A 72,089-nucleotide genomic window follows, 5' to 3' on the forward strand; every position below is an offset into this window, starting at 1 on the left:
CAAGCTCTTACCTCTTGAACTTGCATTCATATGGTATTGTTCAATATGTATGGCTGACTACTATAGAAAGCAGCAACAACGGGGTACAATGCACTAATTTTATCCCACTTTGAAAATATAATCGGTGCTTACAAAAATTGTAACTACTACAGATTCATGCTAGTAGGATTATCCAAAAATGGGAGTGCTAATACATAAGAAAAATAGCTTTGTTATTCCTACCTGGCTCCTATTACTACTATTATCAGAGAAGATACACCTTTGGCCATAAAAGTGTGCTGAAGCATAAGTGCATATATATACATACAAGAGAGACAAGATTTAAGGTGGTGATACTTTTTATCTTACAATGAACTTAGGTCTTTTGAGTGGCACTATTAGAGTAGGAAGTGCAAGATCATATGTCCAGTGGTCAAGTCTCATCCAGTTAATGAAACTGTAGCCTGATAAAATACATGTAACTACCCATTTCACATGATTCCTCTGTGCATTAGGCAAAAAATACAGTCACCCTTGATGTATTATGTACGTAAAATCTTACCTCTAAGGCCTATTGTAAACAAGTTAGATTAACAAGCACGGTAGATAAAGTATAATTATATAGTAATTATTCAGTCAATCAATCAATCATCACAGGCTTCGGAATTTTCCATATGAAGGACAAGTAAGAGGGTTTTTTTCTCAGGTTATGTTATGGAATCCATTTTTGCATATCACTGTTCTGAATGTTAAATTGCCTACCATGAGAAACTGCAAAGAGAAAGACATAGTGATTTGGACACTTTTTGGGGAAGAGGAAGGACTACACAGCTGTGTTTGATTGCAACTGGGTTGAACATGGCATAAACACCATTGCCAAATTACCGGTGACAATCTTTATAATTTCTACTGTGTCCCTTTTTGTGATGTTTTCACTGGGTGCATTTCAGACAATTGCAGCCTGCTCCTGCGACCTGAAAGTCTATGCGGCCTCCCTGTGCTGAAGGTGTTGTGTCAGCACTGTGTCACAGCATCTGAAGCCAGAACCATCCCTCAGGAGTCCTATCAAATGTAATTTCTCAAGTCAAAGTTTCCTGGTCTCTGCAGGGATTCATTTCATCCTCATCAAGATGACACTGTGTCGACTTTGGGACTGTCACAGCATGTAGATGCATGGCAGCCCCTCAAGGGAACAAAGGGAAAAGATAAGTCCTATACCTACCTTAAGGAGGGCACCTTTGCAAATGAAAGCAAGTGAGCACTGACCTCACCTCTCTTTCATAGCCCTTATACATCTGGTCAGCAAGATGGTTGTAGCCAGCCTCGCACTGCCTGATGAAATAATGCTCTGCTTGAACCTGACACCTTAGCACAGCAGCAATGGATCTCAATGTCTTGTTATTCCCAATGAAAAAAGGGCTACACCTAGTACTTGCTGAAGTGCAGTTTAGTTAATCTGTAACTTGTCTGGGTTGACAGACTCCCTTATCTAAATAAGGTAATGTTTCAGAAATGTGCTCCAGTCCTGTCAAGGACTTCATACTCACTGAAATAATGGTAGCCATGGAAGCAGTGATAGAAGAATGGGAGGACTGATTCCTTAGCAAGATGGATAAGAAGAAACAGGTGAAATGATTGCTTAGAGAAATGCAGACAGCTTCAGACCTGTGCGAGTTAAGAGTATCAAGTAAGAATTAAAGTTCTCAATTCTTGTAGTTGAGTTCAAGATCTTTGGTTACTGATGGAAAATTATCTAGCATTTGCTATGGATCAAGGCCAGAACTGCATGACTGAGACGTGTTTAGGTGAGATGGAAGGATTCATTTTGGTGTAATTAATACAACCTAGGAGTGCAGTGGGCATGAAAGGCTTCTGCTGGCATTGATGGGTGGATTAAGTCTTTGGCTTTCATCTCATTTAAAATGGAGCTGGTTAGCTGCTCACAAAAACAGTCTGCTAGAAGATGCTGATTAAGTGCGTAAGTCCTGGAACAGTACTAGGCTCAGACATATCTGCCAGACTGCATCTGTTTTGATGGTTCATGCTCAGTGTTTAATAGAACACTGAGTCGTCCAAAACGCCTTGGGGTAAAATAAATTGTTGCCAGCAACTTGCTCTCTCACTGGTTTAGTACATCTTAACAGCGATCTTTTAATCAACTGCAAGGTGATTCCTAAACATGTCGTCCAAGGTTTTGTTTGCAAATGACAATCAGTAATTTATACAATAAGTGTTTACATTATTTACAACAATAGAGACCACTGGCAATAGAATTACCATGTGGAAACTAACTGATTATATCATAAAGGCACAATTCGTTCAATAGGCAAATTAAAGCATCTATGCTCTCTGCAAAATCCCGATGAGTGGATTTATTTGGGTTGGTGGACATCTGGTTAATCCTAGCTGTCTTCACTTGGACGCTGATCTGAATTCCTCACATTGTGAGGAAATTTCTTGTTAGCTGTTAGCTAAAACCAATGAGATTTGACTGAGCTTTCCATACCCCTGGAAGGCAGCCAGAGTGTTGTTTGGAGAATGCATGCAAAGTGTTGCCTGAGCACTTCTCAGCTGTTGTCTGTTCCTGATGCTCTGGGTACAGGCAAAAACTCTACACCACAATTCATAGGGAAGTTTGATGCCTTTGTGGGTGGAGAAGGCAAATGAGTATTTTCACCTTGATACAGGCTCTTCAAAGCAGCTGCCTACTGCTTGCTTAAAAAGAGAGGTATTTGTGTCTATTCCAGTAGTAAGTCACTAGCACTGGAAACATCTCTCTGTCTTCTTTGGAGATGGAATGTGAAAGAAGTGTTGAAAGAGAGCAGAACATCTTAATCATTTCGATTCCTCAGTATTCCCTTAACTTTGGCTTTCAGAACTGTGAACATGATGTAGCCTAGGTGGGGCATTTTTCCCTATACATCCATGTCCTTGCTAGTGATGAAGATCCCATGGAACACAGCTGTCTTCATCACTGAGGCTCATGACATACTGATGAGTGGAGGTGCGTGAATTTGCATTTCTTTCTCTTCAACAGCTAGCAAAATCTTGCACCAATAACTTTTCCTTTCTTGAGCTACTTTACAAGTGTGGGATAGTAAAGGTTCTGTGTTTGTGCAAAATCTATGCAAGCGCATTAGAAAAATTAAAAATAAGTGAAAAGCTGTCAATGTGCTGATCTATCTTTAGCATATGTCTTTACTTCAGGAATCCTGAGAATGTGGCTGAAGTTCTCTGCATGTCTGGAGATGAGTCTGATAAATATGATGTAAGAACCATAAACTGGGGGAAGCAATTGGAAGTGGTGACTGCTGTTATATTATTCCACTTGACTGAGTGCAATTTTTATTACTCACATTTGCAAGATGCAAGGACCCCACAAGGTTGAAAATGTGAACTATTTTTCTGTCATTCAGTAAAAAATCCATAGCAATATTTGCATTAAAATGTTATTCATGGTTGGGTTTCGAGTTCCAAAATTTACTGATGCAACAGCTCTATAAGAAATATTGCTAGAGATCTCTGCAAAATATGGAGTTGAGATAGATGGTCTGATGGAATCAATCCGATTTAATATCTGAATTATCACAAACACTTGGAAAATCTCTGCTTGCTACTTATTGGTTAATGTTAGTGAAAAATTACAAACTATGGCATGCTGCAGGCAGGCAGAATGGTGTAAATATACTCTGCATATGTTGATAGCCAGCAGTCCTGGACACACAATTTGCACAGAAATCCTAAAATTCAAATGAAAAGATGTAATTTTTTTGTTTTAATTCACTTATGACCTTTAAATGAGTACTCTCTAGGCCAAATGAAATAGACATTAGACCATAAATTATTGAATTAGGATTTGAAAACTCTACACTTTTTAGAGTATGCTCAGCCCTTAGCTGAATTGGATTACTAAGGAAGCAAAAGGCATGTCTCCTTTATTTTTTGATTCTTTGGGAATACCACTTTCCCTAGAAACCTTAGTGAAGTTTACCAAAATTAGGGGTAGAGACAGGTACTTCAGTAACTTAAATTAAGAATTATTTGATCTATTCTGTCCTTTTAAGACATGCAAACTAGATAAATGTTGAATTTTAAGGTACTTCTGAGTACCCCCTGCCAAAAACTGCTTGTCAGAGGTTCCCTGTACACACCAAGACCACATCTCATATTTAGAAGGAAAAAAAGGATGGTACTTGAAAAGTGTCACCCATGAATATGGAGTGTAATGAACTGATTTGCAGTGGAGCTCATTTGCACATAAATACATAAAACAAAAACAACAACAAAAAAACCCTTGACAAATATTTATCATTATTGTAGAGTAAAATAAGTAACTTTACGCACAGCAGATTCTGTTTGTATGGGCAATTACATTTCCCTTTGCTGAGCTTATAAATACATATATATGCACATATATATACATATATATGTGTGTGTATATATATATATGTGTGTGTGTGTGTATATATATGTGAAGAAAATTCTTTGTTAATACCCATTGTATTATCTTGGAATTATTGGCCAGGAAGAATGTTACAGAAGAACACAAAATCATCTTCTTGTCTGAATTACTGTCACCATGGAACAAATTGGAAAAAATATTATTTTGTGTCAACCAGTTGCACCCCACTGCACACATGGATGTCTCTTAAAGCCATCAAGATAATATCTGAGCATGTAATCATAGCTGGAACAGTAAGGAATCCTCTTTTTCTGCAACAACCAAACAGCACATTGAGCCCACAAAGACGTGACCAACACTGTCACTCTCAGGCAAAGTTAGAAACTAGATTTCTGCCTTATGGCCTTTGAGATATCTTTTTTTTTTCCCCAAATGTGCAGGCAGGAAATTTTGAAGACAACCCTAGCATACTAAGTAACTTGCATAGCTAAGTCTAAAACTGCAAGCTTTGCAAGTCACTAGAAATTTCTGGCCAGAAACAAAGTAGGCTTAAATTATGTTTAAGAAGACATCCATCCTGTATTTCTAGGTCTGTTCATCATCAGTTCTTTTTCCAAAACTTCCAATGATATGGATTATGAATGTAATAATTCCTACTATATTTACCACACTAAAAAGTTTTAATTGCTTCAACCAATCTAAATATATGTGTTTTATTCAGCATTTGTTGTATAACTCTTAAACACACCAGCTTATATATTATGTATATATTTATACATAATATTATGCATATATATATATATATATGTATATATATATATATATATAATTGTGTTTCTAACTAAAACTCTGCTTCAAGGAAAGTAAAATAGCTTTCTTTTAAAATCTTAGTTTGGAAGATGCTGAATGCTCCAAGCACCCTAAAATATGCAGTGGGTGCTCAGCACCACACAGGAAGTGCACAGCCCTTGAAAGCATCCATTTATTTACCATTCCATTGGCAATTTGCTGTTACCCCTAATTAACAAAACTACTACATATTTTGTTTAGGCATTTTTTTCTAATTTATGAAATTTGCCATTTGGTCAGGTTTTACTGGGGAAAAGAAAAAGCAAACACAGCTGTTAAATATAAGTTGCCTTTGCTTTTACCATGTTTTCTTGCTTGTGGTTCTAACTTTAATGTAAAGTTCTGTTGTTTAGTCCTGCTTTTAAAAGCAAACCCAAACATAGTCTACACTGCAAGAAGTCTGTGGGTACCTACATGGAACAAATGCACTTGTTCTCTGAGTGGTCATTTTCCATAAAAGCACATTAAAGTGCAATTTATCCAGTTTACAAAAACACTGTAATATTTCTGTGTTCAGCATTATGTTCATGGATGGATGATTATTCTACAACAGAATGTAGTATTTAATGTACTTGCAATTTTGTACACTTCCTGGCCACCAGTAGGTAAGAAAGACGAACTGTGAACAAGTCTAATAGATCCTGGTCTATTAGTACACAGTAGTTTTATTTTAGAATAAACTGGTTGGAAGCACAGAGAAAGAGCATCACTTTGTTGATGTGAGTGAACTTTTGCAGCCCAAAATCTGGGCCTTGTTTGTTCTGGGTGTTTGTAAATTTGGATTTGTTACTTCTTTGTAAATATGGTTCTTGTTAAATTGATTCAGGGCAAGATTTTCAAAACCTCATATCTAGGAACATTGCTGTCTAGACAAAAGGAGAGGCAAAAGGAGCTGCACTGGCTCAGGAACAAGACAGGGATCAGAGAAGGATTTGACTGTTTTGGTGCACAGTTTGTGTTTCTAGGAATAAAATTACTCACTAACAAAAGCAGTTGCCTTCAGTGGTCTGCTACAGCCTAACAACAGTGTTGACATTATTTTGCCATTAACATAGACAGAAAAAATTGTGACTTAAATTTACATCATGACATAGAACAGATTCACAGCACACTTAAACTGCTGAATGTAGCATCCTACAGACTAAAACTAGTCTTTGATGAAATTTCTGACACATCCAAATAATTATTATTTGTACCCTTTGTCTATAAATTAGCACCTCAGCCTCTTCTGAGACCAGCAGACCACAGCAGTGTGGACACAATGCATCCAAGCATTGCTATTGTAGGCAGAAGTCCAAAGTCCAGCTTCCTTCAGGGAAAATTGCACAAAATTTTTCCTACTCCATTTGTGCTGGTACACTGCTTGGATTTGATCGGTGTATCTGAGTTGTCAGTAACTGTTGTCTTGCCTTTAATGGCTGTGTGTGTTTTTAGTTCCAAACAAAGGGGGGAAAAATCATGTGGTTTGATATATTCTGGGATCTCTTCCCACAGATATCGAGAAACAGAACGTTGTAGATCAAAGGGAGGAAGCCACAGGAATATGCAAGATCCATAGTGGTGCCCACCCCCAGCTTTCCTAGTAGCTTGTTTCTGAGATGCAGATATTTTGAGCACTAGAAGGGACTCCCCACATGTAGAGAGGGAAGTGCCTTAGAAAGCTGGTGAATTACACATAGTTTTTAAGAAGAATTTATCTGCATTTTGTCTTCATAAAAATACTATAGTTTTCCACAATTTTTTTTCTTTTGTGATACAATTATACCTTTTTTATTATCTCATCATGTATTTCACCACTGTTACACAGAAACGGACCAGCCTGGTTGGAGAAGATTTTATAACCTTGTACAAACAGCAAAACTGAAGGTCATATGAAGTAGTGCTACCAACAGCAACTCACTGAGCAATAGAGAGTCAGTAGTAATTTAATTAGCTGCTTATAGCAGTCATAGCATGAAAAGCCAGCTGTGTAACTGCAGCCTTCACAATTTCCAGCAGAAAAGTAACACCAAAATAAACCCAAATATATTCTTCAGGATTCTCAAGTCTAAGGGCATTTATTTGCCTTTAGTAACATGAATAGTAAATGCCCCGGAGGAGTTTGCTAATGACTACATACACTTGTTATATTACATATGCTTATGATGTTGGATTTTAAAATAAATAGAGATGTGGATGTAATGAAGGCTTTTGGCTGGTGTGGAAATGGAAATCGCAAAATAACTTTGAGTTTTCACCGCATGGAACTGTTTTTGAAAGGTTTTTGAACATAGATATGCTCTCCATAATGGGAAAGTGGGAAAGCAATCGATCACCATTGTAAGAGCTAAACACGCTAATAATGTTCCTCACAGGAGAAGCAGAAATGGAAGCCCAGAGGGGACATGCACTGTGGCAGTGCCTCATGGCAATTCCTGGCCAGCCTGAGCTTCCTTCCTGTCTTCTCTTCTTAACAGTGCGACCTAAAGAGCCAGAGGATTGTTGTGAGGTCTGGTGCTGTTGTGGGATATATGACAATAACAACATCTTCTAGAAGAGAGGAAGTTCAGGGTTTTTTTAATTACCTCCAAAACTACCAGCTTGGTCTCTGCTTATTGACAACAGCAGTCTTGTGTGAGTTCCAACCCAGGTGCAAACAGTCTTTGTGCTAAACATGCGACTTAGTTTGCTCTGCTCCTTTGGATACTTCTCAGTGGTAAAAATAATATTGCCCCTCACAACCCTGCAGACATCACTGGGTGTACTGGGAGCTGGAACTGTCACTGCCAGCCATGAGAGATTCACGAGTGCACAGCTCATTTTTGGAACTAATTAATTATGTCATGAAAGGGAGATTTATTCTTCTCCCCCTCCTTCCAGCCCCCAGTCCTTGCTAATCTTGCTTTCTGGATAACAGGGGGAAAATGAGGAAGGTGTTTAGCAGTCTCAGTTGTCTCTGTGATTCAAATCACAGAATGAAGCCAGATAGCAAAACAAGTACAGATCAGGCAAAGACTGCCTGCTCTGCTTGTGTTTTCTCTGCAAGAATCAGTTTCAAATATAAGGTGGATTTTTTTTTCCCTGTTGCAATTAACTAAGAAAAATGTTTCAAAGCAGTATAATTAAAGGCCAGCATTTTATTCAATTTTAAAATAGCCTTTATGAAATCTACTCCTGCCACTGGTAATTACAATGTACATCTTAATACACCTCTGCTAGGCCTGAGCTGGAGATAACAGTCCTGTGTGTATTGCATTTGGCTTGTGCATAGAAGGTAAAATCCTTTATCTTATCTCAATCTCCAAACAACCAGCCTCTCTTCCAATTCAGCCCTAATCTTCTTAGTAAATAATACTGATATTTTTCACCATAACAAAAATGGAGCTGCCAGATTCAGACTGATAACACCTCTCATTTACACACCATTCTCTGTCAAAATCTGCCTGATTTTTCTTAATCTCTTTGACTTATCAAAAAATACTTTTTTACATTCAGCCATGATAAGTTCCTTGCTACCAAATAATATTATTATAAATAAATCTGTTCAATACAGCTGCCTCTTTGGGTAAATATTGGAACTCCCCTCTTTCCTGGCTTGTTTTCTTGAAAGACAACAAATTATTTTTGTCAACTTTAATTTTACTGTAAAATTTGGTATTCTAACAAAATTACCTAAAAAGATTATTTAACTAAGATCATGCCTAAAAGCCTTTTTTTTTTCCCACAGAATGTCATCTCAGTTCACTTCTCTTGAGAACGCTGTCTTTGCACTGCCATCCTTTCCTTCACAATGGCTTATCTTTAAAACAGGGAAAAGTATTACCCAAATATTTGGATTTTTATAGCCTATTAATTATCTCTGTATGATTTCTTAAATTGTAAGAAAACACTGTTGAGAGAATGGCAGGAAAAAAAGGTGGATATCTGGACTTCTGCTTACAGAGAATAAATGGAAAGAATATACTTACATGTGACTAGCTTGTTTCAGCAGCAGCCTAAACTCTAAGTGACACAGACATTGGGGACCTGTCCTAATGTGGCAAAAGATCCATGTAAGTAAACATTAACTCAGTCATTTTGCACCAAACCTCCTTCCACCCATTGCTGTGCAACAGCCTACAGGATATACCACACCAGCAATTTTGGATTTCCTGTATCAGAGAAAACAGTCTGAAAATCTATAGCAGAATATGGTCAGAATTTCCAGATGTTACAGCTGGCAGGAATAGGTATTTGTCTTCTGTAGAGCCTGTGGACCTGAAATGCTAGTTCCTTCCTCCACTAGAATTTGGTGGGATATATTTAAAAGCATGGCAAAAGGGATTTTGTTCCACTAACCTTAAGGAGGATTTTGCAGGGTCATTTTTACACCAGTCTTTCTTATTTTGTAAAGGTTGCAAAATGTTTTTCACAAGCAAGGCTATATGTGTTCCTTGTGAAGTAATAAGATCGTATTTCAAGGCTTGAAACATTGCTGACATGCTTCCAAAGTGCTAATTGGGCTGTTTTAATAGGAAAACACCTACAACATCACTATCCAGGTTGGGATTATGGAAAAGATGAATCAGATTCTCTAGATAATGTGTCATCTTTGTATCATTCTGAGAGGTAAGAGCTTGTAATACCGGTGAGTGCCTGATACCTTGTAAGGCTGGTGTGGAATGAGGTGTGTAGTTAGCAAGGGATGGGGAACATTGGTCTTGGCCAATAGATGACCACTGGCAGGGCTCCAAAACAAGTGCCTTGCTGCTGTGGACCACTGCTGTTGCTTCTGTTACTCGTTTGGTCACAAAAGTGTGATGGAGTGCCAGAATTCCTTTGAAGGAAGCACCATATGAAGCTGAGGCAAACAAAAGTTCCCTGTCTGATAGGCTGACAATTAGGTCTAAATGTTATATATATGTTCCCTGAAAGATGTAAGTAGTTCCCTCAGTCTGAACAGTTGTTAGCACTGACTCCCGATAATATCCATCACGCAGGAGACACAAAAGGTCAGAGTCTTACTGCAGACTTGAGGAAGAAAGCTTACATCCTGAATATGAGTTAAGGTACACATGTTTATTTTCTAATGACAGCCTCAGAATTTATAGTTATCTCTGACTGAGTTCTTGTTGGTTTAGTCTTTCTTTTCTCTCTCATTCTGGTTATCCCTCTCTGCACATGGTCCTGTTTTGATTTGTCTTGCCTGAGACTGTTTAGCAGGACTGTGTTAACACTTACAGTGAGACCTCAGCAGAGGTTTTCCTAAGGGAGCCAGTCGTCCTCTGTACACCTAAAATACACCTCCTGACGCATTCCTTGTGTGCCCTTTTTTACTGCAGTATCTCACTGCTTGGTCTCAGCTGTAGTGTGACAGACAGCTAACCTGGGGTCCCCCTCCAGCTCAGTCTTTTCTAACTGATTCTTAATTTTTGTTATTAGTTTCCAAATGCATTATCTTGATGTGGGGATAAGTGACTAGCTTCATTATCTTCAAAATACTGCTTCTCATCCCTTTCCTATTACACCTGTCCTTACTGTCATCCTGCCTTTTTCTGCATGATATCCTTCTCTCCTGTGTATTGATAGTGCCAACCTATGCAGTATCACCACATTCCAAATATTTGTGTCATGATCTTAATTGAAATAAGAAGGGGATCAGACCCAAGACTGATCCATAAAGAATTCCACTGCTAACTGGTAACCCTCACGTTACTTTTCCTTTCAACACTATCTTTTGCGGTCGTTCCTTGAGACAGTTTTTACCTATCTTTCAATTCCTCTACTAATCCCTATCTTCTCCAGCTTAACAAATAATTTCCCATGTGGCACCATACCACAGGTATTACTGAAGTCTAGATAGATGACATTGACTCCTTTTCCTTTGTCTAGAAAATCAGCTATCTTATCAAAGGAAGCTATTAAGCTGGTCTGCCTAGGTCTCCCTTCTTTTATTATATATCCTACTTCATGATATCCAATAGTTCCTTTACCTCCAAGCCTTTCTTTATCTGTTCTTTCAAAACCTGTTCTAAAATGTGGCAAACTTTAAAGGCTAAGTTAATGAACCAATACTGGTCAAAACATTCTTTTTTTCCCATTTCACTTACTATACTTTCTCTTCTCTGATCATATGACACTATCTTTTTATGCATCTAGGGTTTGTTCCCACTTTTGGCTCGAAAGACAAACTTCTCAAGTTTTTTACTTCAAGAAATTCAAGGTCGAATTCTAATTCAAGTCTCTCAGTTGTTCATCATTCCACATGATCACAAAACTCAATTGCATTTGTTCTCTCATTACTAGAGAACATTTGTTCTGTAGTAATAAGTGAAATATTAGTTACATTTTCCAAAGGCCTGTCATTTAATTCAAACAGCATAGTTCATTACCCATTTTTGTCTTTCATAACCAGATTTTCATTTGGCCCATAACAATTTTAATGATGGGTGTTAGTGTTTTACATTGAGATGAAGAGGTGGGGTTTTTCTCATCCATCATAAGCGATATCAAATGGATCCAGATAACTTCAGAAGAGAAATATAGGAGTAGTGGGGGATCTGACTGTGAAGGAAAAGGGAGGCTAGAATTCATATGGGATGTTTTTCTAAGGAAACTGAATAAAAATTGAAGTTGGGAAGAATATTTTCAAGTCGATGCTTACTTCATGCAATTGTTTAAGACTGTCCAAAGCAGGGCAGGAATATAATTTGCTGAACATCCGTTCATGTGTACATTCATTTCTACAGGAGGCAAAAAGAATGACACTGTGAAACAGATGACAAAAAAATCAGGACTAATGTTGAGGCCTCAAATCACCTTGCTTCTTATTCTTACTTGAAAATCCCACATAAACTATCCCAATTCAAATATGAGTTTGACTATGTTCTCTTATCTCACTCAGCATTAACAGTTTCCATATGAATGTCAGCAGAAGGCTGGCCAAAGGGCAGGAAGACAGCACTCCTTGGATAAGCTTACACTTGCAAATGTTTCTACTAATTTAAAAATTTTTTTTTTCAGCTACTCCATTTGCCTAATTTTATTGTTCTCCTACTCCCCAGTAAGCTGTAAGTTAAAAACTCTGAATCTAGTTTCCCCTCAACTATGAGTACAGCTTCCCTGTATACAGTCAGGGAGACATACTCCAAAATGATTGCAGCACTCTATGCTTCTTTAAGCTTGTCAGGACTTCCAGATTTAACTGATCTGTATCTGATATATGCCTGTTTCAATTGTGTGTGGGGAACTGTTCTACCATGTATGTCTAGTGAAATGATTTACAGAATACTTTTAGCAATTTTTGTATAGCCCTTAATGTGAAAAAACTAAAGAACATTCTTAGTATTGACAGAAATGTGAGTGTTCAAAAGTTCATTTCCTGACCAATACTTAAGGACCAAATGCTGTTCCTGATTATACTGGCCCCATATTTTTAGACTCTTCCAGATGTCAAAGAAGACAAGTGAGCATGCAGCTTTTGCATATACTTTCCAAACTTTAAAATTTCTGCTGCATTGCCACTGAGCTGAAAACATACAAGTTCAAGTGAGATATAGGGTTGTTATTTAAATCTTACAGTCAAATTAGACCCTAGAGACATGATTGCACAGCTTTATTCTATGAGTCCCCATGAAGTTGTGTTCTCATATCAAATATGAGGTATTTCAGCTTACCACCTACTGTACAAGTATTCATCTCATTGTTAAAAGATACCAGGCAAAGGCAAAGTGGTGCTTTGTTTATTTTTACAGGTGTCAGTTATTTTTAGTGGTAGTGTGAGTGTGACACTACTGTCTTTTCTGCGAGTCACAGGAACATGAAGTTCTACATAACATTCTTAAACATCTTAACGATGCAAGAGCCTCCAGGCTTTTTGTTAAGATCAGAATGGCATTTTTCGTTGTCTTGCTTTTGAAGAAGGCTATTTTTGCTGTGAAGTGCTGCTCTCTTCTCTTTTACTGTGAAGTGCTCCTCTCTTCTTTTAGGAGAAGTGGGTGTTCTGAGTGCGAGTTTCGGTGATGGCCCAAAGGTGCAAATGCTGATGAGAAAGCAGAGCCACCTCACTGTGAGCTTGGCAGGCAGGGAGCACCAGCCCTCACCTGGAAGGCTGCTGTCATCCAGAGTGGTCTGGGACAGAGGGACATCAATGAGCCAAGAGAGAAGCCAAAAATTGGTGAGAAGGGTTAGTAAGGAACTAGTTCCTTGAGAAGTCATGGTTCTGCTAAAACCAAATTACACAGCAAACATTCAACTTGATTTCACCTGAATTTTCTTTAGAAAGAAAGAAAGGAAAAAATGTCAAAACAATCCACTTAAATATTATTGGGGGTTCATTTTCACTTGAATTTTTTTTTGCTTCTGTATTATATTTTCTCTAATAAAATTGATTATTTATTACAGCACATTGACTTCAAAATGGGGTAATATGAATGACCTTGAGTGTTTTTCAAATAGTTCTTTTCAAGAAATTTTGAAATGTCTGTATTTTAGTCCTAGCACAGAATGAAACTCTTGTCACCAAAGCTCCTTCTGCATAGCCTCAGGGTAAGTTTGCAGCTGATTTGGGAAGTAAGGATTGAATTTGGACTTCTCTCTCTGGCTAGCTCAGAAACACTCGTGTTTCTGAACACGTTCCTTACATATTCTGTGATCTCCAAGCCTTGATCTATCGTCCTTTAAAGTCACCAGAAACCTTTTCCCTGGCTGGAGTTTGGACCATAGACACAAAACTTTTGAACAGTTCAGTAGCATCACTATCAGTATTCATCCATTTCTTTAGTAGGGTGACAGGTGATACACAAGGAACTCTAGAAGACATTTTTAAGTAGACATTACTGGAAGATGAGTTGAGATGATGACCCTTCTGGTCTTAATATTTTGTACAAATAAAATTCAGACTTCCTAGTCTCCCTGAGCTATTAAAACAGTATGCAATTGTGGCTGAAGTACTCCTCCTTGTTTTTTTTTTTGTTTTTGGTTTTTTTTTTTGCTTTGTTTTGTTTTGTTTTTGTTTTTGTGTTGTTTTCTTGGTTTTTTTTGGGTATTTTTTGCAGTGATTTAGCAGAGATGCATTTTGCATTAGGACTTTCTTTCACACCTGTGTAATTTATGCTATTGGGTAGCCAATGTTTTTAAAACAGCATAGCTGTCAATTGCTTATGTAATGGCACATTTCGTAATACTATCAGATGACATATAACTTGTTAAATTACATTGAAAAAATATTGGAGAGAATTGCACTATAATTAAATGACAATAATAATGAGACAAATATTAGCTGCTGCCATCAATTATGTAAGAATTATGTATTTTTCAAAAAAAAAACTTGCCTAGTGGTTGAAAACACATTTCATTCAAAACTCTGCTGATGCTTTTAATATTTATAAAGATGTTAGCCTTTGAATTCACATTCTGATGTTTATACCATGCCCAGAGAACATCTACATGAAAGAAGTTTGCTAAAGCTCTCTGAGGTTCTTTTAAAGACATTTTATTAATCACTAAGATATTGTGCATTTTTGATCACTCTTTTTGTTTCATATCTGGGTGATTAGCAAGTTGCTAAAGAGTTCAGGCCTGATAATCTAATAAAACTGCATTTCCATGTAAATTTTTTGTTGACTATCGAGTACTCTTCAGTGCTATGGTCTCTTGGTGAGGGTACATCTCTTCAACATGGTCTAATTAATGCTGTTTTCAAACAGCAACACTAGCACTAACACATATTTTCACCTCTGAAATATCAGCACCTTCTTACTCTAACACTGCAGCAAATATTTTCTGTAGTGTTTTCAACAGTCTGGTTCTGCTTTTGCCTGCACCAGTTCAACCTCCCCTGGCACAGGGTCAGAATTGGATCTGGTCAGGAAGCCATCCTTTGCAAATCTGCTGGAGTCCTTTGGAGAAGCCATGGAAATTGTGCACAGAGGAGGTTAGCTGATAAGTTTTTTTTTTTTTTCATTTTCAACAGCACAGAGACTCTTAAGGAATTAAAGTGACATGAAAGATGTGGTAGAAAAAAAGTTTTACACTCTTATGATTAAAGGTTAGGCAACATAGTCTGTGAATGACTCATAAATTTTTTAAACAGAATAATAATTCCAATAAAGTATCACAGAAACTTATTTTTAAGGTATTGCATGTTTGTAAATTATTTAGAAAAGCAGTGGATGCCAAGGTACCAAAGCATGTTGTTGGTCTGAGTTTCTCAGGAATTCATAAAAAACTGCATATGAGGAGCTACAGAAGGAGTTCACAATTTCTGAGCAATAAATTGCTAAAGAAAAGTTGGTTCTAAAAATATATAAAGTGATTGGCATGGATTTCAAATCCTGTAACTTCACATGTAACATGATGATCATTCAACTGCTCAGCAACCCTGTGTCAATGAGCATCTTGAAAACAGTGCACAGCATTGATCCCTGCTTGCTCGTCCCCAGTCCCAAGGAAAAACAAAACGGAAGGGAAGGGAAGGGAAGGGAAGGGAAGGGAAGGGAAGGGAAGGGAAGGGAAGGGAAGGGAAGGGAAGGGAAGGGAAGGGAAGGGAAGGGAAGGGAAGGGAAGGGAAGGGAAGGGAAGGGAAGGGAAGGGAAGGGAAGGGAAGGGAAGGGAAGGGAAGGGAAGGGAAGGGAAGGGAAGGGAAGGGAAGGGAAGGGAAGGGAAGGGAAGGGAAGGGAAGGGTGATTTAACACTGGTGCTGGAGGAAACAGAAATTTCTCAGTCTAGAAGGAGATAACTAAGTGGGATGTGATGGAAATATTTAAAATCACAAATGGTGTGGAGCATTTTCAAGGGTTTTAACAGTGCAACAGATAAGGGGAACACATGAAATAAACAAATAGGAGTACAAGGCGAAAGGATACTCTTTCTCCTCTCAGTTCATAAACTGCTCTTACTCATTTTTACAGCATATTGTGAATGTTCACATTGATTCAAAGTAGTCCATGAAAACTGTTAAAACACAGAGGTGTCACCTCTGGCTCAGAAGTCACTGAGTTGCCAGTTGTTCTAAGGTGAGAAAGCACATCTGGAAAGCAATGCCCTCTGCTTGCACCGTGTGAATTGCTGTACTAATCGACTTCAACTGATACTAAACAACAACTGGTGCCAAAACAACTTCACGAAAAGTGCCAAGGGAACATTAGCCTATTCAAACTCCATTAAACCTTTAGATGAGTTTTGTACACATTCTTGATAATGTCCTTTTTCTGTAGCAGGTGGTAGAGAATAGGTGATTTCTGAACCATGCCTCAGAAAATTAGCAGAAATAGTATCAGATATTAGACATTCTCTGGTTTGAAGAAGGTAAAATTATAACCACAACCAAGAATGGATGTACAAGCTGCAGAGTTTCTCTTTTGTCCTTGTTTTACACTGTCCACATTGCACAACTTACCAAGGCTGGATACTATGTCAGAAAAGGCAGCAGGACAGGAGGGTTCAAGTTCTGTGAAATGTAAGCCTTAAAATTTCAAAGTGAGAATAAAAAGAGGAAAACATAATTCTAAAGCTTAAAAAAATAAAAGTTCAATAGGCCAACTGGAAAAATAGGATAAAATATTGCAAGCAAATGTCTTCCATGGTAGTGCTATGCTTGAGTTTATACTATGATGATAGTGTGAGGGGAAAGAGTTAACTGGTAGATTTGCAGAATATATTGTCAGAGGAATAAATGATAACGTAAAGGTTAGGTGCTCATTTTTTAGAGCCGTGGAAGTGGTAATAAAATGGCAGATGAAACCCTGTGCTGATCAGTGATACACATGAGAAGAAACAGCCCTAACTTTATATATGCAATAAGGTAACTAGCACTGGACAGGCAGCTATTAAAAGAGGGAAAATGCTCTTTCGAACAGTAATGCTTTTCTCAGATAAGAAATGTCCTTAGGTAACAATGTAAATGGAAATAAATTAAAACATGGCTACTCAAATGTTTTGCACTAGTAAGGAGAGAAAAAACAAATAATTGCATGTCAGGATGTTCACTCACCAGGTTACACAAGGAGCACAAGCCTATTTTGGAACCAGCCTGCTCTCTGCTTATTATCTCTGTCAGACATTACAAATATGCAAAATACTCTGGTCGGTGTTGTTTTTGAAGGATGGATAAAGCAGATGGGTGAATTGGTTTAGGTGAAAATAGAAACTGGCTTCTAATCTGGTCCTTTATCCTTTAAAGTGGTCTCTCTCTGAACCTATTTTTCTGAAGTTTAGTAAAATCTGAGATTCACATGCTTCTGCATTTCCTGTTTTTGACCAATAGAGGAAACAGAAACACTGAAATACTTTAAGATGTTATTTTTAAAATATTTACACTCAGCCAACCAGGAAGTTCTGGAAATCTTGCAAGAAGTCTAATCCTGTAGGCTATGTAATCCAAAAATGGTCACACAAGTTTGTCCAGTATTTCAGGTATTTATTGTCCTATCTGATGAGGATCAAACATATAGAGAGAGCTCTCTGTTAGTGTAGAAAAAAATTTGGCATGTGTTGCCTCTGAAGAGCTTAATTCCCTGATGGGAAATATGCAGAAACCTGAGCTGCAGCTGAATGCCAAATGCCAAGGGGCCATAGGGGATGTGGGGGCTGGGTTGCCACACAGGGTAGGAAGGCTCCATGGAGGAAACTGCAACTGCAGCTAAGGACACCCATGAATTTCTGCAGGGTGGCAGGCAGAGCAGGATACTGGCATGGGAGGGACAGAAGGATGGATGGATGGATGGATGGATGGATGGATGGATGGATGGATGGATGGATGGATGATGGGTGATATGTGGAGCCCCAGTAAGAGGATTGAGAAACAAGCAGGCAGGAACTAGAGAACCCAACAGCAGCTGTCCAAAGGCTGGGATGATGTGGGGAGCAGAGCAATGTGTGGGAGGCAGCAAGTCCATACATGCTGTGTAGCAGAAGGAAGAAGACACAGGGGGCTGAGGAAAGTGAGGTATGGAGAAAAGGGGATTAGACCAAGCGTTTTGAATACCAATGACAATGTTGCAATATATCCAAGGAGTGTCAGTCTACAAAGGTGTGCCATGAGGTGGGTGGCATTCAGGCAATGAGCCTACAGAGATTGAATGTTAAAAGTAAATGGGATTTACTTTGAAGTATGATAGAAATAAACAATTCAGAATGGAGATACCCATCTTACAGAAAGAAAGCAATTGACAAAAAAAAAACAACCCGAAGACCTAAGTTTATGTTCAATATTCAATATTCAACATTCTTCTGTACTTCTCTTTTTTTCAAGAATCTTCTCCTCCTTATCCTGTTGGAACTGGCTTTTAAGAGTTGTCCAAGCAGGAGCAAAGAGTGCATCAGTGAGTGGCAGAGTAGCTGGTATGTGAAAGCTGATATTAAATTAGGGATGGTAATTATCTGCCTGTGTATTTTGTGATTTACTTTTTTTCATACCTTGATTACCGACAGTATTAATGTTAAGCTAAAGCAAGCCAAGCAACTGTTCAGATATGATTAACATATTGAAGGTGGATTTGGTTCATGTAACTGATGAAGCCAGTGTTTTCCATATTGTGAAATATCATATGTTTTAAACAACTTTTTATGGGACCCTATATGGAAGTCTCTTCTGGAATAGCATGAAGGTTGCTTTTTTCTATGGCATTAGTAAAACACAAGAAATTGAAAGCAAAATAAACTCCAGAACATTTCACATCATTCACCAGAAGAAATTTTTAAGCTGTTTCATCATGTTCTAGACCAAAATATGTACCTTACATCAGCTCCAATTTTTGTGTTTTTTACAAAACATCTCTTGTAGGATGAATGTGTGTGAGCACATTGTACTGTCCTTCAGTCAGATATGTAGTGAATGGGAAGAGGAAAAAGGAGGAAATGTGTTTGTTAGTTGTGTCTAAATAACAATAAGAGAACTTGAAAGTCCTGTGGGCTCCCTAAAACTTGGATACTAAGGCAGCTAGCAGCAGGAAGCCATCAAACCCCATACAAAAAGTCCCCTGCCCCCACCATTGCCCTGGGAAGCACATTTTTGACTTCCTACACAGCCATGCCTGTGAGGCAGAGACCCTCCCCTCTTGAATCACAGGCTATCTCAGATCTCTTTAGAGCCACTGCATCCACACTGCATTTCACTTCCAGGAAGCCGTCACATATCTTGAGTCTGTCAGATTATCACAGAGCTCATCATTACTCGTGCCTCAACAGATGATATCTTCCTCTATTCATAGATATCAGTCCTTAATCATCTGTGTGTGTATTTCACCATTGGCACAGCAATACACTCTTATGGATGGCGTTGTAAAAGCAAGTCACTTCCTAGCTGGGATGTGACAGACTGTTTGAATCCTGAAAAATTATCTAGCAGTGATAAACTGTTAGACCTAGAGATTGTCCTTCCCACTACATACTTCATTGCTCGTACTGACTCCTTCCAAATTACTTAAATTGGTGGGGCAGCTACCAAACATGTTCTATGACAAAACGGCAGGTTCAACACATCGAGCAAGAGCTGCCTTCAGAGATGTCCCTGTTAAACAGTAAGGCCATGCTCAATCAATATCTCTAAACAGCATTAAATGAGAGTTAAACACCACGCAGTTGCTTTGAATAGTAAAGTGAACTAGAGTTTCTCTCCAGTGTTTCTTAAATTTTATGTCAGTGAAAAGATTTTCTATAAGCTTTTTAATGAGCTGTGCTCTCTGCATGGAAAAACTTTGACCAAATCTGTATTTATGCTATTAATAATTACTACACACAAATCAGAATAGTAATTCCTGTAATAATTAGGCTATAGTATATAGCTTTAACAAATAAAACCACAAGCATTTTTAGTCTGTTCACAACAAGTTTTTCAATAAATATTTTAAACAGGGAAGTAGTTATTTAAGGCAAAATACTATGGAAGAATTTTGGGAAAGGGTGAAAAATGTAGGAAGATACTAAGTGCATGAAAAATTATGACTCATACTTGTGGTTTTATTACCTAATAATACGGTATTACAAAGTTGCTTCAAATTTACAAAATGCTCTCTGAAGTTACAGGTCTCCAGAGTCCCTGTCACAAAGCAGAGATACTTAGATCAGGTGAAATGGAGAAAAAGATGTGAAAAGGCAAAGCGGAACTATTACCAGTAAGTATGAAACCAATTAGCCATCTCTCAGTATGTAAATAAACTATTCCTATGTATCAAATAACCATGCCACAAATCATTATTTGCTTTTGTGTTCAATGTAGAAGTCAGTAATGACTCTCAACAGCATTTCAGGCACCCACTGCCTGCTCAGAGGCAATATTAAAAAGAGAGAAGACAACGGCAGTGAGCAGTCAATAGAGTACAGTGTGGGCAATGCAAAATCATTAGGATGGAGAAATAAGAAGGCATTGGTTGGGCTCTGGAACAACTGGAATTTGATATGGGGGAAGAGGACTTTGCTGAAGAGATTTAAGACGAAGACTCCAAAGTGTGAGAATTTGCTTTGTATGCAGAAGACAGGATTTGAATGTCAGGGGAGCCAAAGAGGAGGAGAGTGGGTGCAGTGTGTGTCAAAGCAGGTGATGGTTCAGAGTTTTTGATCACAGAATCACTGAATGATTAAGGCTGAAAGGAAACACCAGTGGGGTCATCCAGTCCAACCTCCCTGTTCACGCAGGGTCATACTAAAGCACATTGCACAGGATTGCATCCAGACAGTTCTTTAATACCTCCAGTGAGACAGACTCCACAGCCTCTCAGCACAATCTGTTCCAGTGTCCAGTAACCCCCACAGTAAAGAAATTTTTCCTCATATTCAGATGGAACTTCCTGTGCATCAGTTTCTGTCCATTGCCTCTTGTCCTATTGCTTGGTACCACTGAGAAAAGCCTGGCTTCTCTTGACACCCCTGCTTCAGATACTGATAGTCTTTGATAGTCCCCTCTGAGCCATCTGTACTTGAAGGTGAACAGGTCCAACTCCCTCAGATGTGAGATTTTGCAGAAATAGAAAGATTTTACATATGATCTGGAGACAGATACGGCAGAAGTGCAATGCAGGCTGTATGTGTGGTTGGAAAGTAAGTCGAAGACTGTCCTCTATTACAAGTCTCAGTGCCAGAGAAAATAGTGGCACAGATAGTGTGGAAGAGATCAAATATGTTTAAGGAAGTACAAGGGGCTTGGTTTTTTGTTGGAGACAGGCTAAGGTACAGGATTAGTGGATGAAGATAAGGTAGGATGGTACCTAGCAGAGATAAATTTCTGAGCCGTTGCCCCATAATTGTTACACATTTGACTGAAGGAAAAAGATTGTGCTAAAAAGAGGCATAAGGAGAGAACTATAAAAACAAAGAGAAATCTGACTTTGTGTTGGGCAGAATGTCTGAAGGTCTCCAAGGATACATGAAGGTCATGATAAAAAAGCTCAGCAGAGTTTCTTGAGAACAGATTTTTGAGATTAAGGAAGTCATAAACATCTCAGTATTGGATCAGTAAGGATGAGTTAAAGCAGAAGTTGATGAAGTAGTTTAATACTCAGACAAAATTTTGTCATGCAGTAATAACACAAACGAGTTGGGAACTGTCTTTAAGAGATGGGTCTATGGACAGGAAGTATGCAATGAAAAGCAGAAAACTGGGGAAATTAAGGAGACAGCAAATATGGCTGAGAAGTGGTGGGAGACAACATGAGCAGACAATATCCAGAGGTAGAAAGGAAGAAAGAATAAAGAAAAGTATAAAACCAGAATTGCACTCTTCATTGCAAATTAACCACAGTTGTAGCCATCAGTTTCACTCTGTAACAGAGTAAAAAATTCCATCTGTGGAAGTCCCTGGGATGGGGAAAGCCTAACAGAATTTTCCTGATTAAGATAACAAATGTTTTACATAAGTGGATATATTTCACTGCTGTCTTCACTGCTATCTTCAGTAAGGATTCCTGACATTTTTTTTCAAGAAATCAATTTGTTTCCATAAGAAATTTCATTAAACAGAGTTTTTTTTTTTTTTTCCTAAAGGAAAGAAAAAGCAAAGACAGTGTTAGAAGGAACCTTCTCATTGATAATGGACACACATATTAAAACCTAAAGTTGAGATGCCTCTAAAACCTCACAACTTCTAAAAATACATTGAAGACAATATATATAAAGCACAAAATCAGGAACACAGAGATTTTTAATCATTGGTTCACATATTCAGAAATAAAACACTGTTTCACTGGCTGTCAGATGCAGCTGAGAAGCACCACCTTTGTAATAGGTGGCCTACTGCCCAAGGTGTTAAAAGAGAAGAGTAGCATATCCAACTGAAATTATAGGAAGGTGTACAGGAAACTACAGGCAAAATGTAAAGATATGATCAGTGAATGCAAATGAACCCTCTCACTTAAGACTATGATAGAATGACTTCTCTCAATAGTTCAAAAATTTCACATAGGTTTTTAGGCCAATAGATAAGAGCATATTTCTAATTTTAAAAGACAAATTACTTGAATAATTATCCTCCTATTTAAATATTTTCTAAATTACTCTCAACCATATCTTCAGTTTTAAAGCAGAAAGTTGAGTTTAAGACTGACAAGCTAGAACATGTTAAAACTTTGCAGGTATCCAAATCAGAGCTGCTGATCACTGGGCTTAATCTGTAAGACTAGTATGTGGGAAAACTCCCGTTTACTTCCTAGATAGAAAAAATAAAGATTGAATAATCAGGCCTTACATATTAATTATTCAAAGCTTACATTTTTGTACTGAAGAACCAACTAGTTGAGGGTGTACATGTTTGTGTAAATATACAGATAGCCAGGCAGACAGATAGAATTAAAATGCTTTTTTCTTACTGGCCTAAGTAGAGACTTTTCTGTCACTGATCAGCAGTAGTTTTACTTTTGCTCATAGAGCACCAGTAGCAGTTGTTAGCTGTCCCTGACAGTGGGCTGAAATGCACCAACATGGCAGGGACTAGGGACGGGTGGCACTGAGCAGAACGGCTTCGCCACGCAGTGATACGCTTGAGCTCTGACAGAAGACTAACCCACTGTCAATCATGCTGTCTTTGCCAATCAAATGCACATCCTTCCAGAGGCGCCAGCAGTTGACACTGGCACCCCAAACACAGCAAAAGGTTCATGTACTGACATTTCAGACATGACACATTGTCAAAGGCCCAGCAAAAACAGCAGAACCAGACTGTGTTTAGGAAGAACTAGTGTGTTTTACAGGACACACACATGATGATGACATTCCCAGAGGGGATAGGTTGGGTGTTAACACCCTTGAAAGACCTTGTTCAAGGAAATCAGGAGTCAGGAATGGATAACAGCATAATAAGGTCTGGCCAGGACCCTGAGGTTCTTTCTTTTCCCATCTGAGGAAAAACAGATGTCTTTTTGCCAGAGCTCTGGCTAACCTTTGCCAGAGAAAAGTGCAGGAGCTAGAAAGACAAAGCTTTTGGAATCTACAAAGCAAGCCCTCCATTTAATTACAGGGATTTTCAGGGCAGCTTATGACTATAAAATGTATAATAACTTATTTTTCTTCTTAGGTAAAGATGTGTGGCACTCCCACCCATTTTCAAAAGGGATAATTGACAACTAAAATAATTCTGGTAAGGCAAAAGCTGCATATTTAGAAATTCATATTCTGATATGTATCCCTACCTGAATAGATGCTATGCATATATAGCATTAAATTTCAATTGCTCTGTCTCTATCCCCATAAATTTTTAATTTGTTTCCATTTTTCCTCTGGCTTGGTTGTTGTTGTTTTTTCATCTGTCTCATGAAGAAGGGCCCCTCTCCTGGCATCTTCTAATCTCACCTCAGTGAAATGCAATATCAACATTCATATTTGACTCATTACTGTGAAGTGAGCAAGTGTGAGCAAGTATGTTGGAAATAAAGTAAAATTATTTTCTTTGTCCCTGACCATCATCAAAAAATTGCTCCCAGTTGGAGCAGGGACTCTTTTATGTTATGACACTTCCCACTGACTGCAACTAGTGGACCTATTGCAGTTACAGATAAAGCCAGTATGTCTTATTCATTTATTTGTTATTTCTGTGGTTGGTTGGTTTGTTCATTGGAACTTCAATGCTGTTTGAAGACATAGTAAAGTGCATAAGCAATCTCTGGGGCTAATGGTAGAGGAAGAAACTATTTCAGAAAAATTTGGGGGGTAAAATAGAAATCAAAATGTCCAGTGATAAAGGAAAATAAATGTTATTAAAAGAGCAAGGTTAGAAGGCAACTGTCTCTTCCCTGGAAACACTGGCAAGGACTTGATGGCTGCTGTTATCTGGGCCTGAGCTTCTTTTCCTTGGCATCTGTAGTAAAATTTCCTGTGACCTCAATAAGAGTAAGACTGGAGTCAATATAAGCTCTTAATGTTGTCTCCTGCAGAGCTAAGTGTCACAGACTGGCCTTGCATTATGCACTGATCATCAGCTACTTCATCCCACCAATGTACTTTTAAAAATGCAAATATCAAGTATCATTTCCATTCTAATGAGTGTTCCTACTTTAGGAATAAGAGATAAGCCCAAACCAGATGTCCATATTCAAAAATTGCTTTTGAAATATAGGGAAATAGCTTGTTCTGACATCTTACAACATGCTCCGTGGTCAAAGGATTGAGAGGAAATCCCTTCCTCTAGTCTAGGAAAATTCTCATTTTAGGATATGTTTTTCCTTTGGGGTTGCCTATCTCTCTTGCTTTTCTGTGGAGGCAGTCTGAGCAATGCACAGTCCAAACACCTACAGTGTAGGCAGTAACATTTAGGTAAATCAAATCTTAACCTCAAGTTCCACTACAATGAACTTTCATCTCCCACATTCTTCACCTTCCATGTCTTAATCACTGTCCTGTAATATGATTTTTGCTTGCTTCTATCACAGAAACATCTAGAGGAGAAAGTTCTGTCTCTTCCAACAGTCTTTCTTTCTTCCTCTTTGGGACAATTTCAGAAAGAGAGATCTGTTGATTTAATTACTTAATTAGACATGAAGGCCAGGGAATCATGTCCACACGGCACATATATCGCTGGGTGATGTGTGCTCATACCAGTGGGTTATTTTAGACTTGTGGCTGGTTTTGAGATGTGTGGAACAGTGTATCTTGACAACTGCAGGTGGGGTAAGCATGCTTAGAGTCCTACTGGTAAAAGAAGTGTGGAAACTCTTTTCTTACCTCAGTCTTGCTTTGGGGCTAGGACTGGAATGCATTGACAGTAGCCTTGTGCTTACCCATTTTTCTGGTGAAAATATTCATGTTGTAGGTGACAAGGAACTGTAGAGGCAGGTTACAGTTGAGTATCACTTTTAAGGATAATATTAACATGAAAATAGCCAACAACTAAAAAAGTTTATGTCTACCCCCAGAAAAATCAGAATGTTTCAACCAAAATCAACCCAGCTGTCAGATCCAAGCAGGAGAGATCCAGTGGTATTCTTGGATGCATTTAGATTGAACAATTTGGAAATTATGTTCTAGTCTAAAGAATACATAAATTACTCTCTTCTTATGCTTGCTTATGGACTAAGAGGTCTGCACAATTAAATTATTTAAATTATTGTTCCACAGGAGACTTTCAGAAGATGATTCATAGCCTCTATAGTCAATAAAGTTTTGCATAGTTTCAGGTTGAAGGCTGTACATTAGCAGTAAATGTTTTCTCTCTGAATTATCAAATGTTTCTATAACTCAGCTCAAGATAATTGAGCTGTTAAACCTCCCATTCTTTTACGTTCATCTTTGTTTACTCTGAAATAGCCATGAAAGTTTGGTAAAGGGCAGGTTGCCTATCCTTGTGCACAAAAAGATTTATGACTTACCATTTGTTTCTTGAAGAGAAACTGTTCTGGCTCTTGGACAGTTCTTCAAGGCAAGCAGAGGACATTTCTGAGCTTCATGGGCTTGGATCACTGAACCTACAGGCCACAGATGCTCTTGTTTCAGCATTTTGTTGTCATGAGAAAAGGGACAGAGTTAAAGGTCAAAGTCATTTGCTCTATTCAAAGTGTTTCCACTGGTTCTTCCTGTTCGTGTTTTATTATGTAGTGCATTTAAATTTGGAAGCAGGATTTCAGGGTAAACATTCTCAAATGTTACAAACTGGTTTTGGAAAAGCAAAAAGCCCTTGTAGGACTATTCAGCTAAATAGTGACTTTTCTGGTGAAAGGTGGAATCAACCAAATAAATAAGGCAAGGTGAAAAAAGTTTATTGTTGCTCTCCTCATTAACAGAAAAAAAACAAAAGTTATAGTGTAATTATAGCTTTATGTTCCTTTTAACAGGGCTTTTGCAGCCAGTTGTAGTCTTCTGTATCTGTTCTCAGATGTGCTTGCACTGTCTACACCATTCTGGGCCTGCATTGCAAGCACCAGGATCATCTCTGAATGAAGGAGACATGACTGTGTGTGCCATGTAGAGCCAGTTTTCCCTGGGTTGCTTACTCAGTACAGATATATTTATAATGATTAATCAGAAATGCTATTACTGAATGAATGTGCAACTTGTGTCAGGATTTGGGACTGTAAGCTTCTCTTCAAGGGTTGTGAAGCAGTTGTATGCTGTCTGAGAAGACTCCTTGGACCTTACCAGGCCCTGAAATTCTTGGAAGAATTCCTTGGCAGTAACTGAAAAACTGGGTACTTTTGCATGTTCAGTCTTCCACATGGTGGTCTATAGACAGACCTTTTATTGTGCCCTATTTATGCAATTTTTGGTCTGCAGAATATCAGGAATCTTTTTGATTTAGCAATGAATTTTAACTATGGGCCCCACTGCAAGGAAGTGAATGCAACTGCCTTTATTAATACAAATTGTGCAGTTGGACAAATGTGATGGCATGAAAATAGCATACTGCTAACTTGCTTTTGAAAAGAAACTTGAAAGAGTTTGTACACAGTATGACCATTACATTGTACAAAATTTTCCTTTGAAAAGATGAAAAAAATATAGTTATGCTTAGTATTTTCATCTGTCTATTCACCATTCCAAATATAGTCCTTGTTAAATACATGGGATGGCAAGCTTTTTACAGAAGGAGCTTCTCTTAAAATTGCTCAGGCACATAAAAGGTTGCCTTATTTTACAGACTAGAAGTCAGCTAATTCAGAGTATGCTTTTGCATTAGTATTAATTAATATTATTTTTCCACAGCCTGTATAGCAATTATTTTCTGTGTATACAAAGAAAACGTATGCATAAGACACTAACTTAGAGAGATGTAGCATGAAAAGTGCACTACAAGGTCAAATCCAGCCCAAACTTCCTTTTTCCTTTTCATTAATATTTTTAGAAGGAGTCTTCAAACTTGTAGGTGGTGACTCAATGGGATTTGATATGAAGATGTGACACCTCATCTTAAATTCCTTAACCACATTTCTTAAGTTGACAGGAATGTCAGGAAGTGTGCCTGATAAGGCTTGCTGTCCTCTCCGAGCTGACTAATCATACATGAAGTCTTGGCAAGAGATAACCAGGTTACAGTAGAGCCAAAATGACATCACATCAACTCAATTTCATATCCTGTAGACACCAGTGCCTATCACCACTCCAGGTTGCTAACATCCTTGACACACAAATGGTATTTTCAGTCTCCAATGTCCCCCTTTTACCCTGTGTCTGTCACTCTGGGGTAAATCAGGAACAAATTTGTCACTAAATGTAAAGAACCATTAACTCACGGGCACTTTGTCATCTGAAGCATAATTTTCAGTGCACAGCTCGCCAATCCCTGGACTCTAGCTATTTGCATAACAGTTTGCTGTACGAATTTATGACGGAGGATAGTGCTGAACTTGTTAAAATTCCATGTGAATCTCAGCACAGAAAATGGACTGGTGCTTTAAATCTTGGAGAGTTGTTCACATCAATAATGAATTTCAAATAATTTATTCACTTCAAGTGTAAGTGGTTGGCATACAGTCCTTACAGCTGGTTTGTTGAGATAATTGATTTCCATATAGTTTAAAGATGGGGAAAAGAAACATATGACAACTACAGCAGGTTTCGAGTCAATTGTGAATGCCATATCAGTTTAATTATAGCTCCATCTTTAGCTAACATGAGTTCTGTCCTATTGGAATGAAAATATCCCAGCAACTTGAAATGTAACAGTGATGAATTTTTTATGTTTTTCTACCTACCTTGCATGCTCGCTTAGGGCACTGTTACAAGTACACTTCTAGCTTTTTTCTGTGGATAGTTAACATGACATGCAAGACTGGTCTGCATGACACAGATAACTCAAGGGAATAGCAACAAAGTAAATGAGATGCATTAGTATCTGGATGTGAACTGGGGGATATAAGTTCTCAGAACTTCTTGTTTAATTTATAGAATTGGTTTTTTTCCCCTGTGCATAAGATTTCAGAATGGTAATCGTATTCAGGAAATGAGCTGTTCCCACTTCAGGTACTAATATCTACATGTAAAAGATAATCATTAACCAGATGTACCACTCAGCAGTACCTATTATATGTAAGCAAGCTAGCTGAGGTGATAAAAGAAGCTTCTACTTAGAATGTAGTTATATTGACCATGGAGACAGTGGGAAAACCATGAGGATTTTGTTTTGGTTGGATTTTTTAATTGACCACTCTATGCATGAAACCAGGGCTTAGAGAAAAAAAGAGTGTTAGAAAAATTTGCTTTGCAGCTAAGAGCTCATGTATGAAACACCCCCTTTGCTGAGGTCCAATCTGGCTGCCCCTGTGTGGGGCCATTTTAAAGGAGGTGGGCTGCACCTCCATATTCTCACAGGTAGGACATGCAGAGGAGCAGAGAACCAGGATTACTAGAAACCCCAAACTTCACTCAATTTTTTCCTTTTCTCTAAAAATTGACTCACATAAATTGCAAATAGAAGACCATTGTTTCATTCTTACTCCATTAATTCCTCAGTTCCACAGTGTAGGAAAAAAAAGTAACAGGCAGGGTGTCCAGTAAACTTTCCAGCAGTCAGGAATCCCTTACTGTGTTGTTTCTACTTCACCTGATTGTAACTACCCTGATTACAATCAGGGTCCTATACTTAAGTTCCACTGTTAAGTTGAAGCAACTCCTTTGGGCTGAGGCCATAGTTTTGTTTCAGTTTAATAAAAAAATTATATCTCAAATATTTTTCTGGCATCTGTTTATGATGGAATAAATGAGAAAGGACTCACCTCTGAAATAAATTATAAACTGTAGTGGTGAAATAAGGCCTTCAATGGTGTAGCTTGACATAGATGGCACAACATTCCCTGCCATTAACTTCTTTTTTTTACAGATATATACAAACTTCTCTTTTGACATTAGTAAAGAGCAGAATTTTTCCCTCCAGCTTCCAAGATTTTTTTAGGAATAACTGTTGAGGATCTGCAATTTAAGGCAAAATACTTGGCTAAAAAAAAAAAAAAAAAAAAAAAAAAAAAAAAAAAAAAAAAGCTTAATTCTTCTGGTAGTTACTTCTAGCTCCAATTCCAGAATACTAGATTTATTTTAAAATTAAGCAAAACAGCTTGAAAAGATCCTGCAGGTCCCTGACAGTAACCACATAACTATTTTGGGATGCATAATTACATTACAACTTTGCTCCTTGTTTTTGGCTCAAATATGTAGCTTTGATTCCGTAAGTGTGCATTATGAACACGTATTCATAATTTGGGGTTGGAGCTTGGACTGAGTCTTGTATCAAGAAGTCCCTGTGGGGAGTCACACCAAAATTGTCTTAGCTGTTCTAATTTTAAGACAGTAAAGACAGTCCTGGAATGATGACCAAGGGCTCTGGAGACTTAAAAAGCTTATTGGCACACAGAAGCATTAACCCTAGCAAGAGCTGAGATTAGTGAAGAACCTAAAATGTGAGTTCTATGCAGAAGCAACTATCTCTAGCATCTGTTTTTACAATACAACAGGAAATTTTGATTGCATAAGCAATGCTGGTGATTGATTTTGTTTGCAAGAGGTTCCTGAAATGTATCAAGAAGTGGAAGTGAACTGGAAATTGTAACAGAGAAATCACCAGTCAAAGTACCACCAAGACTTCCTATGGGAGAACAAAGTTGCAAAAATACCCTTTCACTTTTAAATATGGGCTCAGGTCTTGTTGATATGCCTGGAGTGGCTTGTTATGGGCAAGCAGGAATTCTGCCAATGGAGACAAAGTAGCCAAGTGTGAAATCTGCTATAAATAAAGGAAGTGTTCTGCAAAAGCACTGAGCCGTGGGATTTAACCTTCTGCAACTCTGAATGTAGCCAGGTGAGTGGCACACACTAATAAATAGATGCCAACAATTTTTTGTGTGCATTTCACACTTTCATTATGTATTTCAGGTTTCATTTTTGCCTCTCAAACTGGTGAGCTAACTTGAATACTAAATAGATAGTGGAGACTGACACTTTTCTTTTTAGTCATTGACAGTAACTCGTAACACCCTGTTTCCTCCCCTCAGCCTCCACAGGGAGAGAAGGGAAGAGCTGGAGAATAGGATCTCTCAATCTCCAGTGGATGCTTGCATAACTCTTTGACTTCAGAGGGGACATGGCCTGTCCAAGCATCTAGTAACTTTAGTAGCTTTTAGGACAAATGTTTGTTAGGTCTCAGAGTACCTGACTTGCCATCCTCAGCCACTGAACAGCCATAACCAGTTTCAAGGGAAAAGGCTTAGAATCCCAGAGCTATATAATGCATTCAAACATCATAAAACAACATTTCTCGTGCGCCATGTTTATGTAAAAGTTGTTCTTGTATCTAAGAAAAAACAGACTACTACTTCTTATTTTAATGTTTGCATAGAATACAAGGATTTGCACATAAATTTTCTACAACTTCTAAGATATGACATAAAGTGTGTTATTGACAGGAGTTTGTCCTTCTCAGAGTTAGTGAAAAAAGCCCTTGAATAGTTTGAATCAGACTCCAGACTTCCAACTCTTATTTGTGGAGATTAAAAGTATTTCTTGATATCCAAGAGCTGCAACCACATGTCTTTTCAGCTTATAGAATGTGCTGTGTACTGTGGCAAGTTGTTAGTCATGCAACAGGGTTAATCTCTCGGAAAGCCATCTGATAACTGTATCCACAATTATGAAAACTGCATTCAGTAAAGAAAACAACTTGGGCACATTTGTTGCTTTCCTTGCTGAAGGCTACCCTAGTGGTGCATGCCTTGAGAAGTTCTGCAATAGCAGCAGAGCTGCTGGCAACAAGAGTGGCAAAGTTTGTAGGGCTAGGTTGAAAAGCATGGATGTTGATGGGAGAATGACCTTTTGGACACTTGAACCACATCCTGCATTGCCCTAGCTTCGGCCGAGACTTTTATACTTCCATGTACAACCTGAGCATTTGCTTTAGACTCATTGTCCCAGCCAGGTAACATCTTGCTGCCTACTTTCATTCGACTGTGTCTATATACAAATGGATGTCAACTGCTTACTCAAAATCTTAATATTTCCTTTCAGTTTCTGGCCAAGAAGTGGTGATTGATTTTTCTAAGTTGCTGAGAGAGTAGGCATGATTGAATCCGTGTGTTGCAGAAAGGATGTCAAGACAAACTCATATGAATTAGCAGGCTCCACAGCTGATGGCACATATCAAAAATGACAAAGAAAAAAAAAAAAAAGAAGCGAGAGGAAGGAAGGGAGAAGAGAGAAAACTATCCCCAGTGGCAAGCTGGAAGGAGAAGCTGTTGTTGGCATCCTGAGACAAACAACTTTCTCAGGCATTCTATCCAGGGCAATAGGCAGTTCCAATACAGTGTTTTCTCTGCAGCAACTATATTGTTTTGTTCAGGACTCACTCAGGCTCCCGACTGATTGTTTCCATTTCCAGGGCAAGCTTTGAGCAGGGGGAGGTGCTGTGTGGCTGGTTAGTTGGTGAGCTCTGTATTTTTGAGATCCTTAGTTTAAACCAAAGCTACAACCAAAGGAAAGACAGAGGAAAAGGAGTGGGTGATTCTTGCCCTGATGACAGTCACTTCCACTGGAATGTGCCACGCCAGCACTATTGGAGTACAGAGGCAATATCCCACCTACCTCCAGGAGGGACCTGTGGTCTCAGGAAATCCTGGTGCCACTGCACAATTTCCATGGTGCCAAAAGCATCATTCACCTCTTCCAGTGCCATGCAGCAGAAGACAAGGAATGCTGTGTGTTCCTTCATTATAAAAACCATCCAACTTTCCAACCTGAGCAGGACACAGCAGTCACTACCCACGGGGAGGACAGGCTGCTGTAGGAAGTTTTGTTCACCTAAAAGGCACCTGAAGGTAGGCAAAGATCTGTTGCTGGTGACAATTAGCACGTCTGTAAGTACTTTTAAAGAGTTACAGTAAATTTATCAGCAAATTAATTGGTACTCCTGAAGTGCTTGATTAGCTGGTGTGAAAAATACATTAATAAATCCCATACATTATTCAATTGGCTGTTGCCTAATGTTTTAGATTACAGAAAAAAATGGAAAGCATGTCTCACATTAAATATTTACCTCCCTCTGCCCAGACTGTGTGCAAGGATTCTCTAAAACTTCTCTGCATCAGAGTGTAAAATGTTGTTTGTAGAGTAGGGGACCCCAATGCCACTGCTTCTAGGCTAAACTATTTATGTTTGGATCATAGTGTACACATACTGATATTTGTGGCGATGTAAAAAGCCTCAAGATACAAAAGAATAGTATCATATTTAAATAGGAACTGGATAGCAAATTTTAGTGGTTTATATTACAGAAGTTCCTGGAAATAAATAAAGAATTATTAAATAAGTGCATTTCACTTATCCATATATCGAAATAAGCATTTCATAATTAGTCTGTTAGCATAGAACCATGCTATGCTGGACATGATAATGCAAGGAAGCAGGCATTTGATATGTAATCCCTACATGTCCTCTTTTCATATGAAATTCTGCTTACACAGACCATCACACATACAAAAAATGCACATTATACTTGTCTTCTCCTTCCTAATGCACCAAACACAGCAATATAAAAAAATGGCTTTTGTCCATACATTTGATAAAAAATAAACATCTGAATGCCTATGAGCAAAAAAAAAAAAAAAAATGAACTAACACAGAGCTTTTCACTTTTGCTCTTGAATTTCCTTTACTTCCAACTCTTTATGTTAGTAGTCACACATGATCTTTGTCAGGACTCTGCTGTGGCTCTGTGCCAGCTGCAGAGCTGCATTGATGCAATCTGCATGGCAGTGCACCTATGGAAGGTGCAACCTGCTGGCCCCAAGGGACTGTGGGTACCAAGGCTGTGATTGGCAGAGACATTTTGTGGCCTTTCCTCAAATAATTTCTAACTTTAAAATTTTTGATTGATTAAATCCATGTCTGCTGACATCTATTTAAGTGAAACCAACCTATCAACCAAAAACTACCCAAAAGAACCCAAAGAAAGAAAAAACATGAAGAAGTGCTGGTTTTGTATTAATGCATGAGCAGGAGGCCTTGATTTATTTGATGTTTGTTTGCATAACCCTAATTAATTTTATTTATCTAGATTATTTATTATTCATAGACCTCTGTAAACACTGGCCACACACACACCATCAATATGTTTGCACTTCTACATCTGCAGTGATGGATTCTGATTAACCTTTCAGAAACATTTCATAGTCACTTCATTCTCAAAACAGCATGTTACTGTTTAAGGAATAAATTTGAGATCTTAACCCCATATTCAGACATTATTTTGTATTAACTGATTTTAGATCAATCATTAGAAATTGTCATCTCCACATAAGTTTACAGCTTGTAACAATTAATACTGTGCAGAATTAACTTTTCTCAACTGAACCTGTGACACTCATATTAGGTATGCAAAACCTAAACCTATATAAAGTAATAAAATAAATGTTTTTGTTTAGTTGTCTTCTTTTTATTTGTTCTGATGATAAAATATCAATATCTTGCTGAAGTTCTAAATAAGTATGAAAAACATTTCACTTATCAATGAATATTCTATTTTGCTGCTTTGTTTATAATGAAAAAAGTAGCAGCTAAGTATAGAAAGATTTATTTTCACTTTTATCATTCACTTGCAAGAAGTTATTCTCCCATTACTTATTAGCTGTGGAATAATACTGAAATTAAAATGAGAACCCCAGTCAATATTGCATGCGTCAAAAATGATGAAAATCTTCACTTACTGAGAACTGTGAAATGTTTATTCGTTTTTAGACAGAGAGTCCTCCAGGGAGTGCTACAAATCCACACAAGCTCACTGTACCTTCAATGTTGCATTTGGAGTGTTGATTTAGATTGAATATGTGTAAAATCTCCTGTCAGCAGACAGCTCTCTAGTGACTATACATCTGCAAAGGCTCGAGAATATAAACTATGGCAACATGAGTCTGGAATAAATTATGCTCACCTCACAAATTCTAGATCTGCTTGGTCCACAGTAACAAAGGAAAAACTGTTGTGTTTTGAATTAGGGAACCAGAGTTTATTTTCATCATCATGTATATGTGTGTGTAATTTTAGAACGACTTCTTTTCTGAGTAGCAGAATGCTAATGAAATCAGCAAAGGAAAGAAGATTGGTGAAAGTAGGACATGATGTGAGACTTGGTACAGCAAGTTCCCTGAGCTACTTCAGACCAAAGGTAATGAAGCTGTCTTCTCTTCAGAAAAAAATGAATCAAGCTTTTTACCCCGCAGCATCCTACTTAGTTCAGATTCCTTAAAGCTCCTCTGTATTCTCTGCAAAGATAAAAGCACTTCTAGTTTGTATCTCATGGATTATCAAATAGGTCATTCATACTGGAACGAAAAAAAACCAAAACAACAAAACTACTTTTCCCAATATTCTCTCTCCAGAAAACCAAAGTAGCTACACAGTGGGTCACCACTTGCTACTATTATAGACCCAGATTTTGCATTCAGTAGGTGGTTCAGGATTTGCCTTCCATGAATTTACTAAGTCTTTACTGAGTTTACATATCTTTAAGGATTTGCAACAACTTGTGGACATGGATGAGTCGCACAATTCAGCTACCTGATCTGTGAAAAAAAAAGGATCTCTTTCATTTGGTTTGTTCCCTGGTAATTTCTTGTGTACTGCTTGTTCCCGCATTGTGATAAAATGTCAATAATACTTCATATTTACCTTCTCTGTGTCTCCTGAAGAAATGACATTCTGTGTTAACCCTCAGTCACTTCTTGTCCACACAGACACCTTATAGTCTTTAAAACATCCTCATTCAGAATCTAATCAATGCAGCTAACCATTCTCTCTTTCTTTCAGTGCATTTTTCTAGGTTTAACCATATTGGTTTTGAGATTATATGACTGTACACCACAGGCTATATATCAGCAGAATACTTTCTGATCTGTTCTCCAGTATTTTCCTAATGTTCTTAATTGGGTTTGCTGCTGTTGAACACAGGGCTGATATATTTATCAGGCTCTCCATGATGTCTTTCCTGAGATTACACTGTTAATTTAGTGATCACGGCCATGTAGATGTGTTTGTTTTTCCTACATGCATTGTCATTATTGAAATAGAATATATTGACTATTATTTTATTGCCCAGACTCTCATAGAATAATAGAATGACAGAATCATTTATGTTGGAAAAGAATCTTTAAGATCATCAAGTCCAACCATTGACCCAGCACTGCCAAGTCCACCATTAAACCATGTCCCCAAGTGCCACATCTAAAGTCAGCTAAATACCTCCAGAAATGCTGACTCAACCACTTCCTTGAGACAACCTATTCTGCTGCTTGACAACCCTTTCCATGAGGAATTCTTTCCTAATATCAAGTCTAAACCTCCCTTGGTGCAACATTTCCTCTTGACCTATCACTTATTACTTGGGAAAAGGGACTGACCCCCACCTGGCTACAGTCTCCTCTCAGGCAGTTGTAGAGAGTGCTAAAATCCACCCTTGTGCCTCCTTTTCTCCAGGCTAAATACTCCCAGTTTCCACAGCCATTTCTCATCAGACTTGTGCTCCAGCCCCTTCCTCAACGCCCTTGCCCTTGTCTGGGCACACTCCAGCACCTCAATGTCTATCAGATGGTGTATATCAGGAGGACTTTTTCTTTAATTCTTCACACAAGTTTTAGTTTTTCTATCTTCAGTAATTCTGTGTTAGTACAGATCTCAGCCCAGGTTCCCGTGGGTCTCCAGCAGTACCCTGTTCTCACTGAGAAAACTGACCATTTATTCTTTCTTCCTTATTTGGTTCCCTCACACTTTTTCCCCATGGTGAACATGCTGTGTCTACCTATGAAACCAGTCTGATTTGTACTGTCATATTGCAGCTACAAACACTGTTTCAGGCAATGAAATATACAATTAGTCTTCCCTGTAATTTGACTTTTTAGTTTCTTTACACATGATTTCTTGGTATAGTTCTTACATCCTTTCTGCTTCAGTTTTCATCTCTATCACTTTTCCTCCCTGTGTCCTTGTGTTCACTTTCCCATCCACCCAAGTTCCCATACGATATCTCCTGTTACCCTTTCCTGGATGACCTCAACCCTTTCCTCACTACTCACGTCTCTTTATGCAGGTTTACTAGAGATACCGTATCTGCATCATTTCTCTCATTCCACTGTCAATATCTTGCTAAAAATAGCAACCAGATGTGACCTGTGCATGAGCTAAAGCCACTGAGTCTACAGGAAGTCTCTTCACTGGGGTAAGTAGAGTTTGGAGTCAAGCTTTCTGTGAAATCAGGCTGAATTATGTATGAGGCTGGTTTGCAGACACTGCACTGCTACTCCCAGCAGATTTAGGGAACAGGAAATATGCCACTTCCCCTTTTGGGCTATTTGAGCAGGTCACTCGGATGCCATCACAAGAGGGGGAGATCTGCCCCAATGGGCTGAAGTGCACCAGGCTGAAACACACTCTTCTCAGATTCATCCACCCCTTCAGTGAATTACTTGCAAGGAGTGAGTAGCGCTAGGAGGAACATTGCAAAAGCTCAGGAATCTATGCCTTTCCTAGTATTTGGCAACTAAGGGATAATAGAGCTGCCAGCAGATATAGAGAAGAATGAACAAAGCCATGCACCAGGCAGGAAGTTGATTAACTCACTTGGGCGTGCTGCAGTTGACTGTAGAGGCAGCAACAAAACACAGGACACCAAGCATTGTAGCCACCAGCCTGGAGAACTGTGCTGAATTTTGGTCTTTAGTCCCATGGCTCCTTCAAACAGGTAGCAACCACAGTACTTAGGTATCTCAGCATGAGCACAGCAGAGACAGAGCAGCCATCCTGTCAGCTGTCTGTCACCTATGACGTGGAGCAACAGAACTGGGACAACACAGCGGAATTTCTTTACAACAGGATAGAGCCTTCCCAAATGATAGGATTTCTTTCCTCATACCTCAAGCTTTGATTCTCTTAAATGTCCTTTTTGATGCCAGCATTTCCTTTTCTTCCTCATATGTCCAGCATCCTTGTTTTATCCTGTCATCACCAGGGAGCTCTGTGAGATTCATGATTCTGAGTATATAGAAAATTTTGTGTGATGGGAATATCTGGTGATGGGTAAGAAAGTGGAAAATACCATTTCTGGGATGTAGCTTGTTACCTTTACCATTCTAAAAGCCATTTGTCAAGCATTAAGTCAAATAACCATCCATCTCTACTGGACTCTGCTCTTACACTCACAAGTACCTTACTCCTCCAGTGGTACTGAAAACAGCAGACATCCTTCCGACCAAATAAATACCCTTCATGAGAGAGAGTGATGGACTGAACCTCTTTGGCACAGAGAGGCAATCTGAGCACAGCGTGGGGAAGCAAAGGTGCCACAATAAACCATTTCAGTGAAATAACCGAGTCGTCTCTCGTGTGCTCTAAGTGCTAATGGCTGGAATGACCACACCTTGTGGCCACTGTTCTGCTTCTGCCAAGGGATGTTTTCTATTGGGTGACCTCCTCTTCAGGGTAGGCAGAACACTTATGCTGTTGCACTGCTTTTGCACGCAGATGCTTTGTGTCAAATAACATCACATTTCTCTTGGAGGTTCATGGTCACTGTTTCTTCAATGCATCTCTAACTATTTTGCCAAAACCACCCATTCTCTGCCATCTGTCAGGTGGCAAGAAGAAAGAATGTGGCTTCCACTATGCTGAAGGACAGGGCAACATGTGGTGATATGAGACAAATTCACATCATCACCTCACAGCAGCTTCTTTCATGTGATACGTTATGAATCACAAGGGACTATTATATGTGTAGTGTAGAAACCAGAACGTTAAAACCCCACAGACTAAGAAACTGCAGTGGTGTTATGAAGCAAAAGATGCTAAAGCCCTTCCTGGTCTAGTATACCAGTGACCACAGTAATAGAGATTTTGTAGTGATTCTTTTCAGCCAGTAAGATAAGTCCTTATGGACAATGCACAGTTTATAGTTCTCATAAGAGCAAACGTGTTTTATCTTTTATCTAAGCTGTTTCCACACTTCCGTATGCTTCCAGTTATTTATCTTAATTGTGGAAACAAAAACAAATACACTACATGTAAAGAAATGACTTGACCTTCCTTCCATAGGCCACATCCTATATTCTTTGTGTGCTCCAAAGCTACCTTGCACTCTGATTAACTTGACTAGGAGCTGTGTTTGTGTATATTCTCACACAAAATGTATATATAACCTGCCCTCACACGGCTCCACAGAGCTCAACTGAAATCCCAGAACTTCAGCTGTGGTATTAATCATGTATTCATAATGGAATGTGGGTTGCAAGAAAATATTTGAGAGTCCATAGAAACTTTTCTTTAAAGCATGCAATCCCTAAATATTTGTGTTCACATTATAGTCCTTTAGCTAGGATTTATTAGACTATTTCATATTTGCCTGTCTGTTTATTTTGTAAAAGTATACTTGTCTAGCACACATTTTTATGCCAGCCTTGCTTTGCATTTTTACAGTCTGCTAATTAGACCATTTTAACTAATTTGTTTGCATTTTGTATGAGCAAGTTGGGCTTTTGGATTGACTAATGTAATTGCAGCCAGTTTCTGCCAAATACAAATTACTCTTTCTAGTGTGAGCTAGAGAGAAAAGTAAATATTTAATAGCCATCAATACCCTTGCAGCATTCTAAAGTGTGCTTTTTTCCTATGGAAAGTTTAAATAATTTCTTCAGTGCTTGATTGCACTTTAATGTTAAGAAATTATTTTTTAATCTTTTTTTAAATAATAATGAATTAGACATTTTAGCATGTCCACAAGGGTTTTATTTTGGTGCACTTTGCAGTTTTAAATTTCAAGCTTTAAGATCTGGTACATTGATGTTTGAAGTTTATTTGCTTAGCTTTTTATGTACTGAGTACCATCTCCTGAAAATGTTTTACTGGGATGTACTTGGATTTTAATGTTTCTAAGGGGATGAAGACAAGTCTTATAGCAAAGTTAAATTGTAGGAGTTTTGCTTGCTTTCTCTCTCTTACGTTTTTTTTTTTTTTTCCTCCAAAGGAGCATAGCAGAAGACAAGAACTGGTTACCAAACATCAGCATTAATTGTAATTGTGTTTTGAACTGCAAGTCTTACGTGCTTCTTCTCTGCGCAAGTGTACATAAAGACATAAGAGCCCCAGAGCCTTAAGCAGGTTAAAGCTCCTCAATTTCCAGCCTTAGTATTCCTGGGGTACTTGCTATGATATCGATGAAGAAGAGCACCTGCTCACCAGGGCAGGGCAACCTTCTTCCTTTTCCTCTCCTTCATGTCTCACTCCCTCTGTGACCTATGCAGAGAACAGGGTGTGTCTGCCTCACCCGAGGGGCTGCCTCTGAAATGTTATACACAGAACACATTTCTCAGGTCAGGAACATCATAAAAGTCCAAGAGGTTTTGCTCTCTGACAAAATTTGGTGATAGTGCTCCACATCCTGCTGTGCCCTCGGGGGTGTTGTCTGTGCATTCTCCCTAGGGTGTGAGTGCTTCAGTCTCTACTTTCCTTTCCCACATGAAGCTTTCAAATGCTTGAATCCCACAGGTCTTAGCCAATAGCCTAAGGAGTGGGGCAGCCGTTGTTTTCTGCCACCCCCTGAATGTGGGAATAATCTATGTTTTCTGCCACCCACTGAATGTGGGAAAGCAGGAGAGTTTGACTAGGAGAGGTGACAGGTTAGTTGGTACCTGGGCAGCCTTAATGCATTTCAAACCTTGTCTTACCTTTTGTGCAGCTGGTGCCAGTCCCAGGATGCTGTGGGGAACAGAAACTGCCTTTGCCCATCTTTCTGCTTCATCTGATGAAGCTAAAATGATTAACAGATCAACAGTGAGATCCAGCACTAATCAGAGAGAAATCAAAACACCTTTTAGCCAAGTCCTTGACATGTCAGTACTCATTTTATTTTCAGATAGGGTGTTAACACTGTGTCATGCAACATCCATAACTATTAATTAAGACAGTGAATATAAAATCACGTCCAAATGACAACAGAAGTCCATATCATCAGCAGGTTATAGGACCAGGATCCAGATTTCATAATCCCAGCAACCAAATTCCTTCTCTCTGTTTCATTCCTGGTACAGCAAATGTGTCACAGAGCGTGAAGCAACAGGTTTTTGTTGTATGTTCCATCACTGTCTTCACAATCCTCTCATCATGTGCTAAGAACAGGTGCACTGCAAAAAGTAATCTTTTTTTGGTTTTGGTATTTGCATGGCATAGATGGATGGGCAGGTGATTTGATCAGTGAACTAATCATGCTGTTCTGAGAATGTTACTATTAACAGGCAGTCTTACCTGCCCTCCTGGATAAGTTTAATTGTGACACTTTGTTAGTAAACCCAAAGCTGTCTTTCTCAGATTTCTGCAAATTCCACAAATATGAGTGGCAAATTTGAGCATAACTCTGTAGTAGGAATTGTCTACTTGGATTAATTTTTTAATGTAATACTACACGTAATACTAAAATTTGATACTGAGAAGCTGTAATTAATTTAACTATATTTAATAAAAGTAGATTTAATACTAAATTTCTGGTGTATATTTTCCATTATGGATATGGTTGCTCTTTGGGAACAATGCTCTGTGGTCCTTGTATACTGAATTTCTAGAGTAAGTGTGTTTTCATGAAAGACACAGAGTAAAGTACCTTCCTGTGTATCCTTATATTTTCTATCTTGGTATCAGTATTTTGGAAGTGAAGAGGACAGATTATTGAATGGATTTGTTTATCTACTTTTCTAAGTGTGCCCATCTGAACACATATTGAAGAGCTGGTGTGATTTTGGTACCCCTGAGAGGAGATAAAAAGATGGAGGCATTGAAGATGTTGGTACCATCACACAAGAGGTCTGTCTAAAAATACTGCACAGATCATCTGTAGAAAAGAGAAGGAAGTCAGGTTATTTACTCTCTTCTGACCATTTTATGATATTTCCATGCCTGTGTTCCCTTGCAGCTAACAGGATTATTCACACAAGGAACACAATAGCACGTTAGCCTTAAGCAGTAGGCCTCCACACTGCTCACAAGTGAGCAGGTCAGCTGGTGCTTGCTGTGATGCAGAGAACAAACTAAACAAGAACTGGACTGTTAGAAGTCATAGATAACTGAAATTTATTTTAATCATTTCTGTCACAGGAAAGTATTTTCTAAATGTGATATGTCAAAACATCCCAAGAAGTGACATGTAATCCAAGGCACATGCTTTATTCTTGGTAACATTTGCAAATTGAATCTCAGTACTTTCAAGGCATTTTGAATTTAAAGTAATATTGTTAAATGCCTGTGTTCTTGATACTTAACTAAAGCAGTGACACGGGAATATTCAATAAAGGACTTCAGTACAATAATTCATTTATTCACTGAATACCTTGTCTTAACAACTGACAACTTTTACAGATCTGATCCCTCTCCAGAGATTTAGTCATTCTCCAACATGCAACAGCAAGAGATGAGGAGATGATAAAAAAATGTATAGTACTTTTCATATTCAAATAAATATCCACCATTAAAAACAGGTGCTTTTCACCAGCTACATCACAAGACCTTTCAGTGTTTGCTCTCTGCTTATCAACTCTTTATTTCTTTAAAAGCTTATGACACTCAATGTCTTTACAATGTCAAGTCCTGGTAAAACTTTACGGGAAAACAAATCCCATGCATTTATCTTTCTAAACCTACAATGGTGTTTCTCACACTTCTTCAGCCTGAATGTCTCTGTTGTGCTAGGTTGTCTCAGCAATTTCCAGCATTTCATACTTCAAGGCAAAATATCTTGTTTGTAATTTTGTCAGTTTCTAAGGTCAGTATTTCTGCACTTGAAGAGCAGCTTAAATGTAAGGGGCAGTGCATCGGTTCCTCTATGTTACTGTAACAATCCAGCAGGAAAATTCTTGATTTAAATGATGGACACAGAATATGAAATAGCTGGTATTTCTTAAACATATACATCCTCTATAAATTTGTGCTCTGCCCATGACATTTTTCCACTAAAGACAGATGTATTTAGGAGACAAATTTCCATGTGAAAGGCAAGACATTTTGCAATCATCGTGTGAATGAAAAGAGGAAATGACAATCACCAGTTTTAGACTATTCTATTTATATCAAGAAGTAGATGTTTCTAGTGTTAATTAAACTCTGTTTAGATTATGAGAACAGTGAGATCGTGTCCAAGATAAATTCATGGTTCATTTTATATCATTTGTACCTGTAGTTTGGATTTAATAGACAAAAATGAGGATATGTATGGGGAAGGTATACATGAGAAAAAAGTGCATGCAAAGCAGTGATGTGAATAGTGTGAAAGAAAGAAAAGCCAAAGAAGGAAAAATAATGGTCTGGCCAGATGTTGCAGAAGTTTCTACTCACCTGTGATAGAAAGAGGTGCTAACAAAGCTGTTCCTTGTTGAGTTCTACATTAATACAGGAATTCTACAAAATTTAATGTCTTGATCAACACGTGGGTTTGCACCTCCAACAGTATAGATCTATGCCTAGCCATCACTTACATGATGCACTTCAACACAAAGCATTTCTCGTGTTGCTGCTGACTATGATATTTTGTTTACAAAGATAAGCATCACTTTAAAAGGTGATAAAGACACAATGAACAGGAGCCAAACTTTTCAATTGCCAACACATTCTGTAATGTACATAAAGTATACTTAAAAAACAGGAATGCCAGTTATGTTTGCAAGTGGCTTCAGATTAACAAGGGCAGATATAATCCAAAGTACTGCTTAAAGGTCAGTGAAAGGTTTAAAGGTTAAACCCTGCTCCTTTTTTTTCACTTCGGACTCCAAGGGTTTCAAAAACAAAGGCCATTTCTACTCTCAGCTACACTAGTGTGAATTTAATATTCACAAGTGCTTGGTCTTAGTTGGATTGGTGTGGATTTACAGCAGAAGGACTTCCAGCTCAGGCCCTATATTGCTGCTTTGCTGCTTCGCTGCTTCGTTGAAAGAACAGGTTTTTTCAGATGCCACTTTCACCTAAAAGAAAAATAGATATAGCTATGTCTATATCATCTAACTATCTCAGTGAAAATTTGTCCATGGATTTTTCAGACCTGAGAAGCTACACAAAATACTCTGAATACACTGTAGATGTTGAAAATACATATCGTTGGGAAAGGTGAATTTTCGTATTAAATAACCTTTTTTGAGGTTCTTTATCTAGAAGCAAGAATAACATACTTCCATCAGCAGTTCTACGGCATTTTCGAATGTGGTGAAAACGTTGTATTATATTTTACTATTTGTTAACAATAAAATCATCATATCCTTAATTCTATAATAACTTATAGAATGAAGAAAAAGAAGAATGAATAGAAGAATGTCTTATCTCAAATGATGTTTCCAACTAAGATAATCTGAGGAAATGTAGAACAACTGTGATCTTTAGAAAACTTAATGTTTTCTTTTCCACTTATTTTTCTACTAATAGAAGTAATAAAACCATACCATTTAGCAAAATCTTTAAAAACCATCAGCCAATATACAAGAATATTTACATCTTTTCTTCCTGGACAAATACTTCATGTCTCTCCCTTTGTCTCCACACTTCCTCACATTCCCTGAGGACAGAAAATCTTCCAGGGTCTGGAAGATTCAGGGTCAGTCCTGAAACAAATTGCAAACATGATACACTTGAGCTCAGGGGCACTGCCTTCACCTGCTCTCTGCCAGCCCTGCCACCCACCAAAAGTCCATCCACAAATATTGTCTCCTGGCTGGGTCTGTAAGCAGTCACTACTGGAGAAAGTTGCTTCAAGAAAATGTGAAGAGTTTAGTGATCAATATATAGAAAGCTTACAAACCACATTCTACAAGTTCCCCTTGGGCATCTTCCCACAATGTTATCCTGAGAGGTAGCTGGGTCAGCAGCAGCAAGGAGCCTCATAGGATCCATTAATTCCCTCTTGGTCCTACAGGCTCTTTGCGCTTTCCTGTTCTCCTCCTGTGCCCTCAAGATCATTCTTCCTCTGATCTTTCCATTTTATATCCCACTTCTGTGCTGTCTCTTCAAGTGTCCTCGCAGAATCTCTTCTGCTTCCAAAGCTCCAAAGCTCCTGTTCCCCATTCTTTCCATGCTATCCTGCCACTTGCCCATGCCTGCACAATACCATTCCACGGGCAGGTCTCAACCCAAGGTTCCCTGCTTGGTTTCTAAACCAGATAGCACTATGGATAAGCTTTTTATCAAGTAATATTTTTTAAGCCTTTTTTTTCCTCTTTTGAAGATCTTTGAAGGAACTAGGCGAGATTTAAGTCATCATCTCATGCAGAAGGAAAGATGAAATGTTGCATGAGAGACAAAAAAGAGAAATGGCAGCCTTTTTATAATACATCCAAAAATACAGTACGGTTTTGGGAATTGCAGCTGGTTTTATGACCCATCTGACAACTCATGGCTTGAAAATCTGCAAGATGTTTCCTTTCCTTGATCGCATACCTGTAAAAGCACTTCCAGCAAGTATTGCCAATGTGACCTTGTGGGGCTTTTTTTCCCTTTTCAGCTATTGTAAACAATCATACAAATGAATTCAATTGCTTGGATATGGATAGAAAATAGATACACAAGAATGACAATTTGGGCAATGTATACTCATTTCAAAAGTCAAGAAAATATTGACAGAAAACACTTCTGCATTTTCCACTGGAATTACTGAATATATTTGATTAAACATGTAAACTTCACTTTGGTATTCAAGTTCACCAAGCATGTTTGGAATAACAATTATTCTATTAACATCCTGACATGATCTAGTCAAACAAAATTAAACATGTTTTGGGGTAATAAGATGTAAAGCCTTATTTAAGTATTGCTGCTTTTTTAAAACAATGGAGAGACAGCGATATCTGCAGAATCAAAACAATATTCCCACAAAAACTGCAAATTAAAATCATTAACCTCAGCCTTGACATAAGCATCTTTTTCCTCAGGGGCATGGACCAGCTGTCCTCAAAGAGAAATTTTAGTTTCAGAAAGCTCCCAGGAAAAATAAACAAAATACAATGGTATACTATTCATAATATATCACAAGTCATCTCTAATTCTGTACCTAATCAGTGCAAGGCCAGAAGAAAAAAATGAATTTTAAACTAAAAATTCTTATTGTCTTAGAGATTTAGGGAAGCATCTGAAAAAGTTTAAGGCATCACATTCTAACCATGGCATTAGCTTAACAACCTGTACAGGCTAAGGTGCACCATCTTATGCCAGATTTTCCAAACTGCGATATTCCAATAATATTTCTTACCTTGTTCAGAGCAGCTGACAGACTTTAGTTTGAACAATACTTGATACTCTTTGTCCTCTTGTCTACTCTGGTGCAATAGGGCCTGGCTTTTAAGCATTTTACTGTGACATCTTTGTTATCTGTTACCGCAAAGTTTTTGATGGTACCATATATATGTACATGATGCTTTGTAAACAGCAAGGTTCAAAACTGCTGAACTTGTGCACCCAAGCATTAACCTACATGCAAGAATAATTTAGTTAATGAAAAGATGACCAGGGAAAGATAAGACTGTCTGTAAGCTCAGGATGGGAGAGGTAGCATGGGCTGTGGCTGGCACTAAGAAGACCTAAAACTGCCACTGACCCATTGCGTGATTGTGAGGAAGCCTTTTCACCTTTCTGTTGTGCTTTTCTTCTCAGCCTTCATCTCTCCAACCTGCCAGCCCTTCACAGCAAGATCTGTCTCTTATGATATATCTCACAGCAGGAGCTCAGCTGGGGCTTCCAAATTAGAGCTGATTGGGAATTTTGCAATGAAATGAATTTTCATTAGAAAGTGCAGCTCAGTTTCAGCGCAGTTCTGCAGTGCAGTTGTGGGGATGCTCACCCAATATATGAGGAAGCAAATTCAGATAATATCTCTGAAGAATGCTTTGTTATAGGAAGTAGATCACCTCCAGGAGGAACTGTGGAGTGCATCTTGCCCAAGGATAACTATCAGGCTGTGGGTGAATTGACACAGTCCTCTGCAGTTAGAGAGACAGCAGGTCAGGAATTTGAACCCAAGGGTTCTCCATGGGGAGATCACGTGTTCTTTTGGTGAGAGCTGTGTTTGTTTCTTTGTTTGTTTTTTTGTACCAAAACCAAATCTTCTAAAAGCACTTATGTTTGCTGCAATAAAGCACTGGAGCATCAGTGGAATGCTGGGAAGTTTCATAGGTAGATTTACTCAGCCTAACTTGGTTCTGCTTCGAACCTGCCTGCTGTTAACAGTGAGATCAGATGTAGTTTAACTTGTAAAATACTTACAGTCTAAAGGAGATTAACAACTTCAGAATAAATCATGATCAAATATCTGAGGAGCCTTAATGACAAAGAGAAAGAGAATTTATTTTTTTAAATAATTCCAAAGAGAAATAGGAAGGCCTTTTAGTAATTAGATAAAAACCAAGCTTCCCCAGCATGAGGAAGGAGACCACAGCAGGTAGGTGTGGGCAAAGGGAATAGCCAGATCAGTAATTCAAAGGGAAAAGTAAAAAAAAAAAATCAGTAAAGAAAACAGGACATTTAAGTACAGAATTAGGGGGAAAGTGATATGGGGCTCTAGTAATTTTTATATACCCTAACAAGAGAAGGGAAATAACCAGGAACTTGCAGAAGCAATATCACTACATCTTTTAGAACATTTCCTTAGTAGCTTCTGAGTATTATTTCTGGTGAAACACACTAAAGAGAGAAACACTTGAGAAATATTGGTTTTTACAAAAAAAGTTCTGCTGTTACAAAGCTGACCTCCACTATGCACCAGTATAAGCTGCTACCTGCATAGAACATTGCAGCATTACCAAAATGGCAGTTCTGAAGGGAAGATGTCTTTTCTCTGTTTTCCAGCCCCACTTCAGCTTCTCTTACTGTCTGCTGACATAAAATACCCTGTGTATGTAATCCAGAGAACAGCTGAGTCATGTTCAATTCACATGGTCACTTTGAGCTGAGTATGACTGCATTACCCACGTGGCATCTCCGAAGAATATGCAAAATGTCATTTGCTGAAATGGCAACTCTGTAAACGTGTCTCCAGGGGGCATTTTGTACAAAAGTTAACAATATTGGGAGGACTGTATCACTTAGGCTACAGATTTGTACTGGGTCATGCACTGTTCTGTCTCCAGCTTCTGTCTACCAAACGCCAATTCTGAGTGCACGGCTGTAGAGCTGGGATGAGGATTCAGGCTCCAGGGTAGCTGCAGTCAGGACACAGTCTGCTGCATGGTGCTGGCATTGCCACTGTGCTCACTTCCAGGAGAATTAAGGCCTTAAACACAAACTCACTTTGAGAGTTTCCATTCTCTAATTGTTCACTTTAGACTCAGCCAGAACAAATCCTTTTTCCAGCTTGCAGAACAATATTTCAGGAGAATACAGAGAGAAACAAGCCCAGCCCTGGAGGTAAGCTCAATGACAATATTGCATCAATAGTACAGATTACTAACAAACTTCTTGATTAGGCCCCTTCATGATGAAGACAGTAACTCTTCCAGTACAGGGTGATGACCTAGGTTACTTCCTCAGCAACCAAAAAAAAAAAAAAAAAAAAAAAAAAACAAACAAACAAACAAAAAAAAACCCTTTTAAATGATATTGCTGAAAAAACCCAACAAATCCCAACGTTTTTTGGGGGAAAAATGTTTGCCCATGAACTTTCTGCTACATAAATTCAGATTAAAATGAGAAAAAATTTGAGGAAAAAAAAGCACTGACCTGTGAGTGAGAGTTAAAAAAAACATATAGATGAATTCAGAGATGCAGTCCTGTGAAAATATCCAGGGTAATAAATGTTTACAGAAGAAAGTTCTGTGGATTTTCAGGCAGGGGAATAGCAGTGGTTACCTCCTGCTGAAATATCATAGCTGCAATGAAGTGGCAAAGACGACAACTGACATGTCAGAGACACATAAATCTATCCTTACAGGACTGACAACTTGGTCTGATTGCTCTCCAAAGATAACTTTATAACTTGCTGAAGTGTGTCTTAAGGATGCCCTGGAGCAGCACTAACCTGTGTACCTTTCTTGTGGGTAACTTTTTATAAGCTATAGCTTTAGTTAATAGCTTATGCAATTTTTCATTTGACCTACGGGTGTCCCATGTGGGTGGGATTTTCAAAAACACTCAGACCCAAATCCACAAAGGGATTTACACAGAGATGATTGCACCCATAATATGTATTAGGGAGCAGAGCAGAAACTTGGCCTCAATTTAGCCTGTAATCTAGCAAGGATACAGGAGAGGGTCTGCAACACCCTAAATGTTCACCAGGAAATCTACCCGTGCTTATAGGTGTGAAATTGCTCCGGACTGTGGTCATGCCTTAGCTCTGCTCCTACTACAATTGAGTAAAACTGGGCATCAGGTAAGTGCTTTTGAAAAGGTCAGTATGAATATTTTTTTCCTTACTGTAACTTCAGTGCTTTCTGAAACACCTTTTAGAAAAAAGTACTTGAATTTTATTGTCAGGTAGACCACTCAGTAGGAAAAATGTGTGTGGTTTTTATTTCAGTGTTTTGTTTTTCAAGTGAACTATTGAACACACACACAAGAATAAAAAGGTTGAAAAAAAGGACAATAATACAATATCCATTTTGGTCCCAGTGATGTTGGCTGTGCTTAATCTGAAACTGTTGATAGTCTCTGCATGTATCTTGAGATCTTTGAGTACATCCTCCCTTTAGATGCTGGCAAAGAGCAGGAGTGGTATCTTCATATATGTCAAACACTAGGAGAAATTTTGTCCTCCATGGGAAACAAGCCACAAGCAGCAGTGTGTCTTAAGAATAAGCCCATAGGGAAGCTGCTTTATTTCCTTTTTTCCACCATCTTTTCACAAAGCCAAACCATCCCCCGTGGCATTTGGATACACAGAAGACAGTTGCACTTGAAAGGCCATAAGCAGTCAAACTAAATAAATAGATGTGAAAAGCTGAATCCCTTGCAATGCCATGCTGAAAAAAATAGGTGCCAAGCTGGCAATTTCTGCATGAAGGCACAATGCTGGTCTGCTTCCTCCAACCCAAAGAGTTTTCAGTGAATGTCTCTGAAGAAGTGCAAAGAGCAGATTGATGTGGCCTCATGCCTGTGGAGCGGGCAGAGGTGTTTCTGAAGGACAGTGCAGCCCCAGAACATTGCGAGCTAAACTCTCAGAGCCATGTTCAGACCCCAGTCAGTGGCAGAATTCATACTCCTCTGGGTAGGGAGAAAGTGCCTTTGAAGCAGTAGAAAACCCCAAGGCTCTTTAGAGCTCCTGGGATGCTTGACCATAGTGGTAGCAGAACATACTCATCTGGCTTTCAGGAGGACAGGTAGTAAATGCAGTAAACTGAACTCAGGGTAATCTGAGGGCTGCAGAGTGAACTGGAAAAAAGCCTTTGTTTGTCCTCTAGAAGCAGTGTTAGGGGAAAGCCTATAAATTTTAGAATTTCTAGATGCAAGCACAGAGCTTCTGCTGGCTTCCAGGAGAATGTCAGCTGTAGATAATTAGCCAAGGCCTTAAAAGCATCATAGGGCTTCATTTCAAGGCTTTCATTTCATTTTCATTTTTAAGTTTATTTTTCACCCCTTCAGGACAAGCAAAGCATGGTTACTGTTAGCTGATTTAGTAGTATGGTCTAAGAGTATAATAAAAACTGCTGGAAAAGGCAGTATTTTCTCTTAGACCAAATGTTTTAATTTGGGGAAAAAAGTTTTCAGACACAAGTCCTCCTTTGTATACAAAAACCTTACTCCAGATGTTGCTTTCAGCTATTCCACTAGAAGATGTTTCTTTCCCTTAAACTTTGCCTTGGAAACAAAGTGAGGTCTAAACTCCTAAAGCAAAATACTGGGTGACACAAAGTACTGTGTCTACACAGTCAATAAGCACTGAAAATGTTAGTTGGGAAAGCTGATGGACTCATTACACTTCCTAAGACTGACATGATTTTCAAGTTAGTCAGACAAGAGATTTTTCCCCACTGAGCATATTCTGTAGGCATAGGGATTTAAAGTCACATCCTTGCAGGAAGTCATCACGGATTATGTGAACACTTAAGTCCTAAGAGTGAAATGTGGACCCTCTGAAACTGGTACGGATATAAGAGGGCACAGGCCTTGTAGTAGCATGATTGTAATAAGGTGGAAGTTGATGTAGGGAATGGGAGAAGAGGAAGGTAGATTTTACTCTAAAGCACTTCCGCTCTGGCTTCTTTTCAAAAGGCAAGTATTTTATGCTGCATGTCACGTCCAGATTTACAACCTCTTGTCCTCTTGGATAAAAAAAATACCAGTTAAATGCAAGTAATAGAAAAATCACTTTAAAATAATTCCAGCTACTTGCTACTTCATGGCATGATCTAAAGAGGTGCTGTTGTCCCTCATTGCAAAAAATGCCCTCTTTGTCAGATAAATTACACCATTCACCATTTGCTGCAAAACAAATGTTCTTGTTGATTCTAGCATTTAGTTCCTTTAGTGCTTTCTAGCTCTTCAATGAGAGGAAATTGAGCATGATGCTTTATGATCATAGAACAGGGAAGTAGGTTTCTTTTTAAAGAAAAGAACTAAGGACCTAAGATATTTCTTATAAGTATTCATTGCAAAGGCAGGGAAAACTAAGGAAAAGCGACACCCAAGTACCATCTGCAGTCAGATTTAGGGTGAATGTTCTCAAAAACTGTTCTGTCTCACACTAACATATTCTGGACTTGAGCATTTTGTCCAAAATGTTGATCAAGAACTGCTGAAAAAGGAACAGAAAACCTTAAGCAGGATAGTCTTCTAGATCCCTCTGTCCAGGGCAGGTACATTGTTTTTCTGAGGCTGCTTTAAAATCTAAGTCAGCCTCTCTTGACCTATTTTGGTACCTAAACTAAAAGAGGGTAGTAACACTAAGTTGCTCCTCACATGTTTATTTCCAGATAGTATTCATTTTCACAGGTGCCACCAGAGACTTTCTTAAAGCATTTCATTACTTTGGCCAGCCTGGAGGGTTTCCCTTGGCACCCCCAGATGTAGGAGCAGTATAAATACATCCAGTGCTACAGTGATAAGCAAATTCTTTCAAATAACCTAGATCTCAGCATGTGTGCATATTCATACATAAGCAGTAAGGCACATCCAGCATTAGCCTGCACAGAGCACATCAGGTAACACAGCACAAGTGCAGAAAGCAAGTATAAATGAGTCTTGATCAAACAGTTTCTACTTCATTTATTTTTGCCCCGCTCTGACTGCTGTAACTTATAATTAGTCTCTGCCGTCTGTGCTGTGGTACCAAAGAAGGGTGGATTAGGGAGAAACTCTAGAATTTCTCCGTAACTTGACAAGTTATAACCTGAAAAGCTACACTTAGTCCATTAAAGATTTTTCACAGTGACATTTTAGTGCAGCTAGGGAAATATGCCACTGTGCCATTTATCATTTTCAGGCCATGGACAGTGGAACAGAGGTTGCTATGAAGAACAAAATAAAATAGATTACATGTATAGAAGTGAGGTGAAGAATACTGATAAATATACACTACTGAATGTCAGCAAATGTCACTTGAGAAGCCATTTGCAGCTACCAGAACAGCCCTGCAAACCAGCAAAAGTAGCAAAACCAGGCAAAACAAGTTGGGTGTACTCACTTCCACATGAATAAGCAATAAACCTCTCTGAAGTTACACCAGAAAGTTGTTAAACTTGATAGATGAATCTTTCCCAAATTGTTCTGTTGCATACTGTATGTGGCTACAAAGGACTCTGGATGGTTTAAAGTGAGAAAGAGAAAGCATTGCTAAGAATGCAACAATTGAAGCATTTTCGCTCAAACATTTGTATTCTGCTTTGTATTAAAGGGACAGTATGAACAAAGAAGTGTTTCATCAGACCACTTTTTCTTCCATAGGGCTGCTCTTTTTTTTTGTCTGAACTTCACTGTCAGAACTATTGCATTACTACCCTTTCTCCTTTAAACACATTTGCCACTCTAGCAACAGGACTTAGAGTTAAATCAGTTTGGGTTTGGTAGGAAGAAACATTGCAAATTAAAGCTTTTCTGATTAAAAACTTCTAACAGTAGCTACCTGGTGTGCCCTCTAAGTGTAAGTGAAAGACCTGCAGACATCTATCTTTGCAGCAGCATCCGAATTGTAGATCTATGGATCAGCTGCATTTTGGGTTATAGACACGCTGACCTAGAAAAAGCCTTCCTATTGAAAGTTACAATTACTTGAGAAACAATATAAAGATTCCTTCAGGCTTATTTGAATCTGTGCTCTCTGCAGCCTCTTGAACCACTGCTCCTCATTGACAATAAACTGAAGATCTTTGACTCAAAAAAATCTCCCAGGAAAAAATAGGAGTTCTTAAAACTTCAGAAACTCTGTCTGCTTTTATATTTAATTTTCCATGAGATTCTTCCTCCCAAATTCTAGTTTATCTTAGCAAAATCAGAGACAGTCTGCATCATTTTGATTTTATGCGCCTGTTATTCCCAGACATCACACTCATGCAAATTTCAGATCAGTTTTGTTTTCATTAGTGAAAAGCAGCAATGTGGATCACATAAATGGGGTCACACAGGAACTCCTTTATTCAAAATATTTCATACATGCTAAGATATGCTGTTTGTAGAACTATTTCAGTCAAACTTCTCACCATATGTTCATGTAAAAGCTATAAACAACCAGTCCTACAATGGCATCCTAAATCCAAGGAGTTTAAATCTTTGAAGAGAATAAATTTCTTGTACTTACAAATCCTGTAGATGGAGTATGGGCGAACCTTCCTTTCTTGGGCAGGATGTTTATACAGTGAATTTTCTTTGTACTAGTCTTCACTCTATTCTTGCAAAATCAAAATCAAAAGTGATCCTTATTAGTCAAACCAAACACTTTATTAAATTAAGTGTAAAGCCTGGTTTAGAAATTAACGATGAATATTGGAAAACAAATATTAAACAGATGGGTTGAACTTTCCTGAACCGCTCTCTGCCTCTCTCCCCCCAACTCTTTGAAAACTGAAGTAATCTTTGAGGCAAGAAAAGCATTTGACAACATCTGTCATACAGACATTCTCTAGATGTTGTGCTGCTTCTTTGGTCTTGTTTTGAATCTCTCTGTCTATTTGAATGCACCCAACAGTCTCTAGGAGTGATGCTCACTCACAAGCTGAGAAAACAAGGACCATGTGGGATGTAACAAAAGGGAAAAGATGTATCAGTTTGTTACCTCATCATGAAAAGTTCTCTTTTTACCAAAAGAATACAGTTTGGTGAAAAGCACAAGGAAGCTTATTTATCATTTATGGTTGAAATTTAATATGTTACATAATAATATGCCTAACTTTTTTCAGAAATTCTGAGGGGTAGTGTATTTGCACACACTTGTCTTCAAAAGAGACAAAAATACAATTTCTTAAAGGGTATTTGAAAAGAAATGCTTGGCCTAGAGATTTTAAATAAATTCTTGAACAAATAGGCAGAACATGAATAAATATGCTGATTGTGTGACAAGCACTGAAAAGAAACTTCTGGTTACCAGCCTGCTTAACCTCATGAATGGTTTAGTCCTTCCTTCCTCCACCCTAAGCATGAAAGCTGCTATCCACATCCCAGACTTGATCTAAACTACTGAATGTGATAGAGAAGTTCCTACTGATGCTGGATCAGGCCTGGCAGCCTCTAGGCTTGACCCTGTAGGCCTGAATCAGCCCAAAGCCAACCTGTGCTTCCCCATGGCCAGAAATCCTTCCAATGCAGATGTTAAGGTACGTGCAAAATATTTGAATTGCTTGATCAGACAGCCCTGGCCCTTTGAAAAAAGTTTAAATTTTGGCTGAATAAAACAATACAGGTTTTGCTTTGGTACAGATGGTAACAATGAAGAATCACAGTTTCTGTTATCAGGCTTTCTGATACATTTGTCTGAGTAAAAGGAACATTCTAAAGGGCAGGGCAAGAAGATTGTAAGGTTTTGCCCTTTTTTATTTTAATGGCTAAACATTGTAATGCTAGCTAAAAACAAATTCTTGTCTGTTAATAGGTTCCTCTAGTTTGTAATAAATAGGAATGCTAATGACTAAAATTTGGTATTTGGTATGCATTAGCTTTTGTAAGTCTTTTCTTTACAGGCTTCATTGACATTCAATATGGCAAGCTTCCTTTGAAACATATTTATAAAATAACTACAGTATAATTAAACCAACAAAGCCATCTTTTAAGTAAGCTTAATAGCTCAGTTTTTCACTCTGTAAATTTTTTATTTTAAGGAGGAAAAATAGTTATACTCAATTCTACTCTATATTTCATTTTGCGTATAATATTTTCTTTCCATTTGCAATCTGTGCATATCTAATTCTTGACAACTGTGATTATTAATAAATGTGCATGAAAAACATGCTTCAGAGATTCTTCCACAAGAATATTTTTTGTTAATGAGCACTAAAACATATCTTGACAAAGACAATATAGGTAATATATATGTATATATATACATATTTCAATAGCTAATGGTGGTGTAGTTAATACAGAAAAATGGATTAATAGATGTGGCAGGTAATACTCAAAGTGGATGCTATTTGATAAATGTAACTAAAAATATTTTAATTATATGAAAGCAATAGGTAAATAAAAGCAATTATACTTAATTTAGCTTTCAGCTTGTGAGCATTTTCTGTAAGCTTTAATAGTGGAGATAGCCTGTGCAGAAGGCTAATGGTATAGCCACTGCTAACATTACTCATTACGGTTTCTAAGCAGTATTTATTCTGAGGTATTTCTCTGGAAGACTACAGTGTTCTTCATAAGGGTACTTGGAGCCTGATAAGTCTAATTCATAATTACATCCACCTCATTCAGAAAATTAAAGTTTACAGAGTCCTCAACAGTTTGAAAATCTTTATATTATTTAGAACCACGATCATGTTTACTTAAGGACAAGGTAAAAAGTGATAACTTGCATTATAATAAGTAAAGTAGAACCTCATAACTGTTTCTTAAACACTGTCCTCTACAGGCACAATAATATTGAGACCCCATTTACAGTATGATGAATAAAAACAGTTGACATCATTGTTATAACCTTTATTTAAAACTGTTACCAAGGTTACTAATTACCATCACTGTGTGCAACAGGTCCCTCTGAAGCAGTATCTTTACAGATGAACTGTAATGTGTAGGGCTATAATAAAAGGCATAAGGGATTATGCACAGGCAAAAATGCTGAAAATCGCACAAACACATCTACATTATACGGTGCATCACTTTGCAAACCTCCGCTTTCGATTATGAAATACACAATGAGGCTTTTTGTTTAATTTGAGCATTTAGAGAGATGTTAACGGTGCCCTGAAGTGGCTTCACAAATGTCGGGGAGCAGAGGAGGTAGGGGCTACAGCGACCAACAAAACCTGCTGCTTCTGGAAAATGTTCTCACCTCTTCTCCACTCTTCGCGGGGCACCTGGTACACGGGGAAATCTGCCTGCATTGTGTTAAGCCAGACTGCAGGGAGAGAACGCGGAGCTGGTGGGGGCACGGCCCGCAGCCCCGGGCCCGCACCGCCTCCAGAGGGGGGAACTCGCCCGGGGTGACAGGGTGGCTAAAGGGAAAGCGGGGCGGCAGGTGATGTCCCGCTCGCCCACGGGCCACCACCCCGCTAAGTCACACCACCCTGCCCTCAACTTAATGACACAAATCCGGGCTCTTAAAGTCTTTGCGACTGATCGTAGTCGCTCATTTATAAATAATGATCTCCATATAGATGCATAACAACAACATACCAGAAGTGTTTGGGGAGAAATCCGATTAAAGTCTATAGCTTTTTTCCCCTCTCTCCCGGAGCAAAAGTCTAGCCACAGGTCAGCTGCCGCGACCGGCCCAAACTGCGGGGTTAAAGGGAAGAAAAGGCTCCAGGCGGGCCGCTTTCCCCCGGGCGGCGGGAGGGGCCTGCCCCGGCCCGCTCGCCCGGACGCCCCTTCGCTCGCCCGGCCATGGACGGAGGGAGGGAAGGAGGTTCGGCCGGGCATTTTGGGGGGAGGGAGCCGCCGGCCTGGCTCGAGCGTGAACTCTGCTCCCGGGACCGATTTCCCCCCGGCGCCAGCATCCCCGGGCGGGGGCGTGGGGCCGCCCCGCTCCGCCTGGACCGGCCCGGCCTGGGGTGGCGGTGACGCAGGACCGTGCTTTCCTTTCCTCTTTCGGACGATTTAGGGGAACTAGAAAAACAAACATCGGGCCGTTTCATGAAACGGTGGAGAAAACTCCGAAGGGAATGAGAGCGGGGCACATCCTTTTAGAGGAAGGACAAGGGTTCTCTGAGGAGGGAAAACAAAAGATGACAGTGGTGGCTGTAACCCCACCATGAACCAGGGACCTTCTGGCCATGCTCGGAGAGCTAACCTCCCCGGACTTCCCATTACCTCTCCATGACACTTCACTAATACTCACACAATGGCCAACTGAGCAGTTTAAGTAAAGATATTTTAACCTGAACTAAACATTGTCTCCAGACAATAGGATGCAAAGCAACATCTGGTACCACACATAAACAATGCTGTGCAACAGCATATGCTCGACGTCTGCAAGTTTATGTCAACACTAAGCATTCGAGGAGGCTGTCGCTGCTCGGCATGAAATCTTAATAAATGGCTGTTTGCTGTGCTTCAGAGATGAGCATCTAGGATCCTTCCTCCCAGAGCGTCCTCTTCAGGTTGAGATTGCCCGGCAAGACATCTTCGGACCCCATGCGCCCCTCTTCCCTCCCGCCTAGAAGCAGACCAGCTGTGAGAAATGCCGCGGGGAGAGCTCGTGGACCGGCCTAGCGACAGCACCGGGTTACCCTTTCCCCGCTGTGGCTCCGGCTCGGCCGCTGGCGCCGGTGGAAGCGGCGGACGCTGAATGGCCAACTTCAGGGAAGCTCTTCTTTAAAGAGGAGGCTCTAGGCTAATGAAACAACGGGAGGTGACTATTGCAAACAGCTGTTCCTCATACATATTTCATTATACAATCAGATAATGCGTCTTACCACCTTCTCAATTATTCACAGATAAACATTTTCAAGACGTTTTGACATCTGTCTTAGGGCCCGCTATTAATTTAGTAATCACTATGGTTAAAAATGTATGGGGATTGCACCTCACAATAACTCGGATTTTTCTTACGGAAAAACTATTGTAAGAGCCCGCCCTAAGCAGCTCATCAGGTCAAAGAGAGCCCCGAGATAGAGGGAGCACAAGATCTTTGCCCTGCAGCCCTCGGGCTGCCGCTCCGGGGGGGCTGCGCCGGCCCCTCGCACCGTCCCTGTGTGTCCGGGGCTGTGCCGCGCCGGGCCCCTCCCGGCTCCCTCCGGAGCTCCCGGGGAGAAGAGATGGGCGGAAGAGGCCGAGGGGGGAAAGAGACGGCACCTTTCCTCGCAGGCAAGCCATAAAAACACACAGAAAAGTCGCGTCTGCCTCTTCCGTCGGCTCTGGGCACAAGCGCTGCCGCCTCTCTCGGCGGGCGAAGGGCGGTCGCGGCCGCTCCGGGCCGGCCCGGAAGGGGACACCTGCCCCGCCGGGAGAGTGCTCCACCAGCTCTCCAGACAGCGTGCCTGCCGGCCGGGGACAGCGCCATGGCAGCTCCCGCCGCTTCGTTCCCCGCGGAGCAAAGCCCGCGGGTCCCGGGCCGGGCAGCGCGATGCGCTCCTCCTTCCTGAGCGTCGGTAAACTTCTGACAGCAAGTTTGTTTCACTGCTACTGAGCTGGCTGTAAACCCGCAAGGCTCTAGAAAGTCGCAGCATCTTAAAACTGCTTCTTTTGTATCTTCCTCGGCAATTATCCCTTTTCTCAAAATAAAGCGCGCACCACCCCCAAAACGCAGTTGTACGCGCACAGTAACAGATGTTACACATGAGCATTAAAGGGCAACTTAAACTAGCAAACGGGAGAATCAAATCTCGACAACTATTTCAGACATTTTATTGATTAAATTAAGCCACTCAGCGCCTTTCCTCCCTCCCCTTCCCCAGGTTACCTCTGTTTAACCTCAAAATCCACACACAATCGGTGCCTTTCATGACTCTCCCCCACTTCCCTCCCATGCCCAGGTAAGTAGATGGAAACGCTTGCGTACTTCCCCGTCCTGCTAACACAAGATCTTGATCACAACCAGTTTCTAAAGCTGCGGTCTCGACAGCGATAAGGGGAATAGTTTTTTGTAGATGGAGCAGGACCCACGCGTGAGCCAGCACCACGAGGGAGAAATTGTATTTTCAGCATGGCCAGACTCCTCTCCCCGTCCCGCGGGGGCACGGTCACCGCCGCTGCCCGCCAGTTCCACCACTTCCCAAAGGGCTGGCCGTCCCCGAACGGCGCATCCCGGCGTGTACCCGGCTGCGGGTGGGTTTGCTCTAAAACCTCAGCCTGAGTCCCGGCCGTGAATTTCATTTTAATCGCACTGCCAAGTAAAGTGCCGGCACCCAGGACGGCCGGCAGTGTCAAGGCCTTTCTGCCTCGCAGGTGGCGAAAGGCAGAGAAGGATTTGGGAACAGCCAGAAGAGGGGATGCTCTGTGAAAAGGAAGTGAGAACTCTTAGTGCTCCCTTCAAAGTATTGCCCACATTTGAAGACCTTGTCTTCTCTTGAATGCTCTGTAAACAGAGAAAGGGTTAGTGGTGAGCTCTGAGCCCCTGGTTCAAATCCACCTGGAACCCATGATTTTAAAAGTCAGAAATAGGGGAAATCGGGCTGTGAATGTGCGGACGAAAGATCTTTCCACCTCAGCAGCATTCATTATATTTTAATGTGATGTGTCAAAAGCCCGCTGGAATCTCTACGCCAGCCGCTCTTGAATTGGTCCTGCACTCGCTCAGAGCTGGTCTGTGCCGACCTGGCTCTTGACTTCAGCTCTCTAAGTCCTCGGATAGTTTCAACACTGTACTTCCAACTTTGTCCCCGCAGAGCCGTCCTGCTCCCCATCCCTACCCCAGCCTCAAGACGTCCTTCGCCCTATTGATGTGTGCTGCAGCCAAACAGGGCAAAAAGACGAGAATTGTATTCGACAGATGCTGCTCACTCGTGAATAACAGGTTCAGTGCATACGGTATTTCTCGCCATTATCCTGTAAGTTAATATCGAGTAGCAATAGCTGTCTAAATATCAAAATCTATTTATAGGGGATGCAGAGCTATGACCTCTCCATCTGACCTTCAGGAACTGCAGACTGGAAAACAGGGCACATAAAGAAAGGGTGGGGGGGAAAGGATAAGCCCAGGATTACAATGGAGATTCGTGCGTGGCGGAGCTGGGTTGGGCTGCCTTTGTTCCAAAATCCTGAAAGGACTTGAATCTTTAGGACGGCACCGGCCCTGCGGCCCAGGGGAGGAGTGGCTCTGTCCGGCTTCTCTGTGTCCCTGCCGCGATTGCGGTGCTGCTTCCTCCACTTCTGCACAGCTACAGAAGTTGTTGTCGTCGAGTTTTGGGTGGGGTTGGTTAGTTTTTTTCACAATTAAAAAAAAAAAAAAAAAAAAACAGAGGGAAAGACAAAAGAGCGTCCTTGACTAAGGAGCAGGTCTCTGTGAGAAACGGGGGAGCAGAGAGCTCAGTAAAGTGCAGACCCACAGCTTAGGAAATCATTTTGCACCGGGGGAAAGAGGTGTTTGGGGTATTTTCTCATTTTGAGCCTCATAGCCTTCCCAGCACAAACAGGGTTTGCGCGGAGGGAGCAAGGCTTAGGGAGTTTTCCCAGTCCCTCGCCGGCAAGCAGCAGGATGGGGGAAGCTGGGCGCTCTCGGGCGCTGCCCGGGGGTGCCTGAGGCCTCGGGCAAGGCAAGTGTCGGGGCCTTGGGCAGGGCCCCCGTGACACCCCGTGCTCTCGGGGATCGCCCCCCGCGCACCCCCTTTCCCAGAGGGCGGGAAGGGGGAGGATGCTCCGTAGGGTCCCAGAGCAGGCATCAGTGTTACAAAGTGCATCCCCTCGAGGGTAGTTGGAAAAGGGGGGATAGCGGAGGGGCTAAGAAGAAAAGAATAATTCCAAAGTTTTTTTTTTTTTTATGGAGCTATCGAGTGCTCGTCCAGTCTGAATTAACAACTGCGGAAAACTAGACTTACTGCGCACCCGTCCTCCCCCCGCCCCAGCCCCGGCTCCCGGCGGTAATATGGCGCCTGCGAGAGAGAGAAGCACTTTTCTCGGTGTTCAGCAGTTGAAATGTGCTCCCTGAAGGTCACGCCAGGCGACGCGCCCGTTGGCTGCCGCGCAGGGCCGGGGTGACGGCTGGGCCGGGCCGGCGGCAGCGCCCGCAGCCCCCGACCGCTATCCCGCCGGGGACAACAGAGCGGCTCGGGCAGGTTCCCTACAGCCAAATATGCCCCGGCTAGGCTTTTTCTTCCCCTTTATGTTTCTGTGTCTACAAGGGAATAGTACCCCATCTTCCCTCGCTATCTTATTAGAAAAAAAAACAAATCAAAAACTTCGACCAAAACACCCAACAATCGACCACCTAAACCAACCCGTTGCTCCGAGGGAGTTATTCCTTGTGTCTGGAAATTAAAAGGCTCAAATTCCTACGTGACCATGTTGAGACACGGGAGCACTGTTCGCAGCTACTTTAAAGCGCCAGTCCCAGTTGGTTTGGAGGTCGGAGCTACTGTTCTTCAGTAAGAGAAGTGTAGTTCAGGAGGCAAACTCTGTCCCCGGGGGGTGTGCAGGCTCTCTTGCCGCCGTCTAAGTGCACCTACCAAGGGAAAAGAGAGGCAGGGCTGCTCACCGAGCTACTTAAATGTTCTCCTCTTTCTGCTGCCGGGGGCTAAGCAAGGAGCAAGCTTCTCGAGCTTAGCGAATAAAATTAGAAAGATGATTTTAAAAATTGCTATTCTTGGCATTTGCGTCCCACTTGAGAAAAGTGTCTGGGGAAAAAAAAAGGATCTCCCAAACTCTTCTCAACATACTTAGTAATAATCTCCTTTTAAATCTTGTGCCTTGCTACCACATTATTCTCCGTGATATTGCATTCCAAAGAAAATAGACTGGGTATTAGAAAAGGAATCCCCTCTTCCTAATGAATATTTACCCTGAGGTCATTACATCCGTAATGGTCCTTGCTAACTTACCTTGCTCCCCTCTTTCTCTGCTAGAGACTGGAATTTCAATCACAATGCCCTCGATTTTAAAGTGCCGTGTACCATTTAATGGCGGGGTGCAGGAGAGGTTAGAATATTATTGACTTCATGCAATATATAGGATGGATGCATTTAAGACTTTTAACTTTTTGTTGCAATGACATGCTGTATTTTTATGAGGTACCTATTATGCAGACAGAACCATTGTGCTGTAGCTGCCTCACAGTTGCTGGATCGTTTCTATCAGATGAAAGATTTTGAATAGTTTTCTTTCAACAATGCATCCTTTTGGTCTTGATACAAAGAACGTAGGCATGGTATACACTTAAACAGCTCTGTCACAGAGCAAGATTAAACAGAGTATATATCGAACCCTGTCTGCAGTATAATATGTACAGGGAACAGAATGGAGCTCCCTCCGCCGCTGAAGGAGCACATTAAGGTCTGATGTCCTGGGAGCATCTTCCAGGTTTCCCTTATCTCTGATATTTCGTTAAGCTGTTAAAAATCTTTACAGACGGGCTTTAAAATCGGCTGTTTCTCGCAGAAAGACCGAATTTGATGACAGAGTCTTTTAACAAAACCTACTGCTGGTGCTCCAGTAAAGGGACAAGTTGCGCTCTACCCAGTCCCCCATCTCGGCCCCCGCGCCTGTCCCGGGCAGGCGGCTTTTTCCTGCCCTGTCGCAGAGGCGAAAGAGGGGCACCGGTTCAGCACAGCCCCTGGCGTGCGTTTGCCCACCCCCGTCCCCACCCGCGGCGGCAGCCCCGGGCCGGGCTGCGGGAAGGCGGTGCCCGCGGCCGCCGGTGCCAGGGGTGGGGGGCTGGGGGCGCAGCCCGGGGAGGCTCCGCGCCCGCGGCGACCCCCCTCCGGTGCTCACTCGAGCGACTTGACCAAAGTGCACGTGCTGAGCCCAACTTCCCTCTGCCCAGCTTTGTGCTCTCCGCTGATTGAGTCCCCATATTAAGCTCGAGATCCTTTCTAAGCAACTGCTAAGAAGTCAAGAGCATCCTTGCTTGCTTTCTCTCCGTGGCCTTTCATGCCCTCAATTTGTTATTCTACTGACACTTTTCTTAAAGTTAGCGCCTAGCATTGAAACATTAGCAACAAAAGCCCTGGAAAATCTCTCCCTCCTCACCACTAAATCCTCTAATGGGTCTGTGCGTGTCGAATTTTTATTTGATTTCCAATAATCTCTAGCACTTCAATATTAAACCTACCTCAGCCCAGTACCTCACCTATGGGATATTTTTCAGTGTTGCTTTGGAAAGTAGAGACGCTCAGATTTCTTTCCACGTGCACCCACTAATTTATAAATGAGTGTATACAGCTGTCTTCGTGTATATCTGTGTCTCTGTATCTGCAGTAACGCTTTCATTTTGTGTCAAAATAACACATCCTGTCACTCCACGCCAAAAGTATATTTATCGAATGAAATAGCACCGCAAGCTGCATCTTCTTTATCAAACCTTCATTTCTGTTTTACCCAATTGTTAAATATCTTTTCATTTCTTTTCCTATTTTAAAATATGTATTACAGTAATTGTTACTTGGAGGTCTTTTGTGTATCTATAGCTCCTTTGATTCATATCTTTTCCTTTCTTTTAATCTTGTTATGCGAAATTATATACACATTTCTCAGGGAATCCAAGGAGCATAACTTGATTAAATAAAAACCCCCTAATCCTCGAGGTTTGCGGCAAATACCAATTTTTAAAGTACACGTTCCTAACCCACGGGTTTTTTTGAATGAAGATCCCTAAGTCCTCTTCACTTTATTACACGGATTTGGTGAAATGATTCTTCAGGCTCTCTAATTTAAATAAGTTTTAGTGTGAACTAAGAATGAACATTATCCTCTAACCTGAGGTCAAGTGAAGGGTGATTTACATGACAAAGAATAATTCCCATTTTGTCCAATATGAAACAACTTCACCTTCGGCATCATTAAGAAGAGTTTAGCACTTTCAGGGCTTTGGGGGTTGGGTTTTTTTGGTAAATAGTTGGCTATGTATAGCGCAATTTCCCTTTTATAAATCACAATACAAAGGCTGACTTCTTGTGCTCTTGAATTTCGGCATTATTTTTATAGCCTTAAGAAGAGTGAATTTGCACCTGCTAGTATTTAAACTTTAACATATTAGCTGGGGAGGACTTATCAACCCAGAGCACTGCCTCGAAGCAAATTAACAATCTTCATTAAAGTAAAGGCGGGGGGAGGGGGAGAGGAGATGTGACCATTTAAGACGCTGTCCCGGATCTCTCCGATCTATACAGGTTCCAAGTGGATTATTTGGGGTCTTTACAGCAGCAGAATAACCGCTTTACTCCCCCTCCCCCCGACACATATTCGCTTCCAAATTTCTACTTCTCGCCCGGCACTTTAACCCTCTCGATACCTTCTTACCCTCCGCCTGGAGCAATGCCCTGCAGAGGAAGGTTGCGAAGAGGCAGAGGCAGCTGACTGCTCTCCCCGTCTCAGCCTCGGCGGCCTCCCGCTCCCACCCCACCTCCCTTTAAGAGCACTTCCCCAAAAAAAAAAAAAAAAGTCGTGCTCTTGGTGGTTTCTTCTCTCTCTTTTATGGTCACTTTGAGCTGAGCTTGCTCCCTCTCCTCGTCTTCCTCACATTCACATACTCACACTCACACTACAGGAGCCCGTGAGGAAGTGATCTTAATCTAAATATCAAACTTACCGTCCGGAGGGTCCTGCCTTGGGAAAGTTCTGCTCTGTTGGGTCTCAAAGTTAGAGAAACCACCGTCATCCCTCATTAAGAGCTCAGGTCTCGGGGAGAGGGGCTGCTGGCGGAGGGCCACGGGCGGGGAGCTGCGCTCCCCAGCTCTGCCCTCCCGGCGACGCCGGCTCTGTGCCCCGAGGGGACCCAGACCCCTTTCCCCGCATGCGGCCCCGGCGCTCTCGGGACGGGGCGCCCGGGATTTCTCCCGTGGACACAGGCGTGCGCACCTAGCCGTGGCTCCGAGGGGGCTCCGCATGCTCCCCGCGGCGGGAGGGGGCCCCGGGGCAGTGCACCGGCTCTGCCCGGTCGCCAGCTTCCTTACGGGGATGGAGGGGTGGTAGTGTGCTTGTTCACAGCTACACCGGGAAAGTGGGAGCATTTCGTGTTTACAACCGGCTCCGGCTTGTATTGGTGAGATGTAGTTCAAGCAGCGCTCCTGTGTGTCGCGGGCTCTTAACTGGAGCTTTGCTCAGTCATTGAGAGCAATAGAAAGTATATGGAAATCAATATATAGACAGTGTGGAGGACAGATAATGGATTCGAGTCAGTGAGTGTTATAATCTGCATTATGGGCTTCCTATTGTTTAGACTGAGCACAAATTTCCAAAGGGTGAAGTGTTGGGTTTGGGTCCCCCCCCTTCTTCTTCTTTTTGGAGGGCTTTGTGTGTATAGGGGGAGGGGGAGTGTTAAATCCTCCAGCCACAATTATCAGAGTACACCCACTCCCCCCTTCCCGCCCGCCCCATCTGATTTTAAAGGTAGTGCTTTCACGGCGAAGCTAATGACTTTCATTTAATTGAACATGCCCTGATGTAGCGGATTGTTCTCGCAGCCCTACGCCTTTGTTGCTTTTGGGGGGAAATAAAGCTAATCAAACCTTTTGTCACGGCCAAATTCTCCCTCAGGGTCTCCCAAACATTTGTTTGAATAATTCACCTCAAGAATTGAAAATACTAATTGATTTTAAAATGCCAGCCCGGAGGGACGGGGAGGTGGGGGGTTGGGGTGGGGGGAGTCTGGAAATTAGAGGCGAAGAGCAAACGTCTACCTGCCAGCAGCGAAGCCTCTGCAGTCGCTGCCCCCGCCGGTAGCCGCTGCCGGGCTGAGCCCCCCCGCAGGCTGCGGTGCCCCCGCCGCCGCCGGCCGCACTCTCCGCTCCGTCCCCTCCCTCGGCCTCTTCTCCCCCTCCCCACCGCCAAACTGCGCCTGGTCACCTTGGTCCCGGATTCTCCGCTAAAGTGCCGGCGGTGGCAGGGGTGGGCTCCGCCGGGCGGGGAGGGGATCCCGGTCCGGGCGCCTCGGCCCCATTCAGAGAAGAATTTTGATGCGATTCATTAGAAGTAACGAGTTGACATAAGGTAAATCTACATCGAGGGGGCCTTTCTTTGAGTGCATGGGGAAGCTTCATTAACCATCGCTAACAAGGCGTGCAAATGCTCTGATTGGGCAGCTTTCTTGTAACGCCAAGGCCTTAGCAGGATGCCCACCTAATGAGGGTCACTACAAGAGACTGATAAAATATTCAAATTTTCCGTCGCACCAGGAACTTTGTACTAAAGGAGAAAGTTGAGACAACTGTGTGCTTGTTTACCTTGGGAAGGCACACTCGGGGGAGAAGGCATCTGGCTCTGACATATCCATCTCCCAGAGAAGCCCCGAGCTGGATGGTCGCTGTTTTATGGACGTTTATTTGCTAAACTCGTCAACAGATTTTCCCCCGCCTTCTCTGCTTCTCCCCCATTCTAATTGTGTTTCTCTCGGATTTAATGCGCTGATTAATAAATAACCTGTCTGCGAGGTTCCACACTTTTCTTCGCTTTTTTTTCTTTTTTTTCTTAAAGATTTATTAAAATCAGCCTTATGGCTTTAATGACACGTCAATCATTTCGAAGTTGCTGCTTGTTGCTAATATGTCAGACTTTGTACACATCACCGCTACTTTGCTCTCCGCAGCGTTTAAAGCCTGTCCCCTCCTCCCCCCGCAATTTGTTTCTTCAAGTTTTCATCGCTAGGTTACGATTTCTAATTAGAGCTAAGTATTTCACTTAATATTTAATTTAGACGCCAAGCACATATATCATACCTAGATCAGTCAATCAAGTGTCCCTTGTTGATAATGCTACATCATTAAGAGTTGTGTTTAATTCAGGAGCAAGCGACTGTACGGCTGCTTCTGCTGCAGAGCAGGTAACTTTCGACTGGCGGGAGCTGCCAGCAGATCCAGAAGGATGGGGGAAAGCAGCCCAGCCCAGCCGGGAGGCGGCTGCGGCTCCCTCACCTTCTCGGGAAAGTTTTCTGCTTCCCAAGCCGTCAACTCTCCGCTGAGGCGAGCTCCATTCCTTTTCTCACTTTTTTTTAATTAATTAAAAATTTGTTGCTATTTCACGTTTCCCTCATCCAGCCTCCGTGTTTATGCAAAATAAAGCTTGGGAGGGGTCCCCGGAAGTTTAACTTGGAAGCTGAAGCAGTATTTTGGAACACTGATTAAATACCCCCTCGACTTCTTAAGCCAATCCAAGCAACTAAAAAAAAAACATCACTTGCCACTTGTTTGTTATCACGACCGGTACAGCACACACCACGGTACAGCATCCACAGAGCTCTGTTACGGGAGCCGGATGGGCCACGTCTTACACACCCATCAAATGCGCATTCATTTATCCCGGGAAATCGTGACTAAAGAAAGAGAGGAAGAAAGAAAGAGGAAAGGAAGGAAAGAGGAAGATAGATGTGTTTTTAAAGATAGCATCCGTACAAATTGCTCAGCACTTGCCCCTGAAGACTGACAAAAATCCAGTTTAATCGTTGTATTAATAATATTAAAAGCCTAACAAGACCAACGCGATGGGTTCTCCTTTACCTGCCCCTGGCTCTCCCTTTCTCCCCCCCGTTTGGCTTCCCCCTCGCCGCGACCGCAGTGCTGCATTTTCCTCTCGCCGGTACCTCGACCGCTACGCCCCAGCCCCGTCTGAACCACTGCCTCCCCCGATAAAAAAAAAAAAAATAATAATCAGCGCTTGCAGCGTCGACTGAGTCACTCCCGAGTCAGGATTAAGGGGCACTAACTAGGCAGCAGAAAATCGCAGCCTCCTGGGAGCGTCCATCAAAACAAGCAGTGAAATAAAAGAGCTTCTCTCTCTGCTTCCCTTCCCCAGAAAAGTCCTTCAGGTTGGCAGCCCGACACACACGCACGCACACAACTTCGCAGGGCTCCCTCCAGAAGAGAGCACTGGCTTGCCCGGGTTTGTTTAGGGGGAGGTTTTTGGGGAGAAGGGGAGGGTTGCTCCCCTGCCCTGCAGAGCCACATGTCATTCTAGCAGCTGAAACAATAAATCATGTGGGACCAAGTAAGATTGACTGGAAACGGACGGCAGGTTCCCCGGCCTGGAGAAGACGGCCATCGTCAGAGCAGAGGGACCCCGCCTTACGCGGCCCCGGACCCCGGGCCCCAGCGCGGGGGTGGGAAAGGGCCGGAGGGGAAGGAGGGGGAGGCCGCGCACCCTCTGGACGCTTCCCCGCGGGACCTCCGCCTGCCCGTAACAAACTTACAGGATCCGGAAAGGATTTCCCCAGCCGAGAGGGCAGCCTCTGCCCAGCCCCGTCCGCCGCCGCCGCGCTCCCGCTGCCGCCGACCGCGCCCGGCTCCGCGCCCGGCGGGGCGCCCCGCTGCGCGCGCCGCTCCGCGCCCGCGGCTGCGCCCGCCCGGCGGCGGCTGCGGCTGCGGCTGCGGCTGGGCGCCCGGCGGGTCCGGGCTCGGTATTAGCCGATCCCATTGACAGTTTGCAGCCAGCAGCTGCAGTCATTAAAAGCCATTTACACCCTGGCCTCCTCACACAAAGCTGGAGCGCCAACAATTATCTGCTTGCACATTTCAGGACATGAGAGTGTGTCCCTAACAGGCTTAGGGGAGCGCTGAATCCCCGGCCGGGCTGGGCAAGCGCAGGTTCTGCTCCCCGAGGTCTGGCTAACGACCACCGCACCTCGGTGACCGGCGTCTTCCAGCCGCGGGAGCCGGCGGAAACGTTTGAGGATGCTGGCTCCGTCCTCGTAAGGGCCTCTGGCTAGCAGAGCTCCCGTGCTGCACCTTCGCGGCACTGAGAGGAGACTGGGCTTCAGGAAGACCTTGGTATTAGCTGTTAAGCTGGGTTGTAGGTTTGTTTGGTTATAAACACACACAGAATACATGCATTAAAATACCCTAAGGAAGGATATTGTGGAAGAAAGGTTTTCGCCAGAAATGCAGTTGTTACATGTTTCATATGTCTGGTGGGGAGAAAGGTAAAAAAAAAAAAAAAAAAAAGGGGCGTGCGAAAGGAAAAGAGAGAGAGAGAAAAAAAGAATATATGTAGAAGCTTTCAGAGATTCATCAGGAATACTAATAGAGGGGTTGAGAGGGGTTGAAACCTAAAGTTGAACGACCAACGTATGATCGTCTGCGAGATTAAAAAAAAAAATAAACCAAAAAAAAAAAAAAAAAAAACCACCAAAACAACAGAGGCTGTTTGGATGTTATTCTGGAAATACATTTTAAGGTAGTTTAATTTGCAGCTCGAAGAAAAATGGAATCAAATATTAAGAAAGTCCCGCAGGAATTGCCCCCACTCTCCCCTCTGTAATCCTTTACATAAAAGGAAAGGATTACAAAGAAAAAGATTTTGTGTGTGTGTGTGTGTGTGTATTAAAATCTTTGGCTAAACATATTGTTGTCCAATTAATACCTCCAAGTCGATTTGTAGAGGGGCTGAGAAGTCTCTTTCCCTCCTTAGCTGTACGACTGGAAATATGAGCCAGGGAAGGTGGGTGGGAGGGTAAAAAAGAAGTTTTTCCCAAGTTTGTTATCAGAAGTGCTTAAGCAGATCACTAAAAATTAAGAGGGCGAATTATTTCCATTAGGACTATGAAGCCATGTAGCACACCGATGACAGTTTAGTGGAAATCAGATGAATGTGTCATACAGCGAGCTTCTTCCAGTCCAGCAGCTCTTCCAACTGGACCTATTCATCTGCCACTTAGAATTATTTCACGAGAAGTGCGCTGTGAAAGGATCACAACCAGTTTGGAGCGCAGCTAAAGAACTTCTACCACCCATAGCAGTATTATTATTATCCTTCGGATAGGGCAAGTCACGCTATGTTTTCACATTTTAATTGTAATATCTCACTTCCCCCCCTCCTTCCCTCCATTGATGTCTGAAAGTAGTTTGGGCTCCAAGCCTCACCCCTCGATCTCCATCGGAATGCAGAAAAGATCTTTAAAAAAGTTTTGAATTCCTGAATGATTTTTCTTCTAGAAAGGCGGCTTAGGATAATTATTTCAGCTTTATTGAGGGCAGATTAGTTGAAGTCTGGATGCTGCGTTTCAATACTCGTTGTACATGCCTTTACAATGTCGGTATTGTTTGCTACTGTGTGTGAACCTATTCAAAATATACACTTTTTAACACCAAGCAAAGTCCTGTCTAAATATACACAGTAAGTCTGGAAAGATGTCCATGACCCGTACAAATCTCTGTAAATCACACTTCCATAGCTACAGAAACCAAACAAAAGAGTTACCAGCTCAAGATGCTGATTAAATCTTCTTAAAAGCAACATACCTAATAATAAATATAGTTGCATGGTAGCAAGGTCTGACGACCCAGCTGTGTTTTACTGAGGGATGGACTCAAACCACCACTACGGATATTTTCCCTGCTCTCAATTTCATAATAAATAAATAAATAAATAAATATTTTTAAAAGCTCAAATCCGCTTTGGCTCGCATCCCTTTCCTCTTCCCTGCACGAGAGCCTTGCAAGTTGTGGGGCAGAATTAGCGGGGGAAAGGAGAGGTACGGTGTAAAGCCCCGGCGGATTTGGGGGTGAGGAGCAACCATGCAAGGTCGCTGGGCTCCGGAGAAAGGAAGGGGCGAGGGAAGGTTAGGTGAGTGGGAGGAGGAAAGCCAGAATACAAGAAAAACAAAGTGGAGAGAAGGAAGAGAAAGGAGAGGGAAAGGGAAGACTAGAAGGAGCGGGAGGGCGTGGAAGCGAGGAGTGGGACGGGGGAAGCAGCGAGCGGGACACCGCCGGGGTCGGTCGCGGAGCCGGGCGGCCGGAACAGATCCGGGCTGGGCACCCTGGGCGGCTCCCGGTGGAGCGGCCGCGGAACTCCGCAGACAGCGGATCCCTCCTTCCGCGGAGAGGGGCAGGGAGCGAGAGAGGGGAGGAGAGACTCTTCGGTGAACCAGGGCTAAACCCAGCCTGTACTGTATGTGCCTGTTTCTGGGAGGGTCACCGGCGCGAGGATGGGTCTAATGATCTCATCTTTCTTTTCTTCCCCGGCACTATTAGTGCTCAGATAGGCAGAATGAAGTGAAACTACGTGCAAATCATGTGTAAATTGTCTCAGTTAGGAGCCCTTTATCCGAACGTGTATCCCAGCCTGGCCCATTTACTTTTCCCCCATATCTCCTTTAGCTTTAACGAGGCTCGTTAAGATCACAATAATATTCCACCCTCTAATTGCTCATCCCATTCAACAAATATGTGCACACTGCTTTTCGCATTATTTGATCCCTTATTTAGGAGGGGTGTGGAGAAGGAGGGGGGAGAGACAGGGAGAAGGGGAAGTGCTGAGATTAGGAGTTGCAAAGATTAAGGAGGAAAAAAAAATCCAAACAACAAACCAGGCTTTTCCACCAACCGCCCGGCTTCCCTCCCCCCCGTGCATTTGGGCGAAGTGGTAAAAACCTTCCTTACGTACTCCGTAATGATTGGCAGGGCTGACAGTGATTGGCAGCGGCTGCCATGGCAACGCCACAACGACACTCAGAAGACCAATAGAAAAGCGAAACAAAATGTTTCAGCGCTGCACTCACTGTGGATTTAGGGGAGATATTATGAGGCTGTTGTCATTAGGGCGATCGCTGTTGAATCACTGAATCCTGACTCGGCGGCGGCGCGGGGCCGGGTGTGTGTGAGTGCGTGTGCGTGTGGGGTGTGTGTGAGCGCGCGTGTGCGTGTGCCCGCGTGTGCGTGTGAGTGTGTGTGCCCCCGTGCCTCTATGTGGCTGTGTGTGCGTGTGCGGGTGTGGATGCGTGCGCGGTGCGTGTGCCCTTTCCTCCCTTCTTCCTCCCTTTCTTTCTTTTCTCCTTGATTTATCTCCCCCTCTCCCCGGTCATCCCATGGTGTTCAGGTCCCCGCTAGAGCTTTATCCCACCCATTTCTTCTTGCCAAACTTCGCCGCCGATCCGCACCACCGCTCCCTCCTTCTCGCCAGCGGCGGCGGCGGCGGCGGCAGCGGCAGCGGCTCGGGCTGCAGCCCCGGTGCCGGCGGCGGTGGAGGCGGCAGCTCCCGGGCACCCCACGAAGAGTTGTCAATGTTTCAGCTGCCCACACTCAACTTCTCCCCGGAGCAAGTGGCCAGCGTCTGCGAGACGCTGGAGGAGACTGGAGACATAGAAAGGCTGGGGAGGTTCCTCTGGTCGCTGCCGGTGGCGCCGGGGGCATGCGAGGCCATCAACAAGCACGAGTCCATCCTCCGCGCCCGGGCGGTGGTGGCCTTCCACACGGGCAACTTCCGAGACCTCTACCACATCCTGGAGAACCACAAATTCACCAAGGAGTCCCACGGCAAGTTGCAGGCCATGTGGCTCGAAGCGCACTACCAGGAGGCCGAGAAGCTAAGGGGTCGCCCGCTGGGGCCGGTTGATAAATACAGGGTGAGGAAGAAGTTT

General features: G+C 41.3%; 1 protein-coding gene and 2 long non-coding RNA genes across 3 annotated transcripts in view; 1 reads left to right on the top strand and 2 right to left on the bottom strand.

Annotated features, from left to right (window-relative positions):
- Nucleotides 1–44,018: 44,018 nt before the first annotated feature.
- Nucleotides 44,019–53,704, bottom strand: LOC137469972 (uncharacterized). Its single transcript, XR_010996842.1, has 3 exons — nucleotides 53,307–53,704; nucleotides 52,197–52,311; nucleotides 44,019–44,193 (listed from the first exon to the last, which is right to left on the bottom strand). It is a non-coding gene; the product is annotated as an uncharacterized lncRNA (long non-coding RNA).
- A 6,332-nt stretch (nucleotides 53,705–60,036) lies between these two features.
- On the bottom strand, nucleotides 60,037–68,040 carry LOC137471494 (uncharacterized). The gene is made up of 3 exons (XR_010997658.1): nucleotides 67,926–68,040; nucleotides 66,921–67,052; nucleotides 60,037–61,253 (listed from the first exon to the last, which is right to left on the bottom strand). It is a non-coding gene; the product is annotated as an uncharacterized lncRNA (long non-coding RNA).
- A 1,813-nt stretch (nucleotides 68,041–69,853) lies between these two features.
- The window catches only part of SIX3 (SIX homeobox 3), a 5,872-nt gene continuing 3,636 nt past the window's right edge, over nucleotides 69,854–72,089 (top strand). Inside the window, exon 1 of the mRNA XM_068185883.1 lies at nucleotides 69,854–72,089. This exon is cut by the window's right edge and continues 215 nt beyond it. Coding sequence (XP_068041984.1) covers nucleotides 71,538–72,089 — 552 coding nt within the window. The 5' untranslated portion in view covers nucleotides 69,854–71,537.

The sequence above is a fragment of the Anomalospiza imberbis genome, chromosome 3 (genome assembly GCF_031753505.1).
Source record: "Anomalospiza imberbis isolate Cuckoo-Finch-1a 21T00152 chromosome 3, ASM3175350v1, whole genome shotgun sequence".
NCBI lineage: Eukaryota > Metazoa > Chordata > Aves > Passeriformes > Viduidae > Anomalospiza > Anomalospiza imberbis.